The sequence below is a fragment of the Carcharodon carcharias genome, chromosome 16, assembly GCF_017639515.1.
Source record: "Carcharodon carcharias isolate sCarCar2 chromosome 16, sCarCar2.pri, whole genome shotgun sequence".
In the NCBI taxonomy this organism is placed as follows: domain Eukaryota; kingdom Metazoa; phylum Chordata; class Chondrichthyes; order Lamniformes; family Lamnidae; genus Carcharodon; species Carcharodon carcharias.
Window position 1 is genome coordinate 104548470 of NC_054482.1, and position 72089 is coordinate 104620558.

General features: G+C 42.4%; 1 protein-coding gene across 2 annotated transcripts; it reads right to left on the reverse strand.

The window, feature by feature from the left end:
* Positions 1–14551: 14551 nt before the first annotated feature.
* znf326 (zinc finger protein 326) lies at positions 14552–44437 on the reverse strand. 2 transcript variants are annotated; one of them, XM_041208138.1, is made up of 13 exons: positions 44277–44437; positions 36459–36524; positions 33016–33097; positions 29956–30403; positions 24727–24895; positions 23183–23232; positions 22712–22814; positions 22514–22628; positions 21010–21157; positions 18699–18801; positions 17417–17547; positions 16545–16640; positions 14552–15388 (listed from the first exon to the last, which is right to left on the reverse strand). In XM_041208138.1, exons 1-13 carry the CDS (start codon positions 44386–44388, stop codon positions 15239–15241), a joined length of 1773 nt encoding a protein of 590 aa, XP_041064072.1. In that variant the 5' UTR covers positions 44389–44437; the 3' UTR covers positions 14552–15238. The 2 variants fall into 2 exon arrangements, with proteins under 2 accessions (XP_041064072.1, XP_041064073.1); XM_041208139.1 differs by lacking the exon at positions 36459–36524.
* Positions 44438–72089: the final 27652 nt, after the last annotated feature.

The window sequence follows — 72089 nt, forward strand, 5'->3', positions numbered from 1 at the left end:
AGGCAACAAACCCACAAACCTCAGTTAATGAGAGATTGAGGAAGATTATTGGGACCCGTGAGCCTGTATGCTACAACAGTGAGCTGTGCGCAGATGAGCAAGATCAGCCAGTCAGCACTTTGGTTGGGGGGTGTTGGTTACTATCATATAGCACTGTCTAAGCGAATGCAGGCACCACAGCTGGAAACGCTGAGCCCCATGCACTGCTTCAAGCAAACAGTTTCCCAGGCACCAGTGCAGGTAGATCAGACATTATCCATAAGGAGAAGCGTTCTGATAAATCTCATACAGCCAGTCAGCTAGCTGAGGGCTAAGCACCATGTCTTCTCAGTCAGCTAGGGGAGCACTTAAGAGTAAGGCCAGCTGGAGAAGGGGCTAGAAGTTCACAACTCCGAACTGCACCAGAGAAGCAGACCTGGAGCATACACATTCAAGCACCACATCCAACCACAGACAATAAAATTATGCTAATTTTAATATGTATCGTGGTCTTTCATACGCCAAAAAAAAAGTGACAGATCTGTCAAAATAATGCGAACTGAATATCTTCAGTTCTCTGAACATAATCAGTTTGTGCAGCCTCTTAGGCACACTCCTCAAATTCTGGCTGCACTCAGATAGCTGACAATGTCTGTGACACCCATTCTGTGAGCAGGGGTCTGTGCTATTCACTTGTGTCAACGCTATACTGATACTTCCAAATCCTTGCCCTTAATTTCAATCTTCCTTGCCGTCATTAATAGTCAATTGGGGAGAGGGAGAGCAAATCCTGCACTTGTTCTTTATTCTTCCACAGAACATGGGGATCAATCTAAAAGCCTGTGTAACTCACAAAGAACTACATTAATTATTCACTTCAAATGTTTGGCAGAATGAGTCGTTTTATAAAGAAATAGCTTCTTCAGATTAGCAACCGGCAGAGGCAAGACCAGCCTAACTATAAATCCTCTCCGTTATTGCCCATTACAAAGGCTCTAAATCACTCAGACCTCAGCCGTGCATGTTTGAAATCCTCGGTTTCTGTTGCTGCAGCTGCACCACAAAGGAAACATTCATGCGCACTTTAGATGCAATTTGTATAACCAAACCAACATTTTGCACTGTATTTCCAGAATGGGGCTTTAATGATCAAAATGTGTTTTCTAATTTCTCTACACTCATTTTTTAGACAGCAGTTAAAATAGACGGAGGGATTATTTGTCACATCTTACCACATTCTTTCCCACCTGTCTGTCTAGTCATATCTATCTAGTCATATCTAACTTGTCCTTAAAATGAACACCTAGAGGATAATATGGTCCTAATCTTTCTGGCATTCTAAAGTTCATCATTAATTCTTTCAACACTACAGAAGTTTATGCAATTAATGGTACTTTCATTTTGATTAAGTGCCTCAACCCATGACCTCAGGAATTAATCAGCACAGAGCTGCTTGTTGCTTCAGCAGTTTGCATTCTGACATAATTAAATGGCATTCTGCTGCAATAACTGTGACCTATAAAGTCAGCAAGTAGCTGCTGGCATCTGCAAAGTGCATAAAAAACTTTGTCAAAACCTGTTACAGGTTATTTTATTAATGTTCCGACAGTTAAAGCTTTCCACTGGAGGAATTACTATGTATTATACAGCTACCATTGCAACCTGCAACAGTAGAAAATTACCAGCCACAGCTGTTAGATTCAGGGAAATTTTTCACTCCTCGCTTCATCTCTTAATTACTATTTATGCTATCGTGAAGAAAATGTACAACCTTTCATTTCTTCTCACCTTTAAATGCTGCAGGAAGTGTATTTTATAATAACTCATCTTGTAACAACTGTTTACTGGATTAACAAGAAACCACTCTCCAATGTATATGTTTCAGAGATAAGTTATTGTTTTAGGTGCTTGTCATTTGCAGCTGAGGAATAGTTATGGTGCCCTCTATCTGCTGATTGAGGGATTGTATTGTGTGAGCTGGTTCAGATTTCATGAAAATATTGGTACAGAATGTCAATTGTAACAAGCAGGAAAATAAATACTATCTTAGTTAAAATAATTTTTGTCTATTATTCTCGTGTTTAAATCCCTCCACAACCTTGCCCTTGCTAGCTCCTCCAGCCCTACAACCCTCCGGGAGTCCCATTCACAACTAATCAGATACTGAAGCAGTCTGTGTCCATGCTCAGCAAGACCTGGACAATATTCAGGCTTGAACTAATAAGTGAAAAGTAACAGTCGCACTGCACAAGTTTCCAGCAAAGGCCATCTCCAACAGGTGAGGATCTAACCATTCCCCTTTGACATTCAATGGCATTACCATCGCTGAATCCCCCACCATCAACATCCTGGGGGTTACCATTGACCTGACTCGGAACTGGACCAGCCATCTAAATACTGTGGCTACAAGAGCAGGTCAGAGGCTGGAAATTCTGCAGAAAGTAATTCAGCTCCTGATTCCCCAAAGCCTTTTCACCATCTACAAGGCACAAGTCAGGAGTCTAATGGAATACTCTCCACTTGCCTGGATGAATGCAGCTCCAACAACACTCAAGAAGCTCAACACTGTCCAGGACAATACAGCCTGCTGAATTGACACCCCATCCACCACCTTCAACATTCAGTCCCTCCACCACTGACAGACTGTGGCAGCAGTGTGTACCATCTACGAGATGTACTGCAGTGTTGACAGGAGGTCACCGGTGACGGTTATTGGCTTAGTACAAAGAGGAGAAGAATCAATTCTCTCTTAACTCTCAGTTCACTTTATTCACGTCGTTAGATCATATACATACAGATTATACGTCCAGTTAGTTATAGATGTGCAGTTTACAGCAGGCTATACAGTTTTATACCCAAACTAGGATCTAAATGCACACCCACTAGGTTTCTCTGACACTCCCTGAGTGGTCCCAGAATATAAAAGCTAATACCCGAAAAGGAGAGCTGACACTGGCCCGGTGTTCCGTTCTCTCTCTCTTTCGACATCGTCTCTACGTGGCTGACGTAGGTTTGTCCACTTCTGCGATGGTTGTCCTCCAGAGTCTTCGCTGGCTCCACGCCCGAGCTTCTCCATTCTTATTCTGAATCTTATCTCTTCAAGCTGTGCTGCCTCTCTCCCGTTGGTTCAGGCTTGCTCGCCTAGTCTGTGGCATCTCCTTATTGGCTCTATCCCAAGGACTTAGGTAGCATTACCTCATTACTCCTTTCCTAAATAAGGACTATTGTCTTATCACATTCCTTTTGTCTTTGACGAAACTTAGCTACTTCAAACCGGGTCCAGCCAGCTCAGGCCAATGGCTGAACTCAGGTTACTTCAGTTCAAAAATTGCTTTTGCCCATGTGTCAGCAGTTCAACGGATGCCTCTAGCCAACAGCAGCAACTCACCAAAGCTCCTGGACTGGTCAGGTGTGCAGAAAAGTGGCAAATGGAATTCAACCCAGTGAAGTGCAAGGCAATGCATTTGGAGAGGTCAAACAAGGCAATGGAATACACAATTAATGGAAGAATACTGAGAGGTGTAGAGGAAATGAGAGACCTTGGAGTGAGTGTCCACAGATCCCTGGAGGCAGCGGGCAGGTTGATAAGGTGGTTAAGAAGGCATATGGAATCCTTTCCTTCATTAGTTAAGGTATAGAATATAAGAGGAGAGAGGTTATGCTGGAGCTTTATAAATCAAAAGTTAGGCCTTACAGAAAGAACGTAGTTGCAGTAGAGACGGTACAAAGGATATTTACCAAGATGTTGCCAGAACTGGAAAATTGCAGCTATGAGGAAAGATTGGATAGGCTGGGGTTGTTCTCCTTGGAACAGAGGAGGCTGAGGGGAGAATTGATTGACATGTACAAAATTGTGAGGGGCCTGGATAGAGTTATTAGGAAGGGACTATTACTTCAGCAGAGAGATCAGTGGGAGAGGGCATAGTAATTGGTAGAAAGATTAGAGGGGAGATGAGGAAAGATTTTTTCACCCAGAGGATAGCAGGGGTCTGGAGCTCACTGCCTGAAAGGGTAGTAGAGGCAGAAGCCCTCAACTCACTTAAAAGGTGTCTGGGTATACACTTCAATTGCTGTAGTCTGCAGGGCTATGGACCAAATGTTGGAAAGCGCATTTAGGCTGGGCTGCTTGTTTTTTGGCCAGTGCAGACACGATGGGCCAAGTAGCATCTTTCTGCACCATAAACTTTCTATGATTCTGTGATAGCACCTCCCAAACCTGTGGCCTCACCAACTAGAAGGCAGCAAATGCATGGGAACACCATCACCAGAAAAACTGCCCTCCATGTCACACACCACCCTGACTTGGAACTATATCGCTGTACATTCAATGTCGCCGGGTCAAAAACCTAAAACTCCCTAACTGCACTGTGGGTGTACCTGCACCATACAGACTGCAGCGGTTCAAGAAGGTCGCTCACCAGCACCTTCTCATGGGCGATTAGGGATAGGCAATAAATGCAGGCCTAGCCAATGATGTCCACATCCCATGAATGAATAAATGTGAAACAAATCCCCTGGGATCCTGCATTCCTCCAATTCTAGCCTCTTGTGTATTCTGGATCTCCTTTGCCCCCATCACTGAATCCAGACCTTTAGCTCCCCAAATCTCTTTGCTTCTCACTTCTTCTTTCAGATGCTCCTTAAAACATACCTCTCGGAGCAAACAGTTGCTTGCCATATATGGTGCCCATATATATCATCTGATAACATTCATGGAACATTTTGTTACATTGAAGACAATTTTTAAATGCAAGCTCTTGTTTGATCCATAAAACTTAATTCACTGGGGGTTGACATGGCTATTAGCTAAAGTGCATTGTCTGATGTGATACTGAATAACATAGATTACAGGTCAGAACAGTTTCCTAGAACAATACATTCCGGAATCAAGGCGGGAAGAGGATATTTTCGATCTTGTTTTGTGTAACTAGTAATATCATAGCAACAGGTACTCTCGGAAAGAGTGATCATAATATGAAGATTTTTACATTGAGTTGAAACTGATGTACGTTAGCCCAAAACTAGAGTATTGAACTTAAATGAAGCCAATTACATAGGAAATGGGAAGGGGGGTGGGGGGTGGAAATGGGGGGTGGGGGGGTGGTGAGTTGACTAAAGTAGATTGGTTGAGACAGGTTTGCTTAATCTCCATTTGTTTTGTGGCAAGGGCAATGTTGTTGTATAAACCACATTGCAATCATCTCCACTACTTAGAATGTCATGCTGCCTCTGACCCTGCCTTTCTCGAACCAGAATCCGCAGATACAGCCATCTTGATACTTGAGTCCTATGGAGGCAAAACTCAGTAACAATTCCCCCAGCTAACACTCACAGCTGGATAGATGAGATGTGGCTTTAAGAAGATGTAACTAGCCACATAGTGAAGCCCAAGGACATCTCAAAATAAAGGATGAAACTGCTGGGCAACATTCAGCTACTTAATGTAACTACCAATTAGATTCAAGCCATTCGAGAACAGGACTGACATGACTAAGTAGATCAACCGTCCAGTGTTCATTTTATATGGGTGTTAAGACCATATCATGAGACAGAGATCTCAAAAAATTAATTAGCCCTACCAGGGATAGGCACACTCCTGCTGCACACAACAAGTCCCAATGCCTGATAATATGAGCCTCCTGCAGCCAATGCACCTTAGCATTTTATAGTATGTTGTCTTTTACCCCACCTCCACAAACCCCAGCATTGGGTGTAGTTGGTTGATGGACCTGAGCAGGTGTCCCAACCTTGGAAGTTGCAAAATCAGCACTAATAAGTACTAAAACACACTGGATTCTTGTCCGCAGGGGATTCAGTGCTTCACATAAGGAGACAACTGTAGCTTTACATAACTGTTCACCTCTGTATTTATCAGCTGATTCACATGGCCCAGCTTATGAATGAAGTAAGCAAGAGAATGGAGATTTATGAGTTTATCATCAATGGGTTGCCAAGACACGTGTAATACAAGTGGAAGTAGAGCAATACTTATTTTTAGTTTTTAGGCTGGGAAAAAAAATAGGAGTATGGTATCCCAAGAGTCATCCTGGGTATGGCATTCCTGTGACAGATTTGTGTAGAGATAAATGTCAATAGTTAAGAACAATAAACAGAAGCACTTGTCAAGGAAGAGAAATTGTTACTGAACACATTCCTCGTAAAAAGCTGTAGGATGTTTTTGAAGATACCTGTCATTTAACTTCACTTCTCTTTCCTCGAGGGTCTAAATGCTTTTTGCTTCAAAACTTAGGATGTTTTAACAGTGAGATTTCAAATTTTCACCAATTCACTTTTCCAGTAGTGGTGCAAGAAAGAGGTAAGCACTTTTATTTCATTTTTAACTTTTATTTTTTGTCTGTTAAAGTGTGTTTTAAAGAGTAATGAAAAGACCGGCTCCCTTTATTTAATTAATAAGGAATATATTGAGGCTAGCGGTCAGTTTGGACGGTGTACCTAATCAAAAGACATTATAGTGATTAGTTGATAACAAGTTCTGCTTCATCTGCAAATACATCGTCCTTGTCAAACGGGAAAGTTAAAACCAAAATTATTGCAGAGACAAAGGACAGCAAAAATCCAACTTTGGTCACTTCAGCCTTGAGGGGTAAACATCTGCCTTATGAGCTGCAAGGACATGACAATTAAATGAGGTAATGCCACGGAACTTGCAAGTTGTCACAAAGCAGGTGGAGCGGGGGTGGGGGTGGTGTTAGTTTAAAAATTGAGCATTAGAACAGATACTTCGGAATTCAATGTCAAACAAGCACAAATTCAAAACTTTAATGTATTTTGGATCCTTTGGTGAACTCTCAAGGCTTTGGCTTAAATCTTGCTGCTAAGTATATGTTTAGTTACTGCCAATAATAATGATGATATGATTAATACTCTATGAACGTCAGCAATAACTGCTGTGATCTCTATTATGCTGAGCAGTAATTGATTTAACTTACAGGTAGGAACACCCATTCTTTTAACAGTAAGATGCTGGTTTTGACAAGGCTTTACCTAACTTCGAACTGGTGTGTCACCCTGAGGAGGTATTATCTTCTCTATAGGAAGAAAGAGCAAGTTTATGGGCATGTTACACTGGACCACCCACCATTTATGCATTGCCTACCAGCCAACGACATAAATATCGCTGCTAGAGGCACGATGACAAGTCTCCAGTCTGACCACTTTGGGAAACCGTGTGGTACAGAGACACATCAAGAAGGTGTAAAGGGAACAAATTCACAAGGGATAAAACCACAGCTAATGTCACACAGTACAGCTACAATTTTTTTCTAACCTCAACTACAAAAACCTATGTCCTTTACATGAAATCACATTTGCTGTTTACAGTACAGTACCTATATCAAATACATTTTCCTAATATTAAATTTCATTTGTGATTTATCTACATAGCCATCTCTGAAACCTCATCTCTTAACTCCAAACATTTTACTTCTCATAACAGTACCATGGTATCAGCTGTGAACTCAGCTGGTAGCACTTTTGTCTCTGAGTCAGAAAGTCAAAAGTTCAATACCCACTTCAGAGATTTAAGTATGAAAATCAAAGCTTTCGTCCAGTACAGTACAGAGAGAGTGCTGCACTGTCAGTGGTGTTGTCTTTTGGATGAGGCAATAAGCTGAGGCCACACCTGCTCTCGCTGATGAATGTAAAATATCCCATGGTGCAAGTTTGAAGAGTAGGGAGTCCTACCTGGTCCGCTGGCCAATATTTATCCTTCAGTCAACATCATTAAAACAGGTCATTATCAACGTTTTGGTGTGGGAGGTTGTTGTGCATAAGTTGGCTGCTGCAATTCATTTACATTTACAACAGTGGCTGCACTTCAAAAATACATTTTTGAAAATTATTTCACGAGATGTGGGCATCGCTGGCTAGGCCAGCATTTATTGCCCATCCCTAATTGCCCTTAAGCAGGTGGTGGGTGACCTGCCTTCTAGAGCTGCTGCAGTCCATCTGGTGTAAGTACACCCATAGTGCCATTAGGAAGGGGGTTCCAGGATTTTGACCCAGTTACAGTGAAGGGATGGCAATATAGTTCCAAGTCAGGGTGGTGAGTGGCTTGGAGGGGAACTTGCAAGTGGTGGTGTTCCCATGCATCTGCTGCCCTAGTCCTTCTAGGTGGTAGAGGTCACAAGTTTGGAAGGTGCTGTCAAAGGAGCCTTGGTGAGCTGCTGCAGTGCAGTTTGTAGTGCACACTGCTGCCACTGTGCGTTGATGTTGGATGGAATGTTTAAGGTGGTGGATGGGGTGCCAATCAAGCGGGCTGCTTTGTCCAGGATGGTGTTGAGCTTCTTGAGTGTTGTTGGAGCTGCACTCATGAGCAAGTGGGGAGTATTCCATCACACTCCTGACTTGTGCCTTGTAGAGAATGGGCAGGCTTTGGGGAGTCAGGAGGTGAGTTACTCGTAGCAGGATTCCTAGCCTCTGACCTGCTCTTGTTGCCACAGTATTTATATGGCTTGTCCAGTTCAGTTTCTGGTCAATGGTAACCCCCAGGATGTTGATAGTGGGGGATTCAGCAACGGTAATACCATTGAATGTCAAGGGGAGATGGTTGGATTCTCTCTTGTTGGAGATTTTCATTGCCTGGCAGTTGTGTGGCACAAATATTACTTGCCACTTATAAACCCAAGCCTGAATGTTGTCTAGGTCTTGCTGCATATGGACGCAGACTGCTTCCGTATCTGAGGAGTCGTGAATGGTGCTGAACATTGTACAATCATTAGCGAATATCCCCATTTCCAACCGTATGATGGAAGGATGGTCATTGATGAAGCAGCTGAAGATGGTTGGGCCTAGGACACTACCCTGAGGAACTCCTGCAGTGATGTCCTGGACTGAGATGATTGACATCCAGCAACCACAACTATCTTCCTTTGTGTTAGGTGTGACTCCAACCAGTGGAGTTATTATTATTGGCTATAAAGCACTTTGTGACATCCTGAGGTTGTGAATGGCGCTGTAGAAGTGCAAGTCTTTGTTTCCATTGCTAATGTGATCCATTCTAATTTTAAGTAACTTCAGTAAGATCATTTTATTTTGTTTTTAACCCTCCCTAAAAGCCTAATAGATAAAGTCACTGACTAGTGAAACACTAGATCACACAGATGAGAAAGTTCTTAAGTTTGATTCTATGCTGAGTTGGCTTATATCAGCTGGGGCAGCTACAATTGGCTTCAACACTTGGGTTCCTGCTGCCAGTTGCTATCTAGGGACTTCTTGGAAAATGTGTTGGATGGGAACTGGATTGGGCTTAACAATAATATCCTGCTGTGTCAAATATTTGCCAATACTGTTTCTTTAGGCTTGTAAGAACATAATTGGAGGAGGCCCCTCGAGCCTGCTCTGCCATTGAATAAATGCTGGCTAATCTGATCTTAGCCTCAACTCCACTCTCCTTCCTGTTCCCCATAACCCTCGGCTCCCTTATAGTTCAATGCCAGCCTCGAATACATTCGATGACCCAGCCTCCACAGTTCCCTGAATTAAAGAATTTCAAAGATTAACAACCCTCTTAAGAGAAGAAATACCTCCTCGTCTCCATCTTAAATGGGGGAGCCCTTATTCTGGAACTGTGCCCTTGAGTTCGAGATTCCCCCACAAGGGTAAATATCTGCTCAGCGTCTAACCTGTCAAAGCCCCCTCAAAAATGAGGAACGGGCAATCTGCCAAAACGGCATGGGTTGCCTGCACCCTGGAAACCTTAGCAAAGTGAATTGGCAGATGTGAAAAAATTAGGGATTGAACATTTGAGGGTCAAGGTATTCTGTTGGTCACAGTTTTTAAATTATTATTGCTTACTTAGCTGCGCAACTGTATTTTTTATCTGAAGAGGTTTCAGTTCAGGCAAAATAGCTTCCTGTGAAGTAATTATTATGCACTTTATGAAAGTCAGCACATACAACATCTACCACATTATAATCAACCATTCACTAATCCGTTACACACTAAGAGACACACTAAAAGGCAACACCTAGAACTACTGCCTATATCTTAATAGATATGTGCAGAACAAGACATGAATAGTGCTACTGCAACAGGTGATTCTCTGGCTACAATCCGATAGGTAAGAATGGGATGGAAGAAGGGCAGTCCCATCCAGCCGGAAGATGGGGAACCTAGAGGAGGATAGCGTGGTCAATTCTGTCAAAGGCCAGATAGGTCGAGAAGAATGAGGAGGGTTAGTTTACCATGGTAAGTCTAAAGAATGTCATTCAGTTAGTCGAGTTTGGCCACGTTAGGATCGAGGGAACAGGAGGTATGTATCATGGGCAGAAAGAATAAGCAGGAGATGGGATAGAACCTAAAGAAAACAAGTTCAGGACTATGGCAGTGGGGAACAGTAGGGAAAGTTTGGCCTGCAGGCTAGCAGAAGGGAACGGTAATGGCAGCTGAACAGATGGTCTTGACCTTTGTGACAAGAGTATGAGATCCTCACTAGTTTTTGGAGGCGAGGATGGGATAGTGGAAGCCAGTGTATTATTTCCCTTTTTAATGTAAAATCACATTTTAACTATGTAACTGTTCCTTTTTTTTAATATTAATGAATGTAGGCTGGTTATGGTGTAACCATGTGTGTAAAGTCTATCTCATTGTGGTCACATGGAACATTGAGGTGAAAGAAGAACCCAGACCGAGGTTATATAAAGAACTGCACTGCGGGCTCAAAGGCGCAAAGCAGGACGGTCAATGTTGCCAAGGCAAAACCTTGCTAAAATTAGCAAGTTCTGCAAAATAACTTAAACTGCAGGAGTACTCGTATCAGGGAAGATAAACAAACTGTGCCTCGTTAAGGGGCAATAACTGTACCTCCCTTTCCCAGCTTTGGAGATTGATAGCGATGTCAGAGATAACAAAGTGGAGCCAAGCTAGCTATGGTACCTCAAATGTGACCTTCAAAGGGGGCCTAACCAAGAGACATCTGGAGAAAGCATGGAGATGAATAGTGATGTAATTAAAAACCAATTAAATGTACTAAAAGCAGACTTTACTTTAGCACAGTGCTATAGCAAAGAAAATCCTTAAAGAAAGTGTCCACAGAAACATCCGGGCTGCAGTGGGTTAGAGTGACTTGGTCGGTCACTCAGGAGTCACGCAAGGAGGGGTCAGTAGTGGATTGACAACTGGGAAGTGCTCCGGTTTGAGGAAAGCTAAGTAACTGGTATTATTGTGAGTATATACCATTGCTTAGTGATTTAATGAAGATGTATCACATTTGGTGGAGCATCATCCAAGTTGTTGTGTGCCATTGATATCCAGAATAAAGGCAAGAATATTTAGACCAGCTAGAGGGTCTCACAGGAGGCAGTGGAGGGTGATTTAAGACAACAGTTTGTGATGAAGGGGTTATTTTTGCATTCCTGGATAATCTTTGAACAGTGAGCAGTTTTAGCAACGGAGGACCTGATAATGATGTATAAGTATAGGTCCAGCCAGGTAAGGCAATGAATGGTTAAACAAGTTACTTTCAAATCTGCCTCTCTGAGACTTAAGGGAGTGGAGCTGTGGGGTAAACCAGGGGCCACAACTAGGATGAGACAAAAAGTAATGATCTTAATGAAGGCAAGGGCATCAAATGATGTGCAGAGGGTGTGATTTAGCAGAAGGGTAGTTACTGAAATGTCATTAAGTTGTTGGCCAAAGTTAGAAATTTGAAAGTACAGTGGTATGAGATTTAAGGGAGCATTTTATTCCAGGTCAAACAGGAAGAAGTTGGAATAAAAACAGTGCTAGAAAAACTCAGGTCTGGCAGCATCTGTGAAGAGAGAAACAAAATGTTTCAACTCTAATAATGACTCTTCACCAGAACTGGAAAGAAATAGGGTTGGGAGGGAAAAGGAGGAATATTGGTGGAGAGCAATACTAGGAATTTATTTTTATCCCTGGGATTTGAGCGTTGCTGGCAAATCCAGCATTTGTTGCCCATCCCTAATTGCCCCTGAGAAGGGACAGATCATTTGGTGCAGTACTATTTGGAAAGAAGTTCCAGGTTTCTGACCCGGTGACAGTGAAGGAACGGTGTTATAGCTCCAAATGAGGGTGGTGCATGACTCAGAGAGGAACTTGCAGGTGGCAGTGCTCCCACGTGTCTGCCAGCTGCAGGAGTTGCAGGTTTGGGAGGTGCTGATGCAGAAGCCTTGGCAAGGTGCCACTGTGCATCGGTGGTGGATGGAATGAAGATTGGGGTGCCAATCAAGTGGGATGCTTTGCCCTGAATGGTGCATACAAACATACGAATGAGTAGGCCACTCGGCCCCTCGAGCTTGCTCTACCATTCAATAAATCATGGCTGATCTGATTGTAACCTCAACTCCACATTCCTGCCTACCCCCAATAATCTTGCACTCCCTTGGTTATCAAGAATCTATCTTTCTTTGCCTTAAAAATATTCAAAAGACTCTGCTCCCACCACCTTTTGAGGTGAGTTCTACAGAGAGAAAAACATTCTCAGCTGTGTCCTAAATGGGCGGCCCCTTATTTTTCAAGTGACCCTTAGTTCTAGATTCTCCCGCAAGGGAGAAACATCCTTCCCACTTCCATCCTGATGCTGAGCTTCAAGTGTTACTGGGCATATCCAGGCAAGTGGAAAGTATTCTATCACACTTCTACCTTGTGCCTTTTAGATGGTGGGCAGGCATTGGGAGTCAGGAGGCAAGTTACTCACCACAGAATTCCAAGCCTCCAACCTGCTCTTGTAGGCAAAGCATTTAAAACGCTGGTCCTGTTAAGTTTCTGGTCAATGGTGACCCCCAGGATGTTGATGGATACCCAGGATGTTGATGGATACTTTGCACTCAGTCCTCTCATCTAAGCCACTGTAAGTGGCTGAGGCCCAAGCACTGATCCATGCAGCATTCTGCTAGATACACACTACCATTCCAAAATGGTCTGTTTATCCCAACTGTTTTCTGTTCATTGATCAATTCTCAATAAATGCTAACGTATTATTCTAATCCCATGAGCCCGAATGTTATGCAACAAGCTCTTGTGTGGCATCTTATTAAACAACTTCAGAAAATCCAGTTTCCCTAGTTCCCCTGCTAGTTACATTCTCAAAAGGTTCCAATAGATCTGTCAAACGTGATTTTCTTTTCATAAAACCATGCTAAGTTTGCCAGATCATAGCGATTTTCCAAGTGCCATGTTTCCACATCCTTAACCAGATTCTAAGTTTCCTTACTACTGTTGGGCTAACTGGCCTATTGTTCCCTGTATTTTCTCTCTCCCCCCTTTCTTGAACAGCAGGGTTATAATTGCTACTTTACAGTCCACAAGGAACATTTTAAAACCTAGAGAATTCTGGAAGATCAAATCCATTCCATCCACTCTCTCTTAAAACCATAGCACATAGGCCCATCAGGTAAAGTGGATGTGTCAGCTTTTAGTCCCATTGATTTCTCCTGTACTTTTTCTGTACTAATATTAATTACTTTAAGTTCCTCACTCACATTAGGCCCTTGGTTCCCTGAAATTTCTGGTATGTTTTTTGGGGCCTTTCCACCATGAAGACAGAAAACATTTGTTTAATGCTTCAACCATTTCTTTATACCCATAATTTCTCCTGTCACCAAGGAACTCACCTTTACTTTCACTACTCTCTTTTTCGCATTTTTATAAAAGCTCTTACAATTACTTTCTCATTCTATTTTCTCCTTCATTAATTTCTTGATCATCCTTTGATCTTTAAAACCTTCCCAATCTTCAGGATTACTACTCTTCTTAGCAACATTGAAAGTTGCTGCTTTTAATTTGCTATCCTTATCTTCTCTAGTAAGCCATGGCTGTACCATTTTCCCAATGCTCTAGGGAATGTACATTCATTGAGAATTATGATTTTTTAAACAAGTTTTTAGATTGCTTATCTAGTCATCTTATTTTTCCAATCAACCTCAGCCCCCTCACTCTTCATACTTTTGCAATTGGCTTTGTTTAAAATTGAGATCCTAGTTTGCAACTTGCAAACACACAAACCCAATACATGATATTCTATATTATCATTCTTCCCTAAATGATCTTTTACTACATGATTGTCAATTAACTCTATCATTACACAATACTAGAGTTAAAATAAACTATTTCCTAATTGTTCCAGAAAACTGTCTAAAATGTTTTCCAGTAACACATCCTTATGGTGAAAAGTCAAGGCCACAGAAGATCCCTGAGGGACAGCACTTGTCACTCACTCTACCCATATCCACTCTCGTCTTCCACCTATGGACCAATTTCTAACCCAGGTCAAAAGGTACCTCTAACATTATGTTTTACAAATAATCAGTTTTACAAATAATCTCTTGCATGGAACCTCATCAACTGCTTTCTAGAAGTCCTTAAAAATAACATCCACAGACACCCCATTAGTAATTATCTTAAAAGTTGAACTAGATTTTAGTCAGGCAAAGCTCCCTCTGATCAACTCACACTTCTTGAAAAGTGCTCAGGCTTTGAATGTCACACTTAGGCAACATTTGCACACTCCTCCAATTTTAAACAGGCAACTGGGAAAGTAGCCATGTAGCTGTCAAATATTTAATTTTGTTCACAAAACAAGTTAGACAGATTACATATCTAAAATTCTTTATTGCTATTAGTAGCGTATAAAGGTATACATAGGATAACATCAATGAAAGGATGAAGAAGTCAGGCTTTGACTTTACAATACAGGTAAACAAGCAAAACCTTTCAATACGAACCAGTAGTCGCTTATCAAACTAGTCACAACTGTATTCTAATATTTCCAATATAAAGGTCCAAGAAAAATTACAGTATTTCCTTACCTTTCTAAACAATGCAACAAAGAAGCGCTGGGTTACTGAACACTACAAAGTTCTAAACAACATACACACTAAGATGCATAAAAAGATTTTTTTTAAAAAAGACATTAATGAAGATTATTCAGTATTTGCAAACTCAAAGGGCCCATTGAACACTTTCTCATTCTATTACATCTGCTCATTTTTGACCAAGTCATTCATTGCTCAGTCTTAACATTTCTTTAGTATTTAGAGCAGTTAACATTTTCTCTATTAATACATGGTTATTCATGGAAAACTATCACTATTTTGTTAACAGAAAACACTAATACACAGATTGCAGAAAAAGCATTTTGGTTACAATCAGCCAATGAATATTAAACCACCACACCAGTGCTTTAGAAGATTAGCAAAGCAAACGTTTTTTCCTCATTACTGCTGCATTTTTACAGGTTCAGAATTGATCAAATTATTACATGCCCATTCTGAAGTCGCTACTGGTTAATTGGTTCATTTTCTCCTTCCTCCATAGAAGTCTTGGTTTCATCTTGTTCTGGTGCTTCCTCTGCTGCTTGATCTGGCAGCTTTTGTTGTTGTTGTTGTTGCTGCTGCTGCTCCTGCGGATTTTCAAAAGGATTTTCACCCTGTATACAAGCAAGAAATCCAATAGTGAATACACAAATTTTTACGATAAAATTATTTTATTGAGGTGGGCAGAGGGGGGAAAAGAGGTTCAATCGCTAATAACTGAATCACAGAAAAGCAAACCAATTCATTACTAGAGGAACAGAATAGAAAAGTAAGGAAGTTATGTTAAACCTGTAACAAACCTAGCTTAGATCACAATTAGATACTGTGTGCAGTTCTGGTTGGCATATGATAAAAAAAAGGGGGTATTGGAGAGTGTACAGAGAAGATTTATAAGGATGAGAGCAGAAATGCGCAGATATACACATCAGGAAAGGAGCAACAGGCTGGGTCCCTTCTCTCTGGAGAAAATGGCTGAGGCACGACCTAACGATCTTTAAAATAGAGGCCATCAATCTAAGATAACTGCCAAGAAATTCAATATGGAATTCCGAAGAAACCTCTTCACCCAGAGTAACACAAATATGGAACGCGCTGCGTTGAAGCAAATGGTACAGATGCATTTAAGGGCAAGCATATGACGGAGAAGGAAATAGATAGCTATGATGGTAGATTTAGATAAAACAAGACAGCTCGAGTGGAGCATAAACACTGGTATGGACTGACTATCCAGATAGTCTGTTTCGGTGTCATATGTCCTATGTAATTTTGTTTTAAATGCATTTTATTTAGACATGAAGAAATTAAGTTACCTATGATAAAAGCAGCAGCCCAAATGCCTCACATTCCACGTCAACTACATCACCCAGCTTATGTTGAGAGATAACCTTTCCAACTTGAACCTTGCCCCTCCTACTTAATTCTGTTGACTCTTTTCCATAATGCCCTCCAGAATGTTTACACTCAAACCATGCCGCTATCTCATTGTGCATGGATCTATCTATACTTTGGCATCAGCAGAAACTTACCAAACTTATCAAAGCCACCAAGCTAGCTATACATATCACAAGTTTTACCTAAACCACAGAACAGCTCTCACAGCAAAGTCCTAATGTGGCACTGTTTGAGCTCCTCACCCGCTTCCACCTTTTGTAAAGATGTTCCACCACTTTATGCCACCTCCCTAGGCCCCAAGACAATGTGCTAATATCTCCTCTTCAAATAGTGACTCAAACTTGAGTGGCTTGCACGTTCATATCACTTCAGCCTTACCTTTAAGAACATGTCAAATTTGGCCTTTACGGTTGGGTTGTTGAGCATGCTGCTGGCCGTGAGGAGACTTTCCCTTCTGACCTGGTCATGGTAATTCTGAAATAAAAAGAAAAATTAGCACTAAGAGGAGGAAAAATAATTCATTAGTACAAGTGTGTTCCCTACCCTTAAAGCTTAAATGGGCAGTGAGGGAACAAAGCCCATTAAGAACAAAAAACTTAAACACCCTTGATGCAGAAGTTACATTGAAGCACCTTGGATTTAACTTTTAAATGATATCAGCCTCTTTTACATCTCAATTTCTGACTGGACCTATGCCAAACTAAGCTCCACTTACCTATCTCATCAATCCCTGCCAAATCCCCCTGAGTCCTTATATATGTGACAGATCACTTTCAAAACCTTGGTTCTCATACACAAATTTTTCCACGGCTTATCACCCTCCAACCACCCACAGCTCTCTTGCCATCCCCCCATCTCTTCTAGCTCTATAGCTCAGCCCATCCTTTCCGTTCTTCCCATTCAGAGCTACTGTGGGTTTCACATTTGTTCCCACTCAGAGGCAAAAATCTTCAGCTATTAACAGATTCTCTCCCATTTTTATCACTCGATTCTGGGTCGGCGTTGGCACCATTTCCTTTCTTTACTGGGGCACTTTGCAATGTTAATGACACGGTGCAAGAGTAACTTGTTATTGGTCAGCTCAAAAATAGTGAACAGTACATAATGTCAATACCATTTATAAACCAATGCAAGTTGCAATCTCACTCATAATAGAGGAAAAGTTCTTGAACAGCAAGGTACTTTGATAAACTTTTTAAAAACAACACTGCTGGTCCCAAATACTTGTGGAAGCTTTATGAAAAGAATACCTTCTTGCTATTGGTATGTTCATTGGACTTCAGATGCTGCTGTACAGAGTGAAATAGGAAAGGAATATAGGTATTGCAGACTGCACACTGAACGGCTTCAACTCTTTTCATTTGGTCATCTGGAGCAACTCCTATAAACCAAAAAGAAAATAAAAATGCATTTTAATAAGGCTTATTCTAAGACAATAGATGCTGAGAAGTGATTCCCACTTTGGGCTCACCTCTATTCATTTGAAGAACTCAGTCCAAAAAATGCACAATTGTGTTAAAATGCCTTCATCCATTTCTGTTCATAAGTAGATAGATGCATTGCGCCCAGCTTTCACAATGTGATTGAACTTTTATCTATGACTAGGTCTGTTTTGCATGATACAATTTTCAAATGTATGAAATTCACAGTGAAACACTGCATATACAGACTGAAAAATACTATCTGCAGGAAGTCAACCTAATTATATCGCTATTACAAAATAGTTAAAACCTGTTCAGTATTTTATCCTTCAGAATTTTCATTGATGGCAAAGTAAAGTCTTATGCTACAAAACACATGCGCACATTATATATTTTATATGCTAGTCAATACATGTTGGGTACAAATGTAATGTAAACAAAAACATCATTCTGAAGTACAATTTATATATTATCCACGATGTAGTTTAGATCAATATCCAGAACGATTTCAATAAGGTTCCACATAAAAGGCTGTTAGCTAACTTTAAAACTCCTGGATTTGAAGACAAATTATTACATTGATTAGGAAATTGGTTGGGTGATCGACAGAGTAGGGATAATCGATATGTCCGCTATTTGGAAGGAAGTGACTATTTGTATCCTATGAGGATCTGTACTGGGGCAACTATTCACTATACTGTGAATATACTATAGTAGAGCCATATATCCAAGTCTGCCATTTTTCATTAAAAGGAAACTCTCATGTTGGCAGCCATTTGCTTCAGATTGCATAAACCTGAATATGATTAATCTATCCTTTCAACAGGAAGATCGTTACCAATGAAACTTTAATTTTCACATCCTCTATCTACTCAATTATGTTATAAATGTTTTGAAAGGGAAACACTACATTCAGAACTGCTATATAATCAAAACAGCCACAGTATTTTATTAGAAAAAGAAACTACAAATAATTGTACCTCATTCATTATTGTGGTGTTTAAAAGCCAATAACCGGTGATGTCCATCATTAAGCTTCACTCTCAATATAGCAAACCGAACTATATAGATAAGAAATGCAGGATTCACAATATGCCAATACATAACTTACCCATCAAAACATCCTTTGTGAGTTTCTGTGCTGGCTCCTTTTGCTCTTGTTGTTGCAGCTGTTTACGAGCAGCAATCTTTTTATTCTTGTTGACCATTGATGCCTAAATAAATTTTCAACATGATGTTCAAAATATTGTTAAAAGATCATTAAAGACAATTCTATTTTGGAAGGAAAACATGATTTTATTCATATCCTATTAAATGTAATTGAAATTAAAAGATTGATGGCCTAGGAAGGGTTAAAAGATAGTAATTTGATTAAGAGTTCAGATGAAATTATAAATCAATCAGATGATGGCACTTTCAACTCTGGGGGCTCAGGAGAGTATGGATTCAAACCCCACTCCCAGTTTTCATCTCATAATCTAAGTTGATATTTAATATGGGGGAGTGCTGCACTGCAAGTTACCCTGATGTTAAAGGCCTCACAGATTTATCTCAGTGGATGCTATAAATCTCATGCCACTAACCAAAGAGCAGGAAGTTTTCTGGTGCCTTGGCCCACATTCCTCCCTGAACCACACTATCAAAAACATCTCAACAGCTAATTCAGCTCAATGTTGTTTCCACAGCACTGCCTGTGTACTTCAGCTGAGGCATTCGCCAACATAACTGCACTTCACAAAAGTCTTAAGTAGTTTGAGAATTTAATGCAATAAGGCAGTATATATTTGCAAGTATTACATACGAACATAAGAATTAGGTGGAGTAGGTCACTCGGGCCCATTAGCCTGCTCCGTCATTCAATAAGATCATGTTGATCATATTGTATCCTCAGCTCCGTATTCTCACTTAGCCTGATAACCTTTCTATATAGACAGTTTACAATTCAAACTCCAAGATTATATCACAGCCTCACCATTAAGACTGAACATTTTGTGCTATGTATCTTCCTGATTGTGCAACAATGCAAACAATATAAATAAAATAAAATATTGATAATCTATATATCAGGCCAGCCTTTCAATCTGCTATCCAAATGAGGAATATTTCCATTGTAAATTAAATAGTAAACATAATACTATTTCCTAAGCTAATTTTCTACTTTAGATAAACCAGCATTTCTTACAAAAAAAAGATTGTGTGGCCGTATTATATATATATATAAAAAAAAATCAAGGAAGAGAACCTTCTCCATAGTTTGCTGTAAAAACCCTGCAGGTTACTAATCAATAGGCAGGCTCAATTTGCACAGTAAACTAGAGCTGTTTAGCAGCAAGGATATGAATGCCACAGGCTGGGTTGTTTCCGCATTGATTAACATAAGGGTCTGTGTAAGAAAATTAAGTAACTTAATTCAGTATTCAAGCAGCCCACTAATGCCTTGTAGCATAAAAAAATACGAACAAGGCTGTCAGTAACAAATTATACACTTCTGAAGAAAAAAATTTATAGGAAAATTATATTATGGGCAGAATAATGAATACTCAGGAATTAAAACATGACAGTGATCTATTCAAGGGGTCCAACAGACATCACAAATCAGACCAAAAATCAAAGCTGTTTATAACTTAGGCAAACCGGAGAACTAGTCTTGAAATGCCAATTTCATAAATTTTATTGTATAGGCCAATTCACTTTTGGGTTATGTTTGGTGTTAGCCATGATATGGTAGTAGTACTCTAGGCTGAGACAGAAAGCTGTGGATTTGAGACTTTACCCCATAGATTTGAGCACACAATCCAAGCTGACACTCTGAGGAACAATGCACTGTTGGATATACCAGCTTTCAGATAAGTTGTAAAACAAAGGCTCTGTCTGGCCTCTGAGGTGAGTATAAAAGGTTCCAGGGCACTATGTGACAAGGTACTCACCAAGACATATCTATCATACAAAATCACTAGAGCCAATCATTCTGGTCACACGTCTCTTATTTCTATTTGTGGATTCATGATATGCACAAATTGGCTGCCGCATTTCCCTACAACAGCTGAATGCCTGCAAAGTGCTTTCAGTCATCCTGAGGTTGTGAAAGGCACTACAACAATTCACCAACAACTACTGCCAGTCTTGCCAGCAAAGCCCACATCCCTTGAACGAATGAAAAAGTCTGTACTGCTGATCAATTATGACATTCACTCCATAGAATTTAAAGTGCTTCAAAAAATAACTTCCAACTAGGAATTGTAAACTATGAATGACATGAAATATGCTGTGGTATTGGCATGGAAACAAATCTCAAATTAAGTCAGACCAATACAGAACTTTGTATGGACTGTTACTGGGATAGGCATAGGTTTTTTAAAAATTACATATAGGTTCAGTTCAGTTCAAAATTCAAAACATTTCACAGAAGAGACATAACGTACATGAAGAAAGTCAGCAGCTCCTTTTTCAAACTGAATGTTCTTTCCAATGAACTCAAGAGTTTCCTTATGGTAAGGAGTTTCAAGGTGAGCCTCAATTTCTTGTTCCTCTGTGGTTCGGAATTTACAAAGGGAGCATGTAAATGCATTCCTAAAGAGATAAAAGTTCAATTTCAGATACACAACATACAGAAATTTCTGAATTTTACTTTTGTCATCCAAAATAGTTATTATAGAATGATTTTGGGGAGCCGTTTCCACTTGTCATTCCTCAATAGATTCTAGTGTCTGCTCTGAACTAGACATCTTAGGTGCAAAGCTGCCTAAACCTAACTCAGTAACTTCATTACACTCCTAGAAGTGCAATCGACTTCACAGGAAAGTCATGTTAGTGAATTTGAAAGTGGAACTAAAACAACACACACTTTTCTTACACAGGAAGGGGGTGAAAAATATTAAAACAGCAACCAGACATTATTGATTTTTATGCTGCCAATATCCCCAGATAGACATCATGGATGTTTTCAAAGGGCATTAAGTTCAATGGATTGTATTCATTGAATGGCTAGTTTCCAGTTTTAAAAGGCAATTGAGGGACTGGGCTTCCATTTAAGATAGAGGTGGGGAGAATTTTTTTGTCTCAGAGGGTACAGATAGAAGCAGAGTCTTTGAATATTTTTAAGGCAGAACTAGATAGATCTTGATAAGGGGGGGGGGCTTTCGGGGGCAGGGGGAATGTGGAATTGAGGTTAAAATCAAGCCAGCCATGATCTTATTGAATGTCGGAGCAGACTCAAGGGGCTTACTCCAGCTCCTAATTCATATGTTCCTATATTCTTCTCCATTCCCTCCCCAGTTCTCTTCTTTCACCAAATCCTTGAGCATTTTTACTATGGTTAACAGCTAAATGCATTTGAAAGCTTCCTCACCACTCTGGCTTCCAATATACACACTATACATGAGTGCCTATAGATATCAATACAGTCAAGCAGACTGCTGAAACTTGCTCTTCTGTGATAGGATACACTTCAACGTTTTTGTTGAATTCAAAGGGTGGGCATTTTCTTAAATTATAGGTCAGATGGTACTTGCAGCAGTAAGACCGAAAGTTGATAGAGCTAAATATGTACTGGCAGAGTGTTTAAAAGGAGGACAGGTGAATGAGTTGTCCATTCGCCCAATTGAAGAGATTTCAACTAAAACTGCACAAACAAGCAACCTGTAATACCTTTCCAAGAAACTTGAATACTGCTCTTAAATACCTAGGCGATTCTAATTTGTGCCAGGTTCCAGTATGCTTCCAGGTGAATTTTCCAACAGAACCAGTTTAACAACATACCAGGATTAGACATCCTCTTCACTCCATGGTGAAATTGATATAAACTGGAGTTCCTAATCCATGTGCTTTAAAAAATAAGTTAATGCAATGTTGTAACACAATTTGTGGCATTTATCTTGCTAACAACTGGCTTTGATAATAAGTAGGCTCCATTACATTTAAACTTACCGGTAATCCTCTCCATATTTTTCAGTATTCTTCTCACGTCTACGCCGCTGCTTCTCCCTTCTTGCCTCAAGTTTTTTTTTCTCCTCTTCATCTTCATTCTCAGTTTTCTTTTTACCTTGATGATGATAATTGTTCTTTTAAAAAAGCACTAATGAACGTTACGTAACCAAATACTTTAGGAAGAATGAATTTACCTACCTTCATTTTTGTCAAAGCATTCATATGCATCTGGTTCATATGCATCCTTCGTAAAATCTTCATCCTTTGTTTCTCGATTCTGAACCACATTTGTTGCAGTATGCTGAAAAGGGGCAGAATGAAAACATTAGATAGAGATAATAAAATTTGTAAAGCTGCAATCTAACTTCATGGACAATTTTGTACCTTCCAACAAGGACATTAGCGCCAGGCAATAGTATGTTTTCAATTATTTGCAGAGTGCCACTGCAGTAGGTAAAACATACCGTAAGGTGTATTCTCCATAACTCTGCTCAATAATGTGCTTTATCTAAACCTCTGTAAAACAGTTCTCTCGTACGTTGTTTTCAAATGTTCATTTCATGCAACTCCCACCTTTTCAGCATGATTAAGAAGTACCAGATTAAAGATACTAAAAGCACTTCTCCAATCTAACAAGAAACAAATATCCAGATTCAATGGTACTTTTACCTGAGCCTTTGATGTCTTGGTCGCAGCACTGCTAGCCTGAGCCTTGGCCACTGAAATAAATTTAAACGGATAATTTTCCATCATTGCGCTAGTCTTACACATTATCATACATTTATGAATATATAGACAGCACCAAAGCAATGCTAATAACTCAATTTCATTATGAAGCATGACATCCAATAGTACATGCATTTCAAGTTAGTGGAAAAACAGCATTATTTTTCCAAATATTGATGCTTCATAGCACCCTGGATTATACTTTATTGAGCAGACTAAATTAAAAATCAATGCACTAACTGCATTACACTATGGCCCTCTTCATAATACGCAGCATACCAGAGTAAAAAGACAAGTTTCAAATTTTAGAATAAAGCCACCTTACTTCTGAAGTATTACTAAAATTATTTTTTTGTTTAAGTTGATCTGGAACGATCCAGAGCAGTGGCAGCAACTGTACTGTTACCATCTAATTGACAGCACACAGTTTAGGGTAAATCTGGAGATGGACAGGAATGGCCTGCTAAATCCGCCTTCAATAAAAATGCAACTCAGTGTACTCAGAAGTAGTTTTAAAAATTATCATTTATAGTTGTGTAAAAGTTGAATACTTGAGGCCCTCTATTCAGCAAAAAGTTAAGGGGTCAACTTTTACATGGGTAATATTTTCAAGGGGCTTACCTCAATGCCCATGGCGCTCTCAGCCAGCAAAGAACCATGCTGCGTTTTCTGTCTCTCAGTTTCAAATGTTCATGGCTCTCAAGGAAGTGGAATGGAGCAAGAAGGAAGTCTAAAGAACAAGTTTTTAATAATCCCATTCCTTTGCCTATGGGGCCAAATGCCTGTTCATGACAGCTCATTGAGCTTAGTCAATTTCTGGGAAAGTTCAATACATTCGTGGCTCACATACACTGTACACACTGACTCTGCAATTTGTTCCAATCTTATCTCTGCCATTTCAACGAGGAATTAAGTTCCCCGATATGTCAGTAGGCAAACTGCACTCTGTGACCTAGCACCAATGCAGAAAGATCATAAAAATCTGGCTTCAAATCCTGGTCTCCATTGTGTTACTCTGAATGCAGAATGGGGCAGTGAGCTGAGTCAGAGTGGAGTATCCTTGGAAAGTTGGGTTGACTTTTACATGAGGTATGTGAATAATTATGCATTTTTCAGCTGAAAGTCGGGAATGGACTTTTACACAAGATTGACTTACTCGAGTAAGCATGGAATGCAGAATGGGGCAGTGAGCTGAGTTAGAGTGGAGTGTCCTTGGAAAGTTGGGTTGACTTTTACATGAGGTATGTGAATAATTATGCATTTTTTAGCTGAAAGTCGGGGATGGACTTTTACACAAGATTGACTTACTTGAGTAAGCATGGTAATTGGTTGACTCTGACTACTCTCGGTCAAGGCCAAAGTTTTCAATTAATTAGCATGAGCAAATTTACTACTAATCCTGCCCCTTACTCTACCAGTTCAGTTCCTTGAGTCGGTACCATTGAGACAAGTGAGTGTTCTGCATAAGGCAATGCATCAGTACTTACCAGCTGCTTTTAGAGCTTTTTCAGCAGCTGCTACTTTCTGTTTCTTTATTGCAGCTTTGTTGGCTTGTGCCCCTTTCCTTTTCATGCCTCTTCCAACATTTGATGAAAACCCACCTCGGTTGTATGACAGGCCACTCCCAGCTCTTGAGAACATATCTAAGTCTGATAGCTGTAATGTATTTTAAAAACCAAGCACAAATGTTACAATGCTGGCCATAAGCATGCCTACATTGTCATACAAGTAAACCTAGCCAATGTCTAAACCTAATTAAAATCTGTGGAAGTTTACAACCCTAATTTAAAAATAGTCACTTTTCAAAAAGCAAGCATGCACTGAATCAGTTTAAGTCATGTAAAATTTTTTGCCTCGTAACAATAAGCTTTCTGGAGATAAATTTCACTGATTTCAACGCACAATGTTTGGAATATCATTAAGAAAAATATCCTTAAAATGCTTACCACTGGCACTATCTAACCTTTTAAGATTCACCTATCTTCCCTGGCCTTTAAAAGGTTTTTAGTGCTTAGATTTACTGTAGAAATTCAGTTCCCACTCCTCATACTTCAAATATTATCATTTCCTGTTAACTTCTTCCTCATCTCCCCATCCCCGCTTTAAACTGGCAATACCCAGGTCCTAGTTAAACAATGAAACTATGTGTGCAAATAATTATTCAGATTTTGAATCTATATCTGGAGAGGTCATGTTTAAAATGCCACCTGAAACTGGATCTGAAGATGATTGTTAGATCACAGGTTTCATTTATCTATTTTGTGATGACTGTAACAGCTCTATGGCACATCATTCAAGCCATATTTTGGATACTAGCTCAAGCCTTCAGTGCAACAGAATCTCACTATCCTATGATGATAATTTTAATTCAGGAAAGAAGGCAACTGATAAGAGGTAGGCTTTGAAAGTCATTCATTCATGATATGAAAGCAGAGAGGTATACAAAAAGCAGTGCACAGAACAGAAAAAGATCCAAATGTACTCAAATCATCTTTGCACTTGAAAGGGAATATTAGAATTCAAAAATAATCTTAGAATAGTGGACTATTTCTGAGTAACTACAGCATCTGAAAACAGCTCTTCACAAATTAAGAACTTATTTGTGCACAACATGCAATTCATGAAAAAAATTCTAAATTAAGGACAATCAAGCAAAAACCTTTGGAAAAAATCCAATTATTCTATAAATGTTTTAGTAACCTTTTCAAAAAGTGCAAATCCCACAGCTTTACAAATATTCTCAGTGTTACTGCATTTTGACCTCATGCTGTAAGAGAGCACATCGGTATAGATCACACTGCATATTTTTGGGGTAAAAGAGAAATTGCAATATCTTCTTTGGTCTCCCTGGGTCACACCAGCTGTTGACAGGCTACCCTTTGGAGCAGTTCCAGCTGCGAGCAAACAGGCGCAGGGGGAATTATGTTCCGCACTCAGCCTCAGGAGATACACTGCCAGAGCTAAGAGGGAACAAAAAAAAAGACGACAAAAACAAAATATCTAAGCTATCCTTTTAAAAATTAAAAGAGTTTGTTTATAAATGAATGGTCATGTGGGGTGTCACAGTTTCACATATGCTAATTTAGGATGTGAATAACAGCAGATGAAGAGGCCATGTACAAAATTACTCAAATCCCATTCATTTGAATAAATGGCTTTCTGCACCCAAATCTAGATTTTTGATGCCCTGAATTACTCAAGTAATTTGCATATATTGATAAAACTGGCTTAATGAGACCAGTTATAATTGATATATTTGACAATTGGGTTATTCAGGAACTTTTGCTCAATTGTCCCCAATTTGAATCTCTTTCATTAACTGCATGCTATGTGCTGCAGTTGAGGTAAAAATGAATTGTCTGATTTGGGAAGAACTGTTTCCAAATGCTGTAATTGTTGGGGATATTCCACCAATCTAATATTATTTTTGTGTTCTAATACTTATTTTAAAATGCAAAGATGATTTCAAGTACATTTTGACTGAGTTAGATTTTTGCTGTTCTAGTCACTAGCTCAAATACTGATGTAAATAGGACAATTTTGCTCCCGTCAAGAAATCGGGAACAAAAAATCCTAAAACTGCTATTTCAAAAGTGTATAACCTCTGCAGGAGAATATTTTAAAACATCACTTAAGATGCTTATAGCATGCTTTGTAACTAAGTACAGTAGTGGCATACCAATACTGTTTTTATTGTCCTGGCATTCTTCAAGGGGGACTAAAAACACAAACTGGAACCTATTGCTGTATTCTAATTTGCTAGTGAAAAGCATGATGTAATCTTCTAATACCACAGGTGCCAAGTAAATTATTTCAACCAGCCAGTATTGCTTCATCAGAAAATAAAGTGATGCTTAATTTTGTAAATGCATCTTTCTACAGCTTTCTAGTCTCATGAGAAGTTAAGAGATTCCACTTAGTTGGGCAGTGGCTGATACAGGTCTCATGAGCCACATGTGGCTTTTCTGCTACTCAAGGGCGCTTGGATTTAACGGCTGCAGCATTTGCTTTCTGGTTTGAGTGCCGTGCACACAACTGTTTTGCAGAAGCAGATTTCAGAGGAGTAAGGCTAGAGTCTAGGAGAGGAGGTAGCAACAGCATGAAGATAAATATATCAAACAAGTAGCTGAGTTGATGCTGTTGGCTTGGTCATCGGTCTAGAATATGATGATTTTATTTCTAATGGTATGAAGTATTGCTAATAACGGCAACGGAGTGCAAAATTTCAGTGCTAATGGTGAAATATTTAAAGATACTGAGATGTCAAGGGCTACTCAACCACATTCTTTAAGGAAGGGAAATGAAATTGGTTGTAAAATTAAAAAATTTTGTTTGTAAAAAGAAATCTTTTCATTGGTACAAGTGGCTTCTCTCCTGCCCAATATGATGTACAAGTTCTACAGAAGGAACAAAACAAATGGGATGGCATCACACTGGGTAGGGCCTTGACAGTAGATGCTGAGAGGTTGCTTCCCCTCATGGGGGAATCTAGAACAAGGGGGCAGTTTCAAAATAAGGGCACTCCCATTTAAGATGGAGATGAGGAGGAACTTCTTCTCTCAGAGGATCAATAGTTTTGGAATTCTCTTCCACAGCAGCGGAAGCTGGGTCATTGAATATATCCAAAGCTGAGTTGGACAGACTGTTGATTGACAAGGGTTATGAGGAGGGATGGCAGGCTCAAAAGTGGAGATAAGGCTGTAATCAGAGCAGCCATGATCTTACTGAATAGGCAGCAGGCTCGATGGATCGAATGGCCTACCCCTTCTCCTATTTCTAATGTTCTTTGGGCATAATGTGTATTTAATCATTGTATTTAATCATAATAAGCATTTAATCATTGTTGCTGAGCTGAAGTTCTGGAGCTGAATACAGGCTGCTCTGTTGAACATAACAATAAAACTTTTGTGACTATTACCACGTAGAAAATGTTTCAGCAAAACACTACACAGCTGAGATATTTGGGAAAAAAAATCCACTTTCCTAATGATGCATAACTTAGCCAATTTGCTAGCTGACTGATATGCAATGCATTTCTGTGGTATAGCTAGAATGGAGGACATTCATAGCTGCAAAAATTGTGAGTAAATCAGATTGCTCAGTGATTCAGATTTTGGGATGAGATGTAACTACGATGCTGGCAAATAGTAGTACAATGTACTGTAGTTACAAAGCATAGTTTAAGACATCCAGTGATAGGAAAAGGGTACAGCTTAATGATCGAACATTTTAACCATTTAATTTTACCCACAGTGTACACTATTAGAAGACATCTTGCAGCACACTAAAATCCTATCATCTAAACAATGTAGAACACTTCCCAAAATCACAAATAAGTATATTTTATATTTAGAGTACACTCATTTAGTTGTAGGTCTCTTGCATCAAATAGGAATGGATATAACTCATCATCAATAACAATGTACAAGCCCAAACTGTTCATAATTATAAAAATGCACAAGTCAACAGATATTCAAGGCATATTGTGCACACATCTCAGAGAAATCTAAACATAAATATGCAGTTAAACTGTTCTTGGCACTGTTTTGTATGTTTTCACCCAATTGATTTTGTTCTACAGAAAACCGTTTGTTGCGAAATCCAATTTGCCATCAGATATAAATGAATATAAAATGTAAAAGTTTACAATGCTTAGAAAAAAATGTTGCATCAACTTGGAAATATTCAAATCAATTTCTTTAAAATAAGCAAGTAGCCTCTCTTTTTCACTGTCATTATGATTATGACCCCTATCCTCTCCCTACCAGAAAATAGTTTTCTATTCTCAAAAGCTACATTTATCAATCTAATCATTTGTAAGATTCAAGAAACGGGGTACAGTATTTGGCCATTCTGATTGTCACCATAAATCACACTATGTGTTTTCATGCACACAATGAGCACAAGTTTTACTTTTCCTTAAGAGTTTAATTAAGCAGTGGGTAGGAGCGCAGCTCCAGCAATTCTGCTTCGGGATTCAGATCAGAGGGTAAATCTTTAAAGAAAAAAGATAGGTATGGACACACCAGATGGCCTAATCTGATTCAAGGTCATTGCGAGCAAATCAGGCCTGGTGTTAAAACTAAAATGGCACTGGGCATTTATTTAAAAAGTGAGCTCAGACCTTTAACAAGTCTTAAGAATTGTGCTGAGTCCAGCACAATTTCCAAAGCTACCTGACCATGGTGGATGGATGTAAGAGCCAAAACAACCACAAGGTCCACCTGCAGCCAAGCCTTCCATTTCTCCCATGAGAATGCTCGTGAATTGGCAGAATATTACAGACTGCATCACACATGAAAGCTGGTGCATCAACATTTTTGAGACTTTAACAGCCAAGTTCGGAGGAAATTTTAATACAACCCAATGCTCTGAGAAAACGTTTTATTTTCAAATACCAAAAATCCCTATAATGGACATTATATTCCAAACTTTGAGGGGCTTTAGGAGGGGAAAAGGTACTTATGGTAAGAATATCAATTCAAAATAGTTTTACTGTTTTAAAATGGGGTCCAAAATTAACACCTACAGTTAACAAAAATTTTCAATTCACTTTTAAAATATCGCATTAACTATACTATGAATCAACTGTTTTAGCTCGTGAATAATTTATTTTCCCTCACTAGCAAAATAATGCTAGTGACCAGAAAAAGTTAATTTTGTACCCTTCATAAAATGGTGGCAAGGGAATAGAATCTCAAAGATTCTGTACTTACTTCTCTGCCTCGACCTCTGCCTCCTCCTTGTCCTCCCAGAATCGAAAGGGATCCGCCTCCATACTCGTTGCCAGTATAAGCAAGCATTCCCCTCCCCCGAGAGCCTACAGATGAAGGCTTCGAAAGGAGTGAAGAAAAGCTGCTGTAGGAAGAGTAACTTCCTCTTCCTGTTCCTGTTTCCGTATCAGCCCACACCCTAGGCATTGAACTTGAATGTGTGTAGGTGTCATCCCAGTTAGACCTGCCATTATCATATAATCGGCTCTGGCTTCTACCTTCATAAGGGTCAAGGTATTGATCACCGAAATTCCTGTAGGAGCTCTCGGATCGATCAGGATAGCTATCCCCAAAGCGACTTCGTCCTGGTTCATGTAAATCGTAGCCAGATCTATACAGATCACGGCCATCCAGAGCAGACCTGGAGTCATGCGACTCATAAGGTCCAAACCTGGAAAAATTGCACAGTAAGGAAACCGGTAAAGTTACCAGTGACATACAATAAAAACCAGAACAAAACACTGTTTACCTGCTAAAAAGGGTTCAAATATTCATTCCCTTTTTCGTAGGTATATATTCTTGTTGACGTATGTATAAATTATATACAGTATTAGTTAAATATTGTTAAATGTGCTATGAAAATAAGTTTTCAAACTCAAAAGGTAGTATTTTACCATGATTTGAGAAGATTTATAAACAATTATAAAGACAGTCCACGATTTAGAACTGCTCTTTTATGTTCATTTTTCCTGAATTAAGTAGAAGTCCTTTTTGTACTAAAACCACTAGACAATGCAGTTACTGCAATCAGTATTAAATGTTGACCATTTAAGTTGCTACTTTCCTGTTTTTTAAATAAATGAGCGTGAAAACTTATTTACAGTAATAAAGTTAAAGCATTTCACTAAAATGAAAAAACCTACCTAGAATATGAAAGCATATTCAGTTAGCAAGAGTCATAATCGGCTAACCTTTAGAATATTCTGTCTGAATTCCTTATACAAAATTATGCAAATATTTGCATTATTGAAATTGTTTTTTTTAAATCACATTCTTTGAACAAGTGTCCAGGGCATTTTTCTTTCTAACGTTAACCCAATTAGTTTTCATATTTGCAGCTGTTTAGCATGAAAATTCCAACAGCTTTGCCTCTGAACAAGATTATGATTGATATAGTTTTTGTAGTTTCTGAAATCATCAGTACGCTTATATGTTGTGGATATGTTGACATCTTTTGAGAGTTAAAAACTAGACATTCCAGGTCAGCTCTGTGGCTATGATCTTATCACCTGCACCTTAGTGCAGATACAGTAGAGTCTGAATATCCATAGACAGATTCATTCTTGGAGGGCTACTTCAGCCATGGTTTCACAGAAACTTGAATTATAACTTTATGAAATATTTTGCTGAACTATGAGAATCAACATTAGAAGTAAAGCTTACAAATCCTTTCACATATAAGCGTACAGAATGACGACACAAGTCCTACTTAAAACTGCAAATACTACTGGCTATTGTAGCCAGACAGTTTTGGAATTGGGATCTAAAATTCAAATAGGGCTCAAGTATGTAAGAACCCACAGTGAGATATGGCAATGTGGTGGGGTACATCAAGCTCTTTCAAGTCAAAGTGCAATGTAGAAGTCACCCTACAATGCCCTGAGACAGCAAGCCTCAATCCCAGCTTTGGAAGAATATAGTCTAACACCTCTATTTCACTCCTTCTCACTGTTCCCTTCATTCATTCGTGGGACTGGGGCATCATTGGCAAGGTTAGCATTTATTGCCCAACACCAGGAGTGAGAGGGTAGAGATAAACTGCCTTCTTAAAACACTGCAGCCCATGGTGTAAGCACACCCATAGCGCTGTTAGATAGAGACCCCCAGTGACAATGAAGGGCAATACAGGTCCATGTCAAGATGGTGTGCAACTTGGAGAGTGATTTTAAACAAGTAGTGTTATGTTTTCAGGCTATTTAAGTGGATTGGCTTCATGCCCACTGGGAATACAATTAAAGGCATGCCTTGTGAGCTTTGACTTAAGACAATAAAGGCCAGTAGGGAAAGAATTCCATCATCTCCTCTGTCTGAGCTATGCTTGAAGCTATTTCCATCGTGCTTCCAACGCCCCAACGTTTAGACATTTTAAATTGCCATCTCCATTACGGATCAAGCAAATTCAATGTGAGAAGTACTTTCATATGATCCTTTTAATTTCTCCATGACAAAAATCCTGGTAAGTTTTTGTGCTCATTAGGTGAGAAACAGGAGTGCTGGGGAATGGAAAGCTTTTGCAACTTTCTGATAAAAATATTAGTGATTTTTCAATTATTCCTAAATAATTTAAAACCAGAGCAGAAGTATTTGTCCCCCTTTAAGGAACGCATAACATCTCATCTCAGCATAATCAGAACTGCCACTGTATTGATGTTACCCCAGAGCAAGAAGTGTCTTCTGAAAAAACCCATTATGCCTAGAAATTATATAGCATTTCTCATAATTAATTGTAATTTTTTTTTACCTTGTGTGGAGGCTACACAATTTGGATACTTTACATCTTACTATAATAGCTGAGGTTTCCACCACACCCCCACCCCAACCCCAAGGTTATATTTCAATTTACAAAAACTTGTCATTTTAAAATGTAGTCTTAATTTTGGTAGTGCTGGCTTTGGTGACCAATGACCAGCTTCTCCTGGATTTAATCTAAAAAAAGCTATCACTCTAAACCCAATAGGACAGTGAAATAATTAAATAGTACCTATTCCTTTTTGGCTAAAGTGCCAGGAAAATTTCAGCAAGTCTAATTAGCAGCTTCTACTGGTATAAATCAACCACTGCACCAGAAAGCAGGCCAACACAATTTGCCTTAGAAATGAAATAATTGTGCCCAGTTATGAATTTTTAAAGACAACTTGCCTGGTTAACTTGACTTTTTTTGAACTCCAGCATTGATTTGAAATTTGTAATTATTTCAATACATTTTCCTTATCTTTTAATTAAAAATCTGCAGCATGACTCTAAAGATACACAATAATAGGTGACTAAGATTGCTTCACCTACCTCTCACTCCTACTTGGGTAAGATTCCAGGAAAGACCTGGAGCTCCCATAAGAGCTACGCTCATAGTCACCACTCATCATACCTTTAATTAAAAAAAACAAAGTTAATCTTTTCAGTTGAGCGCTCGTTAAAATGAATATTTACATTTAACAGTTAACTAATGAAATATTTAACAGGCCGATCACTTGCAGCATTCAAAACTAAATGACTGAGCTGGGCATCAAGGCAAAAGGGAGACAAAAATTATCAAAGTGCATGCAACAGCTGACAGGGAGAGCGAGATCGGATTAGTGAACATTTCTCATTTTCTTTGTATTAATGCACATTTATTCAGCTTAAATCCCCATCTTGTACACTCTGTGGATAAATATAGAACATAGCATGGTCATACAGACAATTGGCCCCAGGTTCAACACTTGTTCCCTACTGAACTGGCTGATCCCAGAGCTGGAGTTTGGGTAGGCGGGTAAGAGTTCACTAACAGGCACTCTTTGGACTCACTTGTGAAGAACAGGCAAGTAACAACATGAATCATGCTTGCCACCTGAAAAATTTGAGACGTTAAAAAAGCTGACTGATGCTGGCACCCATTTCCCCTTTCTGCTTTCACACCAATACCGGTCTCCTGTCCATACTGGCAGCTTTTGGCATCCTTCGCGTTCCTGCCCAAGGCAACTGCTGTAAATTGCGAACAGAAATTCCCTATTTTGCAAAACTATCAGAATTTTCTTACACATCATGCAGCAGCATGATTTATATATTCAAAATATTAACTACCCCAGTGAAACAAGGAAGATTCACATATATGTGGGACCAACTATTTATTAAGAGCAACATTTTTGAAATTTTCCTGACAGAAATTAGGAAGACTCCATTCTTAGCAGCCTAACAGAGCAATGGTTTTCTCAATGAACTGATCAAAGTTCAACCAACTACTCTTGAGGACGACAATTTTGGAATGCTTACACATATTAAAAATTCATATGGTCAACACCAAAGCAGCTCCATACACAAGATCATATTTTAACCTCTAATTCTTTCATGGGATGTGATTGTTTTTCAATCACTAATTGCCTTTGGAAGAGTTGCTCTTGGTTTACTCAGCAGAACCAACAGTTTGCAAAACACTTACCCCATTATGAACAGGAATGAGTATCCTACCTTGTAATTGGCATTGTTCTCTGAACCCAAATCACTTTCATTTTTAAAATCTGATTTTTAACACTCCAGTGGGCTAGTCTGCCTTATAGCTGATGAAAGGTCATTGACCTAAAGTATTAACTCTGTTTCTCTGTCCAGAATGGCTGCCTGACCTGATGGGTATCTCCAGCAGTTTTTGTTTTCGTTTCCGATCTCCAGCCTCTGTGATAATTTGCTTTTGCCTAATTGTTCTGTTGCCTCTACCCTAGATGAGCCCAATTTCATGGTCACAATTCGAATTTCCTACTCATATTTTAGACCACATATATGCTGCCCCCCCACCACTTTCCTCCAATCATGCCAACTTTTCCCTTGATGAATGCATTTCTCAAGTCAAGCTTATTGCAACTGAAATGTAAGACTTGACATCGATATTCTCCATGGTGAATATTTTTCTAAACCTGCAAAACCCTGAAGCAATAAGAACTAGACCTTTTGATTTTTTATCAAAAATTCACCCGCTCAAGCAGTCACAAATAATTGTACTCAACAGACTTAATCACAAATTACTGCTTAAGCTATTCATTTCAGGAAATTCATTTGCTGCTAAAAAGGGAGCCTGGGATTTACGTCCTCCAATTGTAAAACATATAGTAATTAAGGCAGAGACTCCTGTAGTCAGAAAATAAGGGATCAATGCTGCAGGACAAACTTCAAAGTTTCACATCTTCACAGGATATGATAATCATGAGGAATCCCAGGGAGATTTCAAGATATTAAATTCATTTTTCAGCTGTCTAAGAGATGTGCCCAAACTCCTGAGTTGATACTTGATTGTGCTGTACATCTAGGTTGCATTTTTCACCTGCCTATAATTTAAATTTTGCTTGCAAATCTTAACAGTGAGGAATTCCACATGCTGGATCTACAGCAGTCCTAACAAGAATAGGCAAATACCAAGTTTTCACAAGAGTAACACTGATCTTAACAGTGGTGGAAAACTGGCAGCAGTGAATGGGCTTATCCACTGCCCAATTTTTCTTCCCAATGATGTAACTGGAAAGACTTATCAGCCAGCATGTATAAAATGGTGGCCGATCCACTACTGCCAGCTAAAAGTTAAAGTCTGCCTTACTCGTGCTTTCAACCTTGTACTTAATTTTTACATCATCAAAAAGTATATTAGAGATTCATCAGTTCTTTGAGGGGTAAGCCAACTGCCAATTTTAATCCCAGCAAGTAATCTTTCAGTTTGCCTTTTTCCAATTTTCCCCAAATGCATTGGTAAAGAAATTTATTCTCTGAACGATGCACACAAACTCAAACCTTTTGTGATTTCTGTGACACCATTCACATTAGGTTTTGCAATGGAAGACTGAACACTAATCAAACTATGTGTTGCCTGAACCAATTTTGTAAACTGTAAGCAAAATATAACACAAATACACTTCAGACTTTAACACACAACACACCATAGAAACTGCGCTACAGGGTTCAACTTCTGATTTGACTTCATTATCACTACTCTACTGTCAACCTCATTAGCAGATTTTCAATTGAGTTGTATTAATCAGATGCTAACTGATATTGTATTACCAGTGCAAACTTTACAACTGCTTTGTAAAGCAAACTGCTAATGTATCTTGATCCCTGTAGTACATTTAAAAAATTGGCACAGAAATTGCAAATTGTTTGATAAGACACAGCTACTAACATCATGTATATTGGTGTAAAACAGTTTGTTTTATAAACAAAAAGAGACCCAATTTTGAGGTGGGAACTCCAAGTCATCAGTCACTAGGATTATTCCTAAATCCTCAAGTTTTGTAGCATGAAGATATCTTGCAAATATGTGAAGGGCCAGCAGCGATTTATATCCGCTGGAAGATGCTAAATTTATCACAAACTTATACAAGGAAAATCACCCAATATTTCCACTTCACCTAGGAAAACACTTCAAATCAGACAAACAGCAAAAATATTATTTATAGACTATAGAGCTTTAAATGGTGGTAAAACACTCATCAGTAGAGACTGGGATACAAGGAAAAAAATGCCTGGAATATCTTACAGCGTACTAACGACTACTAGAGTTGAGATGACCTCAAATGCTAATAACATGCATTATATAGATTTAATTTCAGATTCCCAGTAAATGCAATATTTTCCTTTTGTACTGACAAACTTAAAGATGCCTTCTGCATCACTCAAAATTGTAGAGGCAAATTAAGTGAATATTGAAGTCAAATTGCTTTCCAGATCCCCAATACTCCAATTCTGCTGTTCAGCTATTCAGATCCCACCTGATTTCCAGTTATCCCTGGTGCTCCAATTGCTGTTGCTTCCGGTGTTCAGCCATTCCGATCCACCTATGCATCAATGAAAATTCAAATCACAATATAGCCAAATCAAGGATAAATCAAAAGAAATCCCCAAAATTCTCAGACGGTTGCAGTATTGCCTTATTGAGGGTTATTTGTCTAAGTCCTCTTGGATGGAACCACTTTTCTATGATTTTTGTATTCACTGAGGTTGGTGACAAGTCTTTCAGGGTGTTAATTTTACACTGACCAGCTGCATAACATACAAGGAATGGGCTATGTTACAGCAACTTTTAGAATCAAGTGTATCTCCACTGTTAATCATATATGCATTATATAGATTTCCTGATGTTGAGGTTCTTGAACACCTTGATGAGCAAATCCACCACCTGATGTGATGCAGACCCACGAACCAGAACGGCCTAGGGTTTGTACTGCTAAGACTGTTTGCCCAACATTTGGTCTTGGGTGAGCCAGTTAAACTTTGCTCAGACTACCAATGCTACACCTTTCCATTGATTCCATTCTCCTCCCCAACCTCTATCAGGCTCCACCCAAGCCCAGCTTTCAACTGATATCCTCCAATCAAAGGCTGCCTACTTCCACTTTGAAAACATTACATGCCTCCGTTTCACTCCACCTGCTGCTTAAACTGTCATCATAAGACTCAACTATTCCAATACTTTTCATGACAAGCCTCCACTGAAAACACTGCAGCCCAGGGTGTACCCCCAGAGTTGTACACCCAGTATTGCTGAACTTGCTGACCTATTTTAGCTACTGATCCTTCAACATCTTTGATTGAACATTCTCATGCTTGTGTTTAAATCTTTTTGTTTCACCACCCCCCCATCTCTGTAATTTCACTCCATTGCTGAGCTTTGTTTTGCTCTGGTTCCTCTCCCCTTCACTATATCATGGGGAGCCATATTTTCAGCTGGCTAAGCCCTAAACTCAGATTCCCTTCCTAATTCTGTTTTACTTCCCTCTCCTTTTAAGATACTCCTTATAAAGCTTCTCCCTGAGTAAGCTTTGTTGCACCCACACACCCATTTTTTGGTTGAACAATTGTTTAAAAAATTAAGCCTTTAAACTACCTAGGAAAGTTTTTTTCCCTATATTACAGAATGCCAGGCTACAGTCTGACAACACAGAACTAGGCCCATAAATATAGAAATGCTGTTGTTGCAGCAAGTGACACAGAGATTTGCATACGCAATGAAACTAAGTGGACAAGGATTTTTCCAGAATGAACGAGTTTCCACATTTTAACATTTCAGAAAACCACTCCAGTAGGTTGGGTTCTAAGGACAAAGTCAGAACCATAAAAACCAGAAAGACCCACAAGGTTCAATTTCTAGTCTGCACCAAGTTAGCTGATATCAGTCTGCACAGTGGTTGAGACTATTGAGTCGGAAAAGGAGGGAAACATTTCCCAGATCAGCCTCAGATCTCTATCCAAGATTTCCTATTTGAAGAATATGATCACAATGCTTTGATACAGTACTTTCCTAACTCATAACAGTGACAACACTTTAAAAGTATTTCACTGGCTGTCAAGTGCTTTGGGCTGTTCTGAGACTATACAGGCTTTATGTAAACACAAGTCCTTCAATATCCTCCAGAGTAAAATAATCTGCTATCCCTATCGAGATTGATTTAGAAATAGTTGGATGAGATATCAGAGCTTGATCACCATCTTTGGAACCATATCTCAAAAGGGAGTTATCAATTTCAGGAACGAGGAAAATATGTCAATTTACAACATTGCAGCACAACCAGATAGCTAAAATACAGTCTCTATATTGAGCACTGCTTAGTGTACAATGAGCTGCAATAGACCAAAGCTATATGAACCAATTTTGGATTGCACTACCACCCATTATCTCACCAACATGTTCAGTCACACCACGGTTAGTACAGGGCTCAACTTGCAGGTCGCTGTACCAAGCAACAGCCAATTATACTCTGCTCACATTTTATATAGTGTTGCCTAATACAAGAAATCTCATCTCACATGTACAATCTGATACACAGCAAAGCTCTGGTGAGCAGGGTCTACTCTCCCTCTTCAAATATGTGCCAGAATCCGAGTACTCTATGGATCCATCTATCTGTGGATTAATTTGCATAAGAATTGTCAACAAGGCTTCAAACACTTGCAATGTGGAGATCCTGAACCAACTTGTAGTAGCGTCGAGTAAAGGTGCTAATGCTAAAAACAGATGTTGGCCAAGTCCCAGACACAATATCCACAGCACAGCAATTTCTAAAAATTTATTCTTGAGAGGCGGCTTGCTAGGCCATTTCAGAGGGGCAGTTAAAAGTCAACTGCATTACTGCGAGTGTGGAGTCACATTTAGATCACACCATGTAAGGAGGGCAGATTTCCTTCCCTAAAGAGCATTACTGAATCAGCTAGGGTTTCACACCAATGTGGACGTTTCATGCTCACAATTACTGATGGTAGTTCTTTATTCCAGTTTATCTAGTTAACTGAATTTAAATTCTCCAGCTGCAGTGGTGGGATTGAATCAATAGACAGGCTTCTGGATTCCTAGCCAGTAACCATTGCCACTGGGCTACTGCCTTTCAGCAAAATGAACACCTTTTTATAACAAGCATTTCATGTTCCTAATAAGTATATCATTGCAGTTTTCCAAGACAGCCGAGTACTCCCTGACCTAGGGCGATCACTATCATGCAACTATAGAGTGGTACCCGAAACATGTAGAATTAAAAAGTGGAATTACAAGTTTTACTTGCTCCCTTTCCAGTTCATTTCAAATGAAATTACGTACAATGTATTTATCAGAGCCTCATAACAAGCAGAACGAAAGCACCACCCTCGATGGTCACTAGATGGAGCCTGCACACCATTCTAGGAACATGCACTGAGTAATTGATTGTGAATGGACATGTAATCTCTGCAAAGTTCATGAAAATGCTCCAGTTAGAATTTTTTCATAAACTTCTGCCACCCAACTATTCTAGTGTCCGATAACCTAAAATGTTAAAAACTCACACATAAAGCATCTTTCACAAGCGCTTTACAGCCAAATGAAGCATTTTTTTGAACTGTAGTTACATTATGAAATTTACACTTCAGTTAAAGTATTTAAATTGTCAGTGTCCTACACTGATAAAAACTCTTTTTAATTTAAGATTTTCATATTGCTAAACAGTGTGACAAATTTGCTGAAATCAATCCCTCAAATGCAGTTTTGTGCAGTCATACCTTTAATTTCCAACTTCAAAGACTCAAAATAAAAGGACAAAAATCTGGGGGAAGTACTGAGAGCCAGAAATGGCTAAATACTCATCAAAACACATGATGCTAGGAAGCATCATATCTCCTTGTGCCATCTTCCCCTCTATTTAACTCTCAATGCTAATCTCCAATCAGCTCCCAGACATGGCTAACAAATTGATTTGCTGCCAAACTCTGATTGCATCCATTTAGAAAGAAATTTCAATCTCAAAAGCGGGTGATCAAAGGCACCACAGTTTCCTGGTTTTCTTCAAAGCTTACGATGCTTTCCATTGGTCCAGATGCTCACTAGAGGGTCCTCATTCAGAGGTCCCCATTTGTACATGAAAACCCCAGTTAAAAAAGTACTCAGTACAGGCAAAATTCTCTCAGTCTCAGACTGTCAACAACAACTAGCATTTACATAACACCTTTATCATCCCAAGATGCTTCACAGGATCATTACCAACCAAAATTTGACAACAAGGCAAAGAAGGGAGATTTTTAGGACAGATCATAGAGTCATAGGGATCTACAGCACAGAATAAGGCCCTTCGGCCCATTGAGTCTGCACCCATCAAACAAGTACCTAACTATTCTGTTCCCATTTTCCAGCACTAGGCCATGGCATTGCAAGTGCACATCCAAATGTTTCTTAAATATTATGAGGGTAGCTGCCTCTACTACCCTTTCAGGCAGTGAGTTCCAGATTCCAGATTCGGGTGAAAAAAATTCTTCCTCACATCCCCTCTAAACCTCCTGCCCCGTACCTTAAATCTATGCCCTCTGGTTATTGATCCCTCCACCAAGGGGAAAAGTTCTTTCCTGTCTACCCTATCCATGCCCCTCAACTTTATACATCTCAATTATGTCCTCCCTCAATCTCCTCTGCTCCAGGGAAAATAACCCCAGTCTATCCAATCTCTCCTCATAACTAAAACTCTCCAGCCCAGGCAACATCCTGGTAAATCTCCTCTGCATTTTCTCCAGTGCAATCACATCTTTCCTATAATGCAGATTCCAGAACTGCACGCAATACTCTAGCTGTGGCCTAACCAGCGGGTTATACAGTTCCAGCATAACCTCCCTGCTCTTATATTCTATGCCTCGGCTAATAAAGGCAAGTATCCCACAGGCCTTCTTAACCATCTTATCTACCTGTCCCGCTACCTTAAGGGACTGGTGGACATGCACACCAAGGTCCCTTTGATCCTCGGTACTACCCAGCGTCCTACCATTCATCGTGTATTCCTGTGCCTTGTTTGTCTTGCCCAAGTGCATCACCTCACACTTATCCGGATTAAATTCCATTTGCCACTGATCAACCCATCTATATCCTCCTGTAACCTAAGGCTATTCTCCTCACTACTTACTGCCCCACCAATTTTCGTGTCATCTGCGAACTTACTGATCAACCCTCCTACATTCAAGTCTAAATTGTTTATATATATATATATATATACCACAAACAGCAACAGACCCAACACCTAGCCCTGTGGAACCCCACTAGACACAGGAATCCAGTCACAAAAACACCCCTTGACCATCACCCTCTGCTTCCTGCCACTCAGCCAATTCTGGATCCAATTTGCTAAATTGCCTTGGATCCCATGGGCTCTTACCTTTGTATGAGGGACCTTATCAAAAGCCTTGCTGAAGTCCAAGCAGACCACGTCAAATGCATAGCCCTCATTTACACACCTGATCACCTCTTCGAAAAATTCAATCAAATTGGTCAGACATGACCTCCCCTTAACAAAACCATGCTGACTGTCCTTGATTAATGCCTCTCCAAGTATAGATTAATTCTGTCCCTCAGAATTGCTTCCAATAGTTTCCCCACCAGAGGTTAGACTGACTGGCCTGTAGTTCCCTGGTTTACCCTTCCTCCCTTTTTGAATAACGGTACCACATTGGCTGTCCTCCACTCCTCTGACACCTCTCCTGTGGCCAGAGGTATTGAAAATTATTGCCAGCGCCCCTGTCTCCTCCCTTGCCTCACTCAAGAACCTGGGATACATTTCATCCGGGCCTGGAGATTTATCTACTTTTAAGCCTGCCAGGCTGCTTAGAACCTCCTCCCTTTCTATGCTAAGTTCTTTAATTATATCACAGTCCTTCTGCCTGATTTCCATACCATGTCATTGCTCACTTGTGAACACCGACATAAAGTATTCATTTAGAACCTTACTTACGTCTTCCAGCTCCACAAATTACCACAGGATCCCACCCCCCTGCCAAGTTAGTTTAAACCCTCCCCAAAAGTACTAGCAAACCTCCCCGCAAGGATGTTGGTCCCATTCCGGTTCAGGTACAACCCATCCGCTTTGTACAAGTCCCACCACCCCCAGAAAAGCTCCCAATGTCTCAGAAATCTAAAGCCCTCCCTCTTGCACCGTCTCTCCAGTCACGCATTCATCTGGACTAACCTATTTCTATACTCACTAGCACGTGGCACTGGAAGTAATCCAGAGATTACTACCTTTGGGGTCCTTTTTTTAATCTGTTTTCTAGCTCCCTAAATTCTGCTTGCAGGACCTCATCCCTCTTTCTACCTATGTCGTTGGTGGCAACATGTACCACGGTCTCTGTCTGTTTTCCCACCCCCTTTAGAATGACCTATATAGCCATTCAGTGACATCCTTGACCCTGGCACCAGGGAGGCAACATACCATCCTGGAGTCATGTCTACGGCCGCAGAAACACCTGTCTGTCCCCCTTACTATCAAGTCTCCTGCCACTATTGCTCTTCCCCTCTTTTTTCTCCACCCCCCCCCCCCCACCCCCACCATCCCCACCGTGCAGCTGAGCCAGTCACAATGCCATGAGCATGGCTGCACTCCTCAGAGGAACCGCCACTCTCACCGTTTTCTAACACAGAAAAATGGTTCTCGAGCAAGGTGACCAAAGGTTTGCTCAAAGGTGTCGATCTTAAAGGAGAGGGAGGTGAGAGTATTAGGGATGTAATTCAAGAGTTTATGGCCTAGGTAGCTGAAGACATGGCTGCTAACAGTGTAACAATGATAATCAGACTAAGCGAGGCCAGAATTAGAAGAGGAGGGATCTTGAAGGGAATTAATGCTAGAAGAATGTAAGAGGGAAGGAGTGTTGGCAGGATTTGAAAATCAATGTGAATTTTAAAATTGATGCATTGCTGTACCAGGAACAAAGGGTAGATAGCAAGCAGAGGAATGACAACTGAGCAGGACTTGGTGAGAGTTAGGAAACAGGCCAATTCAGTTGTTCAGATTTATGCAGATTGGTCAGAACAGCACTGAAATAGTCAAGTCTAAGGTAAGCTGTAGATGACAGTTGCAGCAGATGAGTTGATGCAGGGGTTATTTTTAACAAATATTTAGGAAATACGATGAAGAATCAATTGTGACCCTGGTATTCAAAATTGACTTCTGGGATATGGACTGATTACATGAATCAGAGGCTGATTTTTTTTAAGCCTATTTATTTCACAAAAAAAATCAAGCTCCCATTTTTGGTTCAGCATTTCATATACTACACCCAGGCAAAACCAATACAACGCTGGGCAGAATCCCCAATTAGTCTACCTATTTATGTTATGGCAATCTTTTAATCACACGTAAGCCAGAATTGAACATCGTGTTTAACAAAGCATCACATGTTTTAAAAGGCAGTTAAACAATTGAAAGAGTTTGAAATGTAATTGAGCTAGGAATGCCACCCGAATCTTCAATCTACATTTCTAGCCATTTGCGTTTGATTTTATAACGAAATAAAGCTCAACTGTGCAATTAAACAACCAACTGAAATTCGTTTACTGATTAAAAACCCACAACCAGACGCTGAATTGCATCGCCTTTTCCAGAGAGAGGGGCCCCCACAATGGAAATAAACCAAACAAAAGAAACCCGATAGAATTATTAAATGCATCCAGATTGCGGCATTAAAATATATAAAGGCGGCCGTGTTTAATGCGGTGGATGTAATTTGGGGGAAGGGTGTCGGCTGGATTCCGGTTGGGAATTGGTTTCTCTGCAGCGCGGGAGCCGAGGAGCCGCCAACAACAGCTCACAAAATGGCTGCCGACCATCCGGGCCGAGGGATGGAGGGAGGGGGGGGGGGGGGGTTTAAATATCCACCTTTCCTGCCATTGTTTCCCACATTGTGGATTGTTTAAACACACAAGGGGACAGGGTCGGGGGTAGGAAGTGGCTCCACTTCCCGGGCAGACGGAGCGGCCTCGCCCCCCCCCCCCCCACCCACCCACCCCCTCTCTCTCTCTCTCCCCCCGCCCCCGCTGCAATCGCCACGGCCGCCATTTTAAACAAACGGGGTGCCGGCCTGGAACGGGCGCCCGCACCGCCCGCCGCCCCCCCCGGGGAAGAGGGGATCCGTTCCACGGGCTTGCCCGCCCGGCCCCCGTTCACGCCCAAGGGCCGGTTGACCGGGGATGTCGATGTTGAGGCCTCCCCCCCACCCCAACCCGGCGCCTAGGAAACGCAGCCACAAACAACAAGGGGCAGAAAGTGGCCGTGCCGGCGCCCCCCCCCCCCCCCCCCCCACCCGTCTCCTACCTCGTAGGCTCTCCGACTCTGTGGAGCCCCAGGCCCGGCTCGACCCTCTCAATCCCTCCGTTTCGTTGACTCCCCAACCCCGGCTCGCTCCTCTCAGGCCGTCCATGTCCATCCGCCTCGTTACCACGGCCCCGCGGTGTGCCGCACTCTCCCTTCCCCCGGCCCCGCGGTGTCCCGCTCTCTCCCTTCCCCCGGCCCCGCGGTGTCCCGCCCTCTCCCTTCCCCCGGCCCCGCGGTGTCCCGCCCTCTCCCTTCCCCCGGCCCCGCGGTGTGCCGCCCTCTCCCTTCCCCCGGCCCCGCGGTGTCGCGCCCTCTCCCTTCCCCCGGCCCCGCGGTGTCGCGCCCTCTCCCTTCCCCCGGCCCCGCGGTGTCGCGCCCTCTCCCTTCCCCCGGCCCCGCGGTGTCCCGCCCTCTCCCTTCCCCCGGCCCCGCGGTGTCCCGCCCTCTCCCTTCCCCCCGGTCCCGCGGTGTGTTACTGAGAATTGTTACAGTGCAGCAGGAGGCCATTCGGTCCATCGTGTCTGTACTGGCTCTCTGAGCATTTTAACCTAGGGCCAATCTCCTGCCTTTTCCCTGTAACCCTGCACATTGTTTCTATTTAAATTATCATCCAATGCCCTCATGAATGCCTCGATTGAACCTGCCTCCACCACACTTCCAGGCTGCGCATTCCAAACTCTAAATACTCAGTGTGTGAAAAGTTGTTTCTCACATCACATTTACTTCTGTTGCAAACTATTTTAAAACTGTGCCCTCTGGTTTTCGATCCATTTACGAGCAGGAACAGTTTCTCCCTATTTACTCTGTCCAGACCCCTCATGATTTTGAAAACTTCTATCAAGTCTCCTCTTAGCCTTCTCCTCTCCAAGGAAAACAGTCCCAACTTCTCCAATATTTCCGCATAACTGAAGTGTCTCATCCCTGGAACCATTCTTGTAAACCTCTTCTGCAATCTCTCCAATGCATTCACATCCTTCCTATAGTGTGGTGCCCACTCTTGCCCCACTCCACCCCGCGTTGTCTCACAGTCACTGCCCCCAAACTTTCATTATCTAACTAAACTAACCTCTTGCCCCATCATCACTAACATCCACCTCACAGAAAACATCCATTCAAATATTGTTCTAGGATTTTGTTTTCATCCTTTGTCTGTTACCATTTAATATTAATTGTTGTTTTAACTTATTGCTAGCAAGAATGTTACACCATCAGTATTGCTTATCCAGGCTTTTCCTATCATCGTGGTTCAATTCCTGTACAGTATCAGTACACAGGTGATCAACTGTCCTGTATTTTAAGGGATTGTCCCATATTTTGACTGTCCCATGCAGGGTGAGCAATTCTCGTGGAGAAAGAGGGAGAGCCTTCCATAGGGACTTGATGAGCAGCTGCAGGGGTGATGCCAGAGCTGTGACAGCGCTCAAGCTGGAGAGTGGGTACTGCCTGTTGCCTCATATTTCTAGGACAGCCTGTGGGAAACTGAGCCAGGGAGTTGAGTGATTTAAGCATGCTGCAAGTCCGTGAGTCGACCAGCAAAACTAATATATTAAACATCTGTGTTAGGTCCAATATAAAATTGTTTTGAATCTGATTTTCTACTCCTTTAAACCCCCTCAAATTGGTCACCAGCACCACCCCTCCCCACCCCCATCCCCCCTCCCTTTCCTGGTCCATTAGTCATAGTGCCTCTTATTTCATAACAGTTGGTCACCCCAGAGAAAAACCTAATTGTGTTGGTCTAAACACAACAGAAAGTCACTTTATGCCCCATTTTCAAAAGAAAACCAATTCTTGGTCAGTATCATAAAAGCAAAATACAGCAGATGCTGAAAATCTGAAACAAAAACAGAAAATGCTGGAAAAATTCAGGAGGTCTAACAGCATCTGTGGAGAGAAAAACAGAGCCAACGTTTCGAGTCATATGACCTTTCTTCAGAGCTAAAAAGCTCTTTTTTAAGCTATGAAGAAGAGTCATACGGACTCGAAATGTTGACTCTGTTTTTTTCTCCACAGATGCTGTTAGACTTGCTGAGTTTTTCCAGCATTTTCTGTTTTTGTTCTTGGTCAGTATCATTCACTGGGATTGGGAATCATTAGTTTTTTTTTTGTGATTTTCATATCTGTCTCCCAAAAATATACACAGTTCCCCAAGTAGATGAGAACATTGCATATGCCGTAAATAATCTTCCAAAGTTTCTAGATGATCTGGGAGCCATTTGTTATATTACTCATAAAAAGCTAGGAACTAGTTGTAATGTGAATATATATTCCGGGATGCCACATTGACAGTCACACTGCTGTGTAGTGCAACAATGTGTCAGACCACCATGCCTGTTGGGAGCTGAAAGAAATAAACGCTGGAGCTTCATTAGGTATGAGTCTAAATTGTGATTATTTCTCATTTATGGGGATCAGAAAACATAACATGCGGGCAGCGGGATGTCTACGAGTCAAACCCCAAACATTTTTAGCGAATTTAATGCAGAATTAGATTGAAAAATCAACCTGAATTAGTAAAGAGACAAACTGAATTGTTCAAAAATGAAACACGGTCATCGCCACAGCAATGAATGCACAGCTCCATTCCATGATGAATTGGGAGGCTGATGTCATAGAGGTTTAAGTTTAAATAAAAGTGCAGACTGACATTCAATGGTTGTTTTAAAAGGCACGAGTGAAGAGGAAAAGGTCAGCTACATCCTTTGTGGGCAGGAAAGGGATAAGTTGGTTTAACAGCTGGGAGCTAAGTGAAGGTGACAGCAAAAACCCAGACAAAGTTCTTGAAAAATTCACACACACCTCCAGCCACAAATCATTGGGTCTACTAATATGAATTTCCAGGCTAGAGGCAGGAATCAGGTGTGTCCGTTGATAATATCATAAAAAGATTGAAAATTTACATTTTATGGCAGCGTTTAAGGACACAGATGAAAGGCTGCTTAATCTGCTCATTTGGGGCCCTGTACCCCCTGAAGTACAACATGATTTGGCCAAGCTCACAATATTGCTGGCTGTACACACAGCCAGAGTATATGATGCCACATTTAGAAAGATGAAGACCTTGATTGTCTTATCTGACTTGCCATAGTCATGTGACTCTGCCATGAGGCACTGCCTGCAGGCAACCATCTTACATTCAGCTCAATAAAGACATTCCACTAGAAAGACTATAGACTTTAAGCTCATAACATGGTGTCAGGGGTAGAGCTGAAATTGAGTTTTAAAAAGCTGGAAGATGAGCCACAACCACTGAAAGAGGAACACAGAAATGTTCCAACCTGCTAAAAGCTGCTGTAAAAGAAACACAGGCAAGGATAAGCTAATAACACAAGCTGAAGGCTGCAACTAAAATACCTGGTGAGACAAAAATGGCTGCAAATTTTCCTCTCCCAGCTCCTGTCAAAATGAAAGCAGATATGCGACAAAACTGGCAACTTTTTCCACAGGCAATGGCAAAACTATACTATGAGATTGCGACAGGTTTAATTAATGAGCCAGAGCCAGTTTGAATAGCAACACTTCTAACACTGCTGTATTCCACCCTAAATTTATCCACAGAACAGAAAATACAGACTGAAGAAATTTTGAAAGCCTTGAAGGCATGCTTTGAACCCCAAGTGAATGTAACTTATGAACGATATGTGTCCAACATTAGGGATCAAGGTGAAAAAGAATCCATTGATCAGTATGTGATTGCAGTAACACAGCTCACAGAATCATGTGAATTCAGGCAACTAAACGATGATCTCATTAAAGGTAGAATTGTCTTAACCATAAGAGATCTGACAGTGAGAGAAAGTCTACTGAGAGAGGAGAAACTTACTCTCAAGAAAGCGATAGAAGTGTGCAGAAACGCGGAGGTTATAAAATGTCAGCTAGAGCACACGTGTGGCAGGACAGACCAGGAGATACTTTACGCTGAGAGGCATTCCAGGCCGAAAGAGCATAACAATCGCAGAGAAAGGCAGGATGCAAATATTGTGGAGGACATCATACAAAGGAAATGAAGGATTTTACCCAGCGTGGGGAAAGCAGTGTTTTAACTGCAAGAAGCCAACTCGTTTCACACACAAGTGTTTGGCTAGAGAGAAGCAAAACAAGCCTGTACAACTGGCCACTGAGAGATATCAGCAGAACAGTCTGATGAAGCACTATACACCATATAACAGGTTGGTTCTGTCAGGTCTATAGGTGATAAATGGTTTGTGGAATGATAACCGCAGAAGGAGAGCATCCAGCGAACAAGAAATGTTAGATAGACACTGGTGCGTCATGAAACATCGTGACTGTCACAGACCTGTGCAATGTGGTTCAACATGGCAATTCAAAAATGAAGCACTTGAAAGTAAGGTTGAGGCTATATGATGGTATGATACTCATACCAAGAGAACAAATTAATCTGACAGCCCAATGCAATGACAAGAATGAAGATCTGGAGTTCCAGATCATAGACAGTAAGCAACAGCCACTCATCTCAGCCAGAGCAAGTCTAGAGCTTGAACTGGTAACCCTAAACATGCCAACAGAGATTTACAACATGTCACAACACACTAATACATTGACTGCTGAACAGATCCTAGACGAGTACAAAGATATGTTTACAGGGTTTGGATATCATCTTGATGTAGATGAGAGTGTAAGACCAATTCAGCATCTACTGAGAAGAGTTCCAGCCGCCCTCAAGTCAAGCCCAAAAAACAAGATAGAAGAGCTGGAAAAGGATGGAGTACTCAAGAAAGTGACAATGCCTACAGACTGGATTAGCAGCATGGTAGCAGTGAAACAACCTGGAAAGCTGAGAGTACACTTAGACCCAAAGGATCTAAATAAAGATCTCATGACTTCATGTCATCTCACCGCCAGTTTTGCCACAACTTGCCAAGGCAAAGATCTTTACTACCATAGATGCAAAGGATGGTTGCTGGCATCTGAAGCTGGATCAGCAGCTTTCTAACTACATTCTGGGTGCCTTTTGGGAGATACAGATAGTTGTGCATGCTTTTTGTAGGATAGTCAGTGATCTTCCCAGAGTGGAATTTATAGTGGTTGATCTACTAGTCTATGGATGTGGAGATACAATGGAAGAAGCTATAGTCGGCCATGATCAGAATTTAATATGACTGTTAGAGAGAGCTTGCCGGCTGAACCTGAAGCTGAACAAGAAAAAATTGCAATAGAAGATGCCTGCAGTCAAGTACATAGGTCATATACTGACAGCAAAAGGTCGCCGCCCAGATTCTGTCAAGGTGAGAGCTGTAGCAACGATGCAGTGACCAACAGATGTGAAAGCAGTGCCACAATTTGTTGGATTCATGAACTGTTTAGTAAAATTTTTGCCTAATTTGTCGTTGGAGTATGAACCATTAGGCAAGTTCACTACCAAGGATGTGCAGTAGTATTGGGGCATAGAACAAGAAGCAGCATTCACTAAAATCAAACAACTAGTGATGACAATGTCAGTCCTGAAGGCATCAGTGATGAAGTCACCTTGCAGTGTGGCGTCAGTGAGACTTGGAGCAACCTTAATGCAGCAAGGACAACCAGTCACATTTGCATCCTAAGCTCAGATCGAGAAACAGAGCCTTGCTATTGATTTTGTGAACATTTTCATCAATACCTACTTGGGAAAGTCAAAGTGCCAGTGGAGTCCAACCACAAGCCACTTCAAAGCATTTTTCCCAAACCGCTACTATCTGCTCCAAAGCGTCTGCAAAGAATATTACTTTGTTTACAGAGATATCATCTGGACAGGACGTAAAAGCAAGAGGAACAGATGTATGTTGCTGACATGCTGTCAAGAGCAGCACTCCATGAAGAATATTGAGGGTGCTACAACAGAATGTGAAATATTCCAGATGCAACATGAGGTAGCAATTCGACATGCTCTGGAAGATATCAACCCAGCAAAGATATTGGATGGAATCATCCAAAATTTGTACTGTGCAGTAGCAGGCAGGAAAAAGAATGTTTACCCACCGGCCACAATGGCGGCTTTTCTCACCATATCATCCCAATCCTGCCTCACTAGTCATGCATTCCCAGGACACACGCCGTTTTGATGACGGGTGGGCTTTCATTCGCCCGCCGCACCATCACCTCCGCACTTTCTCATGCTGCACGCCATATTTAAAGTGCAGCCACGCACACACCTCACAGTGCTTTCAGCCCAGGATTGCTGCACAGAAAACATGGCCCTGAAAGGCAAAAAGACTGCACCCCCCCCTGATTTAGGCATGTGTCCCTGGAATGCCTTATGGATGCTGTGATGTCCTCTAACCCCTGCTTTGACCGCAGGAGAGGCAACAACATCACCAATCTGGCTTTGGAGGCAGTGGCAGCGATGGTCAGTGCCAGTGCCCTGCGAAAAAGGACAGTCACCCAACGCCAAAAGAGAATGAATGACCTCCTCTGTTCTGCCAGGGTAAGTCACTCTTCTCATCACCCTCAACTCACACACAGTCACAAACCTATCACGCATCCACAGGGATCTCAGACATTGTCAGTTCAAGAAACATCACTTTTCACTCTCTCACACACATCTTCATTGTCCTCATCCTGTCCATGGCACCACTCACACACACACACACATGCCAGGCATACTTATCATCTAGTCTGGCAGGCACCCTACTTACACTCTTTCTACCTGTATTCATGCAGGACAAGCTGGCACACAACAAGAGAGAGAGGTTGCAGACTGCTGGAGGAATGCCTGAAATCAAGGTTCTAACAGACTTGAAAATAAAGTCATCCAGCTGGCCAGTGATGATCTGGACCAGTCCTGTGCTGACAGTGAGGTCGGTGGTGGTCTACCAAGTGAGGATCCAGCAGTGCAATATCCGTCAGACAACCAGGCCGTGAATGATGTGTCCTGTTTCATAGGCCACTGCCATGCACTAATTATCTCTCCTTGCTTTCGCAGGCACATCTGGGAAGCAGCTGAGGGAGTCCAAGACCCAGGTCCTCAACAGCCTAAAGGCACCTCAGAAGAGGAATCTGCTGAAACTCCAATTGAGGACCCATCACAGCGCTCACCCACACCCTTTGCCCGCGCAGAGACACACACTTCAGTGGGACCTAGTTCTAGAGTGCCCTGGGGGGGTCACAATCTGATGAGCACATCGTACTGTCTGATCCACAGCAGGTGGCGACAGGGACTTTCCAGGTTTCCAGCACTTGGAGGACTGCTCCACAGCCAGAAATCTACTGAGTCCTAGTCAAATGACGAGCCTCTGGACTCAGTCATACCACAGTTGCTGCAAAGCTGCGAAGGCAGCTTGGGAACGTCAGAAAGGATGTCCGCTGCACTCCTCAGATTGCAAGACATGATGGATAGTGGCAGCATGCCAACGCACCAAGTTCAAAACTGGTAGGATGGTGGCTGCCATGGAGACTTTGGTCTAGGGCATTGGTCCTGTGCTGCTGCATGGGCTGAACGCATTGCTGACACCATAGCTGGCCTCTGATAGTGTCAACACAAGACGGGTGTGGGGCAGCTCGATCTCACTCCAGCTTCCCCTTCTTCTCAAGGAGTCAGCCAGGGGCCCTTGGGCAGCCATAGGGACAAGGGTCAGCAGGTGCACACCCTGGGTCCATCCACCATGTGACTCTGGAGTGTCCGGCCCATCCAAATCCCCTCTTCTTGTGATCTCCGCAGCTGCAGTTCCACAGCCCGAGGAGGATGCCACTGCCACACACAGCAGGACCCTAAAAGCAGGCTGGGGCCCTCCAGGTCTCGGCCCTCCAGAGGGCGCCCGTCAAAGTCAGCACAGACAGTAGCAGTCAGCAGGCTGAATCCACCTCCGCTGTGGATGTCTGGGAGCACCAAGATGTAGCAGGGCAGGGTTTAGAAGGTTAAGAAGACGTAGTTACATAATCTGAGCACAGGTGTTAATCACTTGTGCATACTGTTCACTATTGTAAATAAACTCCCAAGAATGTCTCCTTGCCTGTGGCTCCTTGTTGTGGTGAGCAGTGTTTGTGTCACTCAGATGTGAAACCTTTCTCCATAAGATAAAGGCAGGTGTCGCAGTCCAGGGCCTCTTCCCCGTGCAGTGTTTAACCTTCAGATGAAAGTGATGGTCCAGCTCTGCACTCACTGGACATATTAGTGATGCCTGCACCTCGATGGTGCTTGTCATTGCTGCCAGAACATCATGGGCAGGCATCACTGAGCTCTGTCATTCTCTCTGTGTGCTCTCTGCACCTTTGAGGTGGGGACAGCAACCCCCCCCACTCCCCGCCCCGTCTCTTCATGTGACCAGTGGAGCTGTGCTCCTGAAGGGGGTCAGGGTCAGATGCTGAAAGCTGACAAAGGATCCGTGCATTTAAAGTTTTGACCCTGATCACATAGCGTGAGCGGGCTGCCCTCAGCCAGACAGGAGTCAGATGTTCACAGAGGCTACGTGAAGACCTATGGAGTGTCCTCACTGCATGTTGTCATCATCCTCCTGGAATCTAGTGACAAATATTGCCTCTGCTGTGGCTCCATGACAAGAGACTTATCACAGAGGGTATGTGCGCTGCTATAAACCAGACTGGAGTCAAGATGCATTGTGAGATCTCATTGAGATCTCTGACATCTTCTCACTACATGTTGTCATCATCCTCCACGATCCTAGCAGCTATGAGGGCCTACCGAGTGTGCCAGCCTCATCGGTGGCATCCTTGCCTTCGGGGACCTCCTCACCATCATCACTGTCGAGGTCCTCCTCATTGGAGGAGACCTCCAGCTTCTCCATCTCCTCCTCAGCCAGCTCCTCTCCCCATTGCAGCGCCAGGTTGTGAAGAGCGCAGCAAGCGATGATGATGCACGAAACCCTCTGTGGACTATATTGCAGGGCTCCGCCAGACTGGTCCAGGCACTGGAACCTTATTTTCAACATCCTGGTGGTTTCCTCCACCAAGCTGCGAGCTGCAACATGATATACCTGCTCTCTGCTGTAGTCTGAGGCTGCCACACAGGTGTCATCAGCCACATCCTCTGCGGGTAGCCCTTATCCCTGAGGAGCCAAGCCCACAGCCTCTGTGGAACCTGGAAGATGTCAGAGATCTGAGACCAACTGAGAGTGTAGGAGTCGTGGACACTCCCTGGGAACCATGTGCAGGCCTGCAGGATACGTTTGTGGTGGTCGCACATCAGCTGAACGTTCAGCCAGTGGAACCCTTGCGGTTGACATTATTGACCGCTTGTTGCCACGTAGATATAAGCGCCACATAAGTGTAGTCGATGGCACCCTGCACATGTGGGAAACCTGAGATTTGGGAAAATGCCAGTGGTCCTGCATCCTGGCTTTCCTGCTCCCAGACAAACTGCACAAAGTTGTGTACCTTTGCGAAGATGGCATCCGTGACTTCATGGATGCATTTATGGATGAAGGCTTGTGATATCCCACAGAGGTCACCTGAGGAGTCCTGAAAGGAGCCACTTGCGTAAAAATTGAGCGTTGCAGTCACTTTCATGGCCACTGGTGGTGGATGCCTTCTACGTCCCCGTGGTGTCAAATCCTGCAGTCGATGGCATGTGCATCTTCAGTGACACTGGTTCTCGACCATCTGCAGGAATGGAAAGCAGCGTTAATAGACCCTGGGTCTAGCTAGGTGCTGACCAGTGATGGCTCGCTGTGGCTCTTCAACAGTGTGTGGAGGAGCCCCAGCCGCCCCTCTTTCTGAGGGTGCTGTTCCTCCCTCTGCTCAGCCAGCGCCTCCCAAAGCTCTCTTCTCCTTTGTCTCCGCTCTCTGTGAGCAGTGAGGGATACAGCTAGTTCACCAGGCTCCACGCTCCAGATGTACTCCTGCAGGATGAAAGAGAGAGATGGATGGGTTAGCTTGGGTGTTCTAAGAACCTCACCTTGTTAAGTCTGAAGGCCCCTTAGTGTATCCCAGAGAGTGCTGGACATCACTTGGATGGCCAGAGTTTAGTGCACTGCATGGCTGCCTGAAACACCACCCTTCTCTGCCCCACTCCACCTGACCGATTGGTGGCAACTTTGCCCATTGGACGGCACGCTGTGCTCTCAGCTCAGGTGCAGGTATTCTCCTAACCCACACTGCAAGGCTGTACTGTTAGCTTGAACCATGGGGAGAGACTGGTCCAAACCTGAATGATGACATTGCAAGGGGCTGTGAGCACCTCCACCTGTGACACTGCATGGCCAGCTTTCGCAAGGAGATTGTACAACGTGTGCAGTCGTCCAATTGTTCTGCAGCTCATTTGTTTGCAGTCTGAGCCCGAGGGGTGAAAAGCTCTGAAGCATTTGGTGGTACTTTCAGGCCTCTGTGTTGCTTGAGTGGGCAGATAAGCTAGGGGCCCCACTCCAAGCATGACAATGTAGCTGTGCCTGAACTGTCTCAGCTGTGAAGGAATGGTGACTTTATACAAGTTTTCCCTAATGTGTGGCTGCTTCCCTCCCCCCATCCCCAGCATGTGCTTGTGCACTACCATCAACTGGACTGCAGCCCTTGCCACCACTGCACCCCCACCCAACCAACTCCAGGGCCTGAACTGGAATGCTGCCCTTCACCCCACCACCCCACCCACAACCCGCCTCAACCAGAGCGCAGCCCTTGCCCTGGTACTGCACTGTTAGCCAACTGGGAAAAAGCAACTTGCCTGTGTCCTCGCCTCAACCTTGAGGTTCAACAGGCGAGCTCATGAGTGCTGTGCAATGTTACTGTGCACTCATCTCCGAGTTCCCCTCGAAGTGCAGCTTACCAGGTGCACACTTTATAAATGCTATTGTGAAACATGATGGCTTGCAATGACGCTGACATGCTCAGATGATTCAGTGAGGTGTGATGATTCTGGTGAGCTGGGCTTATAATAATGTGCAGATGTATTACAATGAAGCTCTTGATGTCCGGCGTTGGGAAACACAGCCTGCCATTGATGGGCAGAGTGGACAATAGCATGAAATCGATTTTTGGCTTTCCTGCCATATTTTCCACTCACACCTGCCATGATGCTCACCGCCAATGGGAGTGGATGATTCTGCCCATTGAATCTGACAGACAAGCGCCTTGCTCAAATCAAGCAAACTACAAAACCAGATGCAACTCTCCTAATGCTACAGGAACTAATGATGAAAGGATGGCCTGAGAGAATCAAGGAGACACCTGTGGTCACAAGAGAATATTGGGGATACTGAGATGAATTGATAGCCCAAGAAGGCATCTTGTACAAAGGAGATAGAGTCATTATCCCTAAGGAGATGAGAGGGGAGGTGCTGAAGCACATCTATGTAAGCTGTCAATGAATTGAATTGAGTCTGAGGAAAGCAAGGGAAGTGCTCTACTGGCCAAACATGAGCAATGATATTAAAGACCACATCAGCCTGTGCGATGCTTGTAACGAGTACCAAGTTAAACATGCTAGAGAGCCGTGGATAACGCGTGACATCCCAGATGAAGCTGGCAGAAGATTTCTTTACTATAGCAGGAACTGATTAGCTTGTCACTGTAGACTACTATTCTGACTACTGGGAGGTAGATTAGCTGACTTCAGCAATAACAGGAGAGCTAGTCGAATGCTTGAAAACACACTTGAATCGTTATGAAATTCCAGACATTTTGATGAGTGACAATGGCCCTTAGTTCATGAGTGAAGAATTAAGCCGCTTCACAAAGGATTGGGAAATTCAACATCACCTCTGCATTATGTGGATGCACTTGGGGAGGGCTAACAAGGCAAGGGATTTAACAATGAATAGTAGGACCCTAGAAAGTACTGAAGATCAGAGGGACCTTGGTGTGCGTATCCACAGATACCTGAAGGTAACAGGACAAGTAGATAAGGTGGTTAAGAAGGCGTGTGGGATACTTGCCTTTATTAGACGAGGTATAGAATACAAGAGCAGGGAGGTTATGCTGGAGCTTTATAAAATGCTGGTTAGGCCACAACACAACTGTGTGCAGTTCTGGTCACCACATTATAGGAAGGATCTGATTGCACTGGAGAGGGTGCAGAGGAGATTTACCAGGATGCTGCCTGGGCTGGAGGGTCTGAGCTATGAGGAAAGACTGGATAGGCTGGGGTTGTTTTCCTTGGAGCAGGGAAGGTTGAGAGGTGATCTAATAAATGTGTATAACATTATGAGGGACATAGATAGGGTGGCTAGGAAGGCACTTTTTCCATTAATAGAAGCAGGGACATAGATTTAAGGTAAGAGGTAGAAGGCTAAGAGGGGAGTTGAGGAGAAATTTCTTCATCCAAAGGGTTGTGGGAGTCTGGAACTCACTGCCTGAAAGTGTGGTTGAGTCAAAAACTCTCTTAACATTTAAGAAGTATTTAGATATTCACTTGCGTTGCCATAGCCTCTAGGGCTATAAGGCAAGCACTGGAAAATGAGATTAGTGTAGTCAGATCTTTGGGCTGTCGGAAAGCAGGAAGCGGGGCCCGCTCGCCGACACGTAAAATGAGGCAGGACGACATCGGGTGTTCCACCCGACATCATCCCACCCCATTTAAATTTTCAGGAAAGCGAGCCCGCAGCGAAATCAGCTGTGCGCCCGCCGACCTGTCAATGGCCAATTGAAGCCATTGACAGATCAATTAAAGTACTTAGCGCACCTGCCCATCCAACCTTAAGCTTGGCGAGCAGGCCAGGAGCTCTGGCGGCAAACAGATAAAACATAAAACCTCATCCACGGACAGGATGAGGTTCCATTCAGGGTTTTAAAATTTTTAATAAATTTATTATGTTAATTATGAACATGTCCCATCTCATGTGACATTGTCACATGAGGGGGACATGTTAGGGAATAATTTCTTTTCTATTTTTAATAGTGTAAGCGATCTCCCTGAGGCAGCACTTAGCCTCAGGGAGATGTGCGCTCTTTCGTGCACATACGTGAAAAAGCGCACTCTCGCTTCTGGGGAATTCCCAACACCCCCCCCCCCCCCCACCGCCCCCCACCCACACAGGAAGCACATAGTGCTTCCTGCCGGACGTCATGCTGGTCGGGCCTCAATTGGCCTGCCCACATAAAATGGCGGCGGGGCCCACTTCTCCGGCGGGGATCGTCTCCCCACCCGCTGGAGTTTGGGTCAGGCCCGCCCGCCTGACAGACAGAAAATTCTGCCCTTTGTTGACCAGCACAGACACGATGGGCCAAATGGCCTCCTTCTATGCTGTAAACGTCTATGAGACTACCCCCGTTGAATGGAAAGGCTGAGGCGGCAGTGAAAATAGTCAAAGGAATCATCAAGAAATCGAGAAAATCTGGCACAGATGTATACAAGGCAATCCTCAAGTGGAGAAACACACCGACTGAAGGCATGGAAAGTAGTCAAGTCCAAAGACTAATGTCATATGTCACATTGCACCCAAATTACTCTTCCAATAGCTATAAAAACCACTGAAACCGGAAGTAGCAATAGACATAAGTGGAAAAAAATCAAGGTGAAACGGCAGAAAGCCAAATTTCATTTTGACAAGAACTGCCAAGCCATTGCCAGAGTTGAGCATTGGAGAGCCAGTCAGGGTACAAACCTTAAATACTCTCAAAGGACTCAGGCCACATGACAACTTGGTGCATGCATAGAGCAGATGTGACCTTGATTGTATGCAGTGGAAATCAATACCAGCACAACCACAGGCATATACGAACAACTAGAGAAGCTGTTCCTTCATTGCAGGCAGCCAATCAGGAAGATGAGATCTCACCAGCTGCACAATGTACAGAACATCCATCACTCCCAGAGTCCACCGGTACCCAACAATAGAAATGGGGCAACAACAGTTACCATGGCAACAACAAGTGCAGCAGGAATGACACTTCCTGGAGAAGGAACATCATCCAGACGAGCAGGCAATGATAATGTGTACACATTTAGAGACCTGCACAATTTAACAACTCTACGCCCACCATCTTGCTGGCTCCAGTCTCACTCTCTCCGCAAATTGCCCTCAAGGTGGCTGTGGTGGGGAGGAGACCATTGTCCACCTCCTTGTGGAATGTGCCTTTGCAAAGAACATCTGGAAAGAGATGCAGGGGTTTTTGTGGAAGTTCAGCCTGAGCAGTTCCATGACACATGACTCTGTGATCTATGGGCTGTTCCCAGGGACAAATACTGAGATAAACATCAACTGCAGCTGGAGAACTATCAACTTGGTGAAAGACGCTCTTTGATCCACCTGAAACCTGCTGGTCTTCCAGTGCAAAGAGTTTCCTCGACTGAATGTTGCAGACTGACTCATTCCAAGGTCCAGGACTACATGCTACAGGATGCACTAAATCTTGGGGCAGCAGCCGCAGAGGTGCAATGGGGAAAGGTCACCATCTAAGGTCTTTTAGTCAAATTACACGGAGGGGGCTGGAAACTATGTAGAACGCCTCGGGCTATATGCCTGACATGGAATGTACATTGTGAATAGCAAGAGCATTGAAATTGCATTGAGGCACCCTAGAGTGGGACATGCTGTATGGAGAAAAGTTGAATTCTCTTGAACTTTCTATAATCTTCAATTTGAAACATTTTGCCCTGACACGGAAAGTATATTGTAAATATCAAGAGTATTACAAATGTATTGAGGAACCTCAGAGTAAAACAACATGTATGGAGACAAATTGAACACACTAAGGGGCAGAGTCGGAGATTGGAAGTGATTAAGCCTAAAGTGTTGGTCCAGAAATAAAAAAGACAGCGCATAATCTAGAGATAGGGGGGCACTCATTAAAGTGGCATTACATATCTGAGTCCATAAGCAGTGGCACTTCAGAGGCTGCCTTGAAAGAAAGGGAGAGGGTGTTACACAATGGGAATCATTCACACTTTACTCCTCTTTGAGTGGTGAAAGGGATCAATGTCTGTGCCATGGATGTTAGTGCATGAGAGGCAAAGGACCCCTCATACTGACCTGTTTCCAACCACCTAGTCACCATTAAGCGACATAAAATCAACAGCCTTACCCATTTTCCTTAGATGGTACATACTGTTGCATCTAAGAACTCACAACTCTCTTCCTCTGTCAACACATAGAGGTCTGCATCTCCATCTGCCAGCTCCTTAAACATGTTATTAAACATCATACATCTCTGAAGGGGAAACATCATGAGGACCTCTTATGGAAACACACACTGAATAAAGCACGACAACATGTGACAATAACATTTCTTCCTTAACACAATAATATAAACACCAATGCTACCTTACTGAGTGACAGTGAACTCCTTGAAACGCCTCTGCATACTGTGGTGAGGTGCAGCTACATTATCTGCAGGTGTGGTAGGAGAAGTTGCTGCTTTCTCTGTCCCATGGCTGGTGTCCTCTGGCAGCCTGGATGAGCCAGGGCATACACCAGCGCAAAAGAGTCCTCTGTGGCCATTGCCGCTGAATGAGTTTGGGTTACTGCCAGAGGACCTGGGAAGCCCCTGACAACACTCAGAATGACTTCAGATGATCCTTCAAGCGTGTCAAGCTGCATCTCCATGGCCTCTCGGCGCAGCATGATACTGCCTTGACTGAGGTGCACTTGGAGGGTTGAACAAGGGCACCGACATCCTCTTGTTGACCCACTGCTGCAGTGAGCTCATGGTGCCAGTGATGATCTGCAGCGTTGTGCTGACACCTGGCATCCACTGTGTGGTCCCCTGGACCTGCTTCTCATGGTAATCATCCCCCTTATGGAAGAAGCAATGCCTTCTACCTGACATGACAGAGGTCATGCCATGGATGGATTCCTCCTTTGCTTGCGCATGTCTGCTCAAAAGTTTCAGCCAGCTTTGCCAGTTTCTCCCCTGTTTGCAGCTGCAATCCAAAAGGTTGAGCATGGCCCTCATCAGAGGCCTTTCATCAGCTGAGGGTGCAGCAGTGGGCTGGCCTCCAACAGTCCCCTGACTGCCAGTGACCTCACCTGTCATTGCCTCCCTTATCTGCATCTGTTTGACTGTGTGATGCTCACCAGATTGTGACCCCGGCCGGCCTGGATCAACTCCCCTCTGAGCTGTGCATATCTGTACTGGTGCTGGGTTCAGGGGTCAGGTGTGATGATGTACCCTCAGAGACATCCGAAGAGCTGTAAGGTGGAACACATGGGGGCTGATCAAGACTCGTTGCAGCAGTCGAACCTGCACATGAAGCATAAAAACAATTACTGGAGTGATGATTTTAAGGGCCACTACCATCTATGGGTGCAGTATGCTGCCACATAGCCAGAGATAATGGTAAGCACAATTCCTCCTCACTCTCCTTGCCCGCCAATCCAAACTCAGCATCAGATATGGACTGACCGTTCTGCTACCCTATCAGCTCTAGGGCTTCCAGCTCTAACTCTGTCAGAGTACCAATCACCCCCGATCTAGGATCTCTCCATGGCGTGTGGGTCCTCTTTTCCTACAAGCATAATGGGGAAAAAAGTTACATTTCCAGTGATGCTGAGGAGAACCCTTTACAGCTGGATTGCCTCCTGGTCCCATGAGGTGTCAGGTTGTCCAGCTGTCCTTCCACCTCATTCTCTCAGGAAATCTGGGTAAGGTGTTGAGGAAGATGCAGATTCCAGTGATGTGCACACATGCAGCCTAACCAACTGGAATTTCAATGCCTGTTCTAGCCCTCATTATCTATTCAGTGCCCCTAAATTCCAGCCACCTTTCATCCACTTCTTGACAGTATGAAACTTAAATTTACCCTTACAGTGCAGAGAAGGTCATTAATCCTTTTTCAGCAGAAGACCCAGTCCCTTGGAAGGAGTCCACGACCATTCACCTCCGAAGCCACCTCCATGTGGACCGCCTTAGTTATTCATGATGGCCTTTTGCAGCCACATAGCCTGGAGGGGGTCATGCAGAGAGCTCTCGCTGAATCATAGGACAATTCACTGGGTAGATTGTGACATCCCCAAACACAGTAGAATCCATTGATAACACTGACTGAACTTTTACAAAGATAGAGATTTCTTCTACCTGGACTCTCAAAAGTTTTCTGTTGTGATATTCACACATTTGACAATGCTGACCAGTTCAATTGCAGTTCATCCTCAGAAAGTCTGTGTGCAGAATCTTAGCTTTTGATCAAGGCTTTCTGCCCTTTAAATAAGCCGTCTTCTCCCAAATGGGGATCAGGTGTCACATTTCTCCTGACATTAGAGCCGTTCCTGCCACTTGATCCAGTGGCAAGCTCGCGTCGTACATATTCCTGAGCTTGCCGCCACATGATCGTGTTTTGACAGCCACATCATTCCCAACTTCTTCTGGCCAGCCAGAGAACTAATTGACGGTAGGACAGAATCTAGCCCCTCATCCACTCTGAGTTAGCTAACTTGAGAAACAGTGACACCAGGATGCTAAAATGCAAACAAGTGCAGCTGAGGAACTGAGTGCATTCCTGAAAGTTTGGTGAGTGGGGGAGTTCAGTAAGGAGGGAGAAGAAGGTGTTTACTTCCTTTTGCTTTTTATAATTTTCTCACCCTGTAGGAATTGGTTCTGACTCTACTAGGGAAAGGATCTAGCTGTTTGGTGAGTATCTGTTAAGTGGTTATGGTCTGTTTCAGTCCTAACGTTTAAAATAGTATACAAACTGGTGGTAGAGTTAATAAAATATATAAAAAAGCAACATAAATAAGTGAATAATATAATTAACTGATTAATTAAAACACATTAAGGATGGCAGGACAGGTGAAGTGTCAAGGCTGCATCCCATGGGAGCTCCTGGATGCTGGTGTGATCCAGGGAAAACGCATCTGCAGTAAGTGCTTGTGGCTCGAGGAGCTTCGGCTCAGAGTCATTGAGCAGGAGGCTGATCTGTAGACACTGTGACACATTAGGGAGGGGGAAGTTACCTGGATACTTTGTACCAGGAGCAGTCACACCACTTAGGATACGGTCTTCTGATCTGGTTAGTGGTCAGGGACAGGAGGATGTGACAGCGAGTAAGGCAAGTAAGGGGACCCAGAGGGCAGGATTGCAGGAGTATTAGCCTCTGCAATTGTCCAATAGGTTTGAGGTTCTCTCAGCATGTTTGAATGAGAGTGTGGGCTATAAGGTGGATGAGCAAACTATCCATGGCACCATGGTAGGGGAAGTCATTCAAGTGGAGGGAGCAAACAGGAATGTAATGGTAGTAGGGGATAGCAGAGTTAGGGGGGTTGACACTGTTCTCTGCAGCAAAGTCCAAGAGTCCAGATGGCTGTGTTGCCTGCCTGGTGCCAGGGTTTGGGACATCTGCTCAGGGCTGGAGAGGAACTTGTAGTGAGACGGGTAGGATCCAATTGTTGTAGTTCGTTTAGCTACCAATGGCATAGGTAGAACTAGGAAAAAGATAGTATGAGAAGCTAGGCACTAAATTAAAAAGCAGAACCTAAGAAATTATAATCTGTGGATTATTGGAACAGACTACACCTGAACCAAGCTGGGACCAGTGTTTTTGTGAACCAAATAACTAGGGAAGTATAGAGGGTTTTAAACTAAATAGCTGGGTCGGGGGTGGGGGGGGGGGGGGGGGGGGTGTGATGGGGTGGCGGGAGTGGTGGCAAGGGATCAAATGTGGTCAGATGTGATATATCAAAGGGTAGAGTCAAGGGAAGAGAGGACGGTATTCATATGGGGAATAAACAGACCGTGAGAGGAAGGGACAGAGAGTACAAGTCTAAGAGTAAATCAGCAGATAAGGCTGGAGGTTACAAACATAATAAAAGGACAATGCACATAGCATTCAAAACAAAGCAAATGAATTGATAGTGCAAATAGAGATTAATAAGTACAATCTAATAGCCATTACAGAGACATAGCTGCAGGATAGCAAAGATCGGGACCTGAATATTGAAGGGTATGTGACTTTTAGGAAGGATAGGAAGTTAGGAAAAGGTGGAGGGGTGGTTCTGGAGGGGTGGTTCTGTTAATCAAAGACGACATTAGCACAATAGAGAGGGATGACCTAAGTTCACGAAACCAGGATATAAAAGTGGTTTGGGTAGAGATGAGGAATGATAAAGTTAAGAAGTCACTTGTGGGAGTGGTGTGCAGGCCTCTTAACAGTAATCACACAGTAGGACAGGGTGTCAAAGGAGAAATAGTGGGAGCTTGTCGGAAAGGTACAGCGATTTTCATGAGGATTTTTAATCTACACATAGACTGGAATAATCAGATGAGCAAAGGTAGCATAGGGTACAAATTCATAGAATGTTTTTGGGATAATTTCTTAGATCAGCATGTTCTGGAGCCAACCAGGGAGCAGGCTATACTGGACCTGGTATTGTGCAATGATATAGGATTAATTAATGACCTCATAGTGAAGGCACCCCTGGGTGCCTTCAGTTTGAGGGAATGAGAGTCGGTCTAAGACTAGTATTTTAAACTTAAATAAGGGAAATTTTGAAGGCGTGAAAGCAGACCGTGAAAGTGAATTGGCAATTTAGGTTAAGGGGTAGGTCAATAGAGATGCAGTGGTAGATATTTATGAGGATATTTCAGAAACACAGAATAGATACATTCCAACAAGAAAGGAAAATTCCAAGGGGAGGACCCACTATCTGTGGTGAACTAAAAAAGTGAAAGATAGTATCAAAATCAAAGAAAAGCATATAATTGCACAACAATGGTTGGCAGATCAGAAGATTGGACAGAGTATAAAAAACAGCAAAGAATGGCTAAAAGATTAATAAAGAGGGAATAAATAGAGTATGAGAGAAAGCAAGCTAGAAATATAAAGACAAATAGAGTTTCTATAGATATTTAAAGAAGAAGAGTTAACAAAGTGAGCATTGGTCCTATAGAAAGTGATCCTGGGGAGTCAATAATGGAAAATAAGGAGATTGCAGATGAATTGAACAGGTATTTTGCATACAAGTAACACCCCAGAAATGGCTGTAAGTCAGGAATTGGAAGGGAGTGAGCAACTCAAGAAAATTACAATCGCCAGGGCAGTGGTGCTTAGCAAATTGTTGGAACTGCGGGCTGACAGATCCCTGGGTCCTGACAGATTCTATCCTAGGGTCTTAAAAGAAGTAGCTAGTGACATATTTAATGCATTGGTTTTAATATTCCAAAATTCACTGGATTCAGGGAAGGTTCCATTAGATTGGAAAATAGCTAATGTAACTCTTTATTCAAAAAGGGAGACAGAAAGCAGGAAACTATAGGCCAATTAGCTAACATCTGTCATAGGGAAAATGTTAGGAGCTATTATTAAAGATGATATAACAGGGCACTTAGATATATTCAAGGTAATCAGGCAGAGTAAACATGGTTTTGTGAAAGAGGAGTCATGTTTAACCAATTTATTGGAATTCTTTGAAGAAGTAGCAAGTACTGTGGATAAAGGAAATCTGGTGGATGTACTGTACTTAGATTTTCAGAAGGCATTTGATAAGGTGCCAGATAAAAGATTATTGCAGAAAAGAAAAGCTCATGGTGTAGGGGTTAACATATTAGCATGGATGGAAAATTGGCTATTTAGGAGGAGGCATAAATTGGTCATTTTCTGGTTGGCAGGATGTGACGAATGGTGTGCTACAGGGATCAATGCTGGGGCCTCAATTCTTTACAATTTATAGAAATGATTTGGATGAAGGGACCAATGGTATGGTTGCTAAATTTGCTGATGACACAAAGGTAGGTAGGAAAGTAAATTGTGAAGAGGACATAAGGAGGCTAAAAAAGGATATAGATAGGTTAGGTGTGTGGGCAAAGATCTGGCAAATGGAGTATAATGTGGGAAAATGTGAAATTGTCCATTTTGGCAGGGCGAATAAAAAAGAAGCAAATTATCTAAATGGTGAGAGATTGCAGAGCTCTGAGATACAGAGGGATCTGGGTGTCCTAGTGCATGAATCGCAAAAGGTTAGTATGCAGGTACAACAAGTAATTAGAAAAGCTAATAAAATGTTATTGTTTATTGCAAGGGGAATTGAATACAAGAGTAGGAAAGTTATGCTTCAGTCATACAGGGCATTAGTGAGACCACATCTGGAGTACTGTGTACAGTATTTGTCTCTTTATTCAAGGAAAGATGCAAATGCATTAGAAGCAGTTCAGAAAAGGTTTAATAGATTAATATCTGGAACGGGTGGTTGTCTTAAGAGGAAAGACTGGACAGGCTTAGCTTGTATCCATTGGAGTTTAGAAGAGTAAGAGGCAACTTGATTGAAACAGATAAGATCCTGATGGGACTTGACAGGGTGGATGTAGAAAGGATGTTTCCTCTTGTGGGAGAATAAGGGTCAGTAAGGGGCATGCGAGGAGATAGGTGACTACGTTGAAGTGAGATGGAGACTGAGTGAGTAGCGAATTACATTCATGTGGGAATATGGTGCACGGGGGAAAGAGGTGTGGCATACATAGAAATTATTCTAAGTTAATTAAGTGAGTAATTAAATTAAGTTAACTAAATAACATAAGTAACAATAACAGGACAGGTGCTATGTTGCAGCTGTGGAGTGTGGATGCTTTCGGACTCCAAGGCAAACACATCTGCAGAAAGTGTAAGCAGCTGGAGGAATTTCGGATCAGGATTATTGATCTGGAAGCTGAACTGCAGACACTATGCAACATAAGGGAGGGGGAGAAATACCTGGAAACTTTGTTCCAGAAGACAGTCACACCTCTTAGAATAGGGTCATATGTTTTGGTCAGCAGTGAGGAGCAGGAGGATGTGACCATCAGTGAGGCAGGTAATGGGACCGAGCAGAAAGTAGTGGAGGATCCTTAGACTTTGCAATTATCGAACAGATTTGAGGTGCTCACAACTTATGTGGACGAAAGCGAGGCCTGAAAGGTGGATGGCACCATGGTACAGGAAGCCGTTCAAGTGGGTGGAGCAAACAGGAATGTAGTGCTAGTAGGGGACAGTATAGTGAGGGGGAGTGACACTGTTCTCCGCAGCAAAGCGCGCGTCCAGAAGGCTGTGTTGCCTGCCCAGTGCCAGGGTTTAGGACATCTGCTCAAGGCTAGAGAGGAACTTGGGAGGGGGGGTGCAGGTCTATTGTCGTGGTTCATGTAGGTGCCAACGACATAGGCAGGACAAGGAAGGAGGTTCTGCATAGTCAATATGAAAAGCTAGGTACTCAATTGAGAAGCAGAAACTTAAAGGTAATAATCTCTGGATTATTACCTGAGCCATGTGCAAATTGGCATAGGGCAAATAAGATTAGAGAGATGAATTGGTGGCTCAAAGATTGGTGTGGGAGAATTAGCTTCTGGTTCGTGGGGCTCTGGCACCAGTATTGGGGAATGTGGGGGCAGTACTGTTCGGGTGGTCTACACCTGAACATGCTAAGATGTTAGTTCTTAAGAATCGTATAACTAGGGAAGTAGAGAAGGCTTTCAATGAGACAATGGGAGGTGTGAGGGATCAAGCTTAGGTAGATGTATCAAATCAATGGGTAGTTTCAAAGCAGGAGACCATAATAGTAATATGGGAAATGAGGGTCAGAGAATAACAGGAAGGGACAGAAGATAAAAACTAAGAATACACCAAAAGTCAAGGCTAGATGTAACAATGATAACAAAAAGACAAAACTAAAGGCTCTGTATCTGAATGCGTGTAGCCTTTATAACAAAGTAAATGAGTTGATAACGCCTATTGAAGAAAATAAATATAATCTGATAGCCATTACGGAGATGTGGCTGCAGGGTGACAAGGATTGGGTGTTGAACATTGAGGAGTATATGATATTTAACAAGAATAGGAAGCTAGGTAAAAGTGGAGGGGTAGCACTGTTGTACAGAAAAAGCAGGAATCAAATCTGGCCAAGTACTGCCCCATAAGTCTACCCTCCATCATCAATAAAGTAATGAGAGGGAAGGGTAAAACTCCAAGAAGTATGACTAATGGGAAACAAAACAGCAGGTTAGCGTGTTGGGGGGGTGGATTCAACTTCATGGAAAATTATGAAAAAACTGAAAAGAAAGGAGAGCCCAGGAGAGGCTGTTAAAGTCCCCAGAACACAAAATAGGACAGAGTGTTTGGAAAGGGCTCAGAATCTAACTTCAAGCACATCAGATAAAGGGATGACAATGAGAAAGGGGACGGGAAATACAGGACTGAAGGTGTTGTATCTAAATGCACGCAGTATGCCAAATAAGGTAAGTGAGCTTGTGGCGTAGATTGAAATTGGCAGGTATGATGTGGTGGGCATCACAGAGACATGGCTGCAAGGGGATCAGGACTGGGAGCTAAATATCCAAGGATATACATCCTATCGAAAAGATAGGCAGGTTGGCAGAGGGGGTGTGTTTGCTTTGTTAGTAAGAAATGAAGTTAAATTGATAGCAAGAAATGATGTAGGGTCAGATGATGTAGAATCTGTGTGGGTAGAGTTGAGGAACTGCAAAGGTAAAAAAAACCATGATGGGAGTTATGTACAGGCCTCCGAACAGTAGTCAGGATGTGGGGCACAAGATACACCAGGAGATAGAAAAGGCGTGTAAGAAAGGCAAGGTTACAGTGATCATGGGAGATTTCCATATGCAGGTAGACTGGGAAAATCAGGTTGGTAGTGATCCCAAGAAAAGGAATTTGTAGAACGTCTATGAGATGGCTTTTTGGAGAAGCTTGTGGTGGAGCCCACTAGGGAACAGGCAATTCTAGATTTAGTGATGTGTAATGAGGCAGATTTGATAAGGGAGCTTAAGGTGAAGGAACCCTTAGGAGGAAGTGACCATATTATGATAGAATTTACCCTGCAATTTGAGAGGACAAAGCTGGAATCAGATGTAACGGTATTACAGTTGAATAAAGGCAACTACAGAGGCATGACGGAGGAGTAGGCCAGAATTGACTGGGAGATGAGCCTAGCAGGAAAGACAGTAGAACAGCAATGGCAAGAGTTTCTGGGAGACACAGCAAAAATTCATCCCTAGGAAGAAGAAGCATACTAAAGGGAGGACGAGGCAACCATGGCTGACAAGGGAAGTCAGGGACAGCATAAAAGCTAAAGAGAAAGCATACGATGTGGCGAAGAGCAGTGGGAAACCAGGGGATTGGAAAGCCTACAAAGACCAACCGAGGACAACTAAAAAAGGAATAAGGAGGGAGAAGATTAAATATGAGGGTAAACTAGCCAGTGATATAAAAGAAGATTGCAAGAGTTTTTTTAGATATATAAAGGGTAAGAGAGAGGCAAAAGTGGACATTGGGCCACTGGAAAATGACGCTAGAGAAGAAGTAGTGGGGAACAAAGAAATGGCAGAGGAACTGAATAGGTACTTTGCGTCAGTCTTCACAGTGGAAGATACGAGTAACATGCCCAAAGTTCAAGAGAGTCGGGGGGTAGAGATGAGTATGGTGGCCATTATCAAGGAGAAGGTGCTAGGAAAACTGAAAAGTCTGAAGATGGATAAATCACCTGGACCAGATGGATTACACCCCAGAGTTCTGAAGGAGATAGCTGAAGAGATAGTGGAGGCTTTAGTGGTGATCTTTCAGGAATCACTGGAGTCAGGGAGGGTCCCAGAGGACTGGAAAATCGCTAATGTAATCCACCTGTTTAAGAAGGGAGTGAGGCAAAAGACGGGAAATTACAGGCCGATTAGCCTGACCTCGGTCGTTGGTAAGATTTTAGAGTCCATTATTAAGGATGAGATTTCAGAATACTTGGAAGTGCATGATAAAATAGGACAAAGTCAGCATGGTTTCATCAAGGGGAGGTCATGCTTGATAAATCTGTTAGAATTCTCTGAGGAGGTAATGAGTAGGTTAGACAAAGGAGAATTATCTACTTGGACTTCCAGAAGGCCTTTGACAAGGTGCCGCACAGGAGGCTGCTCAGTAAGATAAGAGCCCATGGTGTTAGAAGCAAGGTACTAGCATGGATAGAAGATTGGCTGCCTGGCAGAAGGCAGAGAGTGGGGATAAGGGGGTCCTTCTCAGGATGGCGGCCAGTGACTAGTGGAGTTCCACAGGGGTCAGTGTTGGGGCCACAACTTTTCACTTTATACATTAATGATCTAGATGAAGGAACTGTGGGAATCCTGGCTAAGTTTGCAGATGATACAAAGATAGGTGGAAGGACAGGTAGTATTGAGGAGGCGGGGAGGCTGCAGAAGGATTTGGACAGGTTAGGAGAATGGGCAAAGAAGTGGCAGATGTAATACAACGTGGGGAAGTGTGAGGTCATGCACTTTGGTAGGAAGAATAGAGGCATAGACTATTTTCTAAATGGGGAGAGAATTCAGAAATCTGGAGTGTAAAGGGACTTGGGAGTTCTAGTCCAGCATTCTCTTAAGGTTAACTTGCAGGTTGAGTCGGTAGTTAGGAAGGCAAATGCAATGTTGGCATTTATTTCGAGAGGACTAGAATATAAAAGCAGTGATGTGCTGCTGAGGCTTTATAAGGCTCTGGTCAGACCACATTTAGAATATTGTGAGCAATTTTGGGCCCCGTATCTCAGGAAGGATGTTCTGGCCCTGGAGAGGGTCCAGAGGCGGTTCACGAGAATGATCCCAGGAATGAAAGGCTTAACATATGAGGAACGTTTGAGGACTCTGGGTCTATCCTCAATGGAGTTTAGAAGGATGAGGAGGAATCTGATTGAAACTTACAGAATACTGAAAGGCCTCGATAGAATGGATGCGGGGAAAATGTTTCCATTAGTAGGAGAGACTAGGACCCAAGGGCACTGCCTCAGAGTAAAGGGAAGACCTTTTAGAACAGAGATGAGGTGAAACTTCTTTAGCCAGAGAGTGGTAAATCTATGGAATTCATTGCCACAGAAGGCTGTGGTGGCCAGGTCATTGAGTGTATTTAAGACCGAGATAGATAGGTTCTTGATTGGTAAGGGGATCAAAGGTTACGGGGAGAATGGGTTTGAGAAATTTATCAGCCATGATTGAATGGTGGAGTAGACTCGATGGGCCGAACGGCCTAATTTCTGCTCCTATTCTTATGGTCTTATGTGAAGGGGTCATCAATAGTCCTATCAAGTGTCACTTGCTTAGCAATAATCTGCTCACTGACGCCCAATTTGGGTTCTGCCAGGTCACTCAGTTCCTGGCCTCATTACAGCTTTGGTTCAAACATGGACAAAAGAGCTGAACTCCACAGGTGAGGTGAGAACGACTGCCTTTGACATCAAGGCCGCATTTGACCGAGTGTGGTATCAAGGAGTCCTAGCAAAACTGGAGTCAATGGGAATCAGGGGGAAAACACTCCACTAGTTGGATTCATACCTAGCACAAAGGAAGATGGTTGTTGTTGTTGGAGGTGAGTCATCTCATTATCTTTAGCTGCTTCATCAATGGCCTTCTTTCCATCAGAAGGTCAGAAATGGGGATGTTCGCTGATGATTGCACAATGTTCAGCTCCATTCTTGACTCCTCAGTTGAAGCCATCCATGTCCAAATGCAGCAAGACCTGGACAATATCCAGGCTTGGGCTGACAAGTGGCAAGTAACATTCAGGCCACACAAGTGCCAGGCAATCACCATCTCCAACAACACAAAATCTAACCATCACTCCTTGACACTCAATGACATTACCATCACTGAATCCCCACTATCAACATCTTGGGGATTACCACTGACTAGAAACTGAATTGGACTAGCCATATAAATACTGTGGCTACAAGAGCAGGTCAGAGGATAGGAATCGTGCGATGAGTAACTCACCTGCTGATTCCTCAAAGCCTGTCCACCATCTAACAGGAGTGTGATAGAATACCCCCTGCTTGCCTGGATGAGTGCAGCTCCCACAACACTCAAGAAGCTTGACACTGTCCAGGACAAAGCAGCCCGCTTGATTGGCACCACACCCACAAACATTCACTCCCTCTACCACTGATACACAGTAGCAGCAGTGTGTACCATTTACAAGATGCATTGCAGGGATTCACCAAGGCTCCCTAGGCAGCTCCATCCAAAACCAGGACCACTACTGTCTAGAAGGACAAGATCAACAGATATATGGGAACACCACCACCTAGAAGTTCCACTCCAAGTCACTCACCATCATGACTTGGAAATATATCACCGTTCCTTCACTGTTGCTAGGTCAAAATCCTGGAACTCCCTCCCTAACAATATTGTGGGTGTACCTACACCAAATGGACTGCAGAGGTTGAAGAAGATAGCTCACCACCACCTTCTCAAGGGAAACTAGGGATGGGCAATAAGTTCAGTTCCAGCTAGTGAAGCCCACATCCCGTGAATGAATTTTAAAAATATCAAGGATGGCATTGGTGCAATATTTAGAGATGTCCTTGGTTCAGGAGATCAGGATGTAGAATCAGTTTGGATGGAGATGAGAAATAGTAGGGGAAAGAAGTCACTAGTGGGAGTGGTCTACAGGCCCCCTAACAATAACCACAATATAGGACAAAGTATACAAGAAGAAATATTGGGTGCTTGTGATAAAGGGACACAATAATCATGGATGATTTTAATCTACATATAAACTGGAAAAATCAGACTGGCAGTAGTAGCCTGGATGAGGACTTCATAGAATGCTTTCGAGATAATTCTTTTTTAGAGCAGCACATTCTGGAACCAACCAGAGAGCAGGTTATATTAGACTTTGTATTGTATTATGTGACAGGATTAATTAATGCGCTCAGGGTGAAAGCACCACTAGGTTGCAGTGACCACAATATGACTGTATTTTACATCCAGTTTGAAAAGTGGGTCTAAGACTAGCATTTTAAACTTAAATAAGGACACCTATGTGAACATAAAAGCTGAGCTAGCTGAAGTGAACTAGGATACTAAGCTAGGGGGAATAGGTCAATAGAGAAGTAGTGGCAGACGTTTAAGGGATATCTCAGAATACTTTACTATAAAGTGAAAATCTAAAGGGAGGACCCACAATCCATGGGTAACTAAAGAAGTTAAGGAAAGCATCAAACTTAAGGAAAAAGCATCTAACCGCACAAAGATGTGGCAGGTCAG

Bases quoted from the DNA above. Each gene is read 5' to 3' on its own strand.
- znf326 (XM_041208138.1), bottom strand. From the start codon at position 44,388: ATGGACATGGACGGCCTGAGAGGAGCGAGCCGGGGTTGGGGAGTCAAC. The intron at 24,896-29,955 runs GTAAGTACAGAA...AATACATTACAG, and splicing joins GCAGAGGTCGAGGCAGAGAA to CTATCAGACTTAGATATGTT. The intron at 15,389-16,544 runs GTAAGGCTGAAG...GCTTGTATACAG, and splicing joins AATTTGACATGTTCTTAAAG to GGTGAAAATCCTTTTGAAAA.